Raw genomic sequence first — 68,101 nt, 5'->3', positions numbered from 1 at the left:
TAAGTGGTGGAACAGCCTCTTATATTTGTCGTTTGTCATCAGATTCTACAGGTACCATACGGCGCACCATGTTCAAGGAGCCGAAAGAGAAGAAACACGTTCAAATAGTCGCGTAGTATAGAACAGCCAAGAGTAGATTTTGTAAACACTAAACTTTTGTACCGAAATCGATAGATTGCTAGCTCCCATACATCATCAACATAGAAGGTTCAAGAATCGAGAAGCCTTAGAAAACTAGACTGGTTGAAAAAAGTTTTGTCAAAGTAAGTACCATTCAGTGCTATTAGCTAGAAATATTGAAATAAATGTTTACAGTTTTTAGTTGAAAGTGTAGAAAGTTATAATATTTCTGTTTTAAATTGAACAAAAATTAAATTTGTTATCTGGAACATCAATCTGGCTCACGCAGAAGTGGGCCAAAATATACCTAATATTGTTATCATATTTTTTGTTAATTTATTTGGCTTATAAACCCTTAATATTTTATATATTGAGTGTAAGAATGAAGGGAATCATGAATAATTTTTATACAACAGCTGCTTTTTGATATTGAAATATTAATTAGGAAAATACGATCTTGAAGACTAACTTAATTGACTTTAGAAAATTTAAGCCAAGACGACCCCAAAGTAACTAAAATCAAATAACGAATATAAGATACTATCGTAAGAGTTTATACAAATAAATATTGTGTTCTTCGTTCTTAAATGTATATAATTAGTTATATTAGATGTACATTGAAGGTGGATTGCATAGCTGTAAGTGTTCATATACAGGATGTTCTTAAAACTCATATAGGTGAGATTGGGCAGGTGGATCATAGGCCCGTATTAATCCACTATTACCACTAAAATTACTTTCAAGACCATTCTTGCGATGCAGGTTTAAATAGTACGTAAAAAATACCCTACTGAGTACATGAGGCGTCGCAACTAATTGAAAACTTTTTGAATTAACTTTGATGTCTAACGGTTACTTTATAGGCTGCTTTTTGAGTGTGTTCAAATAGTTAACGTTTCACCACACCTGTTGTAAACGTATTGATTTTATCAAAATAATAATTAATGACCATCTTAAGACGCTGAGAGCCTTTCAAGAAAGATTGATATTAAGTAAGACTTTGAGAACATTTAATAAATACGGGCTATAACACTGGCCATTTTTACCCATATCATCTTGCCCCATCTGACAATATAAATTCTGTGAAGAGTTCTAGCTGCACCCTGTATATATATTATAATATATGCCAAATGAAATTTCTTATAGAACTATGTCCTTAGTTTTGGATTGTTATGCTTTTGTGTACTCAGTAGCAGTGTTAATATTATACTGTCTTTAATATTTCTACATCGATTTGTGCCTACGGTATATGTATATTTTTAATTTTTTAGCATTCAACAAGCAACAGTGAAAAGTTACGTGGATTTTATTGCTGTAAAAAAAATGTATTAGATTTGTAAATTTATGGTTATTGTAGGTATGTCATCGATGTATTAAACTAAATAATATCAAGTTATAACTTAATCCTTCTCCTAGTAAATGCCAATATAATATTGTAAAAATCGGATAAATTCTATTGTGATATTTGGCAAAGTTTTTTGTGATTTGGACACCACTGTGTAAACTAAAATGTAAAACAAAAAGTTTTTTTAAACTGCGTGTACAAAAAATATAATTCTTTATTGGTGTATAAAATAAGTGTAAATGAAATTCTTAATCTTAACGGAAATAATGCGGTGACAAAGTCTGCAATAATTTTAAAGCAATAGCAAATTCAACGTAACTAAATAAGTGTCGCTTCGATATAACTACTTTTGATAAATTATTATAATATAATTTAACCTTCTTACTAATAAAAACTGCTGTTACGCAATATATACAGTGTGTAACAAAAATAAGTGATAATACTTTAGGGTGTGTACGTGTTGCTTGTAGAGAGTTCACTGTGAAAGTAGCAGCGCTGAAAGACGAAAAAATTTTTTCACTTTTATATGGGGAAACTCGTGACGCTCGGGCCCTTGCCCATACAAAAGTGAAAAATGTTTTTCGACTTTCAGCGCTGCTGCTTTCACAGTGAACTCTGTACAAGGAACACGTACACACCCTAAAGTATTATCACTTATTTTTGTTACACACTGTAGGTATACAAAGTTTTGTTCTTATTTTTCAAGCTCTTTTACCCAGTGTTAAAAAACAAGGACAGAATATTGTATAGCTTGTCTTGTTTCGATATTTTTATTAGTAAGGGGGTATATGTGCAATTTCAAAAACAACTTTGAATAGTTCAAAATGATAATGGTTAAAACGTGCCAAATTTTATATTCACTCGATGTTCAATAATGCTGTCATGGGAAAAAATATGCAACGGGAAAGACTTGGCGGTGGCACTGCCGTGGCCCCAGATTACCCCAACTGTATATTTTATGAAAAAAACTTTAAATTATAATATATAATATTACCAAGTAATTTTGTAGTAAATTGTCTCAATATTGAATTTTATAAATCAATAAAATCTATTATGTGTTAAAGACCTGTCTATATTCTATTCTATTCTATCATAATATATACTTATGTTATTCTGTATGTTTAAATTATATTATTTGTCAAAATATAATAATTTATGTTAAAACTTTAAATGTGTTTTAAGAAGAAGCGACCGCAGACTTACAATTTCAAGTTGGTAGTAAATCGCATATTATACCTACCAATAGCATCCAACTAAATTGTACAACTAAATAATTGGACACCAATCGTATCAGAATCGCGATTCCCTTCCGATTACCCACAATTAAAAAGTTTTCCAATTAAATTGTGAAACTGCGCAATTTAGTTGTACGATAGTCGGCGAACTTGAAATCTTATATCTGCGTGACCCTTATACTACGAATAATAAAAACTAAGGAAGGGGAACTGTGTCAAAAAAATTGTTCCGCGAGCTACAAAATGTGTACCGAATACAATATTATGCATACTTTATTCAAAAAGAGACTCGTAGCCGTATCACGTATCTGTTGAGAGCAATGCGATAGCAATTATTGCGCGATAATTGCTCCAAAATTGCAAGTTCGTATCACGTATCAGCCAAAACAATGCGATTGCAATCGCTCGCTATACATGACACCATTATTTTTATACCCAGCAATCGCCCGCGCGATTATTGCTAGTGGATTGTTGATCGCTATTTTTACGCGATAGCCCTACTGAATACATGCAAGAACTTTGTGTATTTATAGAAGTGACTAGCTGTCCTGGTTCTCACGGAGCCCGAGACCTTTCCAACGAATGCAAAACCATAGAAATCGGTTCGTGCGTTCTGGAGTTATAGCGCCAGGAAGGAAAACCCGACTTATTTTTATATATATATGTATTAGATAATTATTGTCAACGGCTTTATTTCATAAGCTTGAGTGTTAGAGTTTCGTAGCTATTGTCATATTTTAGTGTGCGAAAAGAACCCAAATTCAAAACGTTTCAAGTATGGGAGTTACGTTTCCTTAGTTTTTATTATTCGTCACCCTTATAGTACTACTTGATAACTGTGTGAGATTGTTAAGTGAGGATTTTGATTAAAACTGTGTTATTTGGACGTTATTTTTTATTTCACGAAATCCAATTTTTTCAGGAGAGTGATAAGTAAGCAATTGGTCTTGAATTGCAATAAGCAAGGCCAATACCAGTTTTGCTCGTCACTATTTCTGGAGCTTCCCTCTATTATTATTTACTTTATAAAGTATTTATACAGCGAATAATTATGCGCGAAGTAAAAATTTTTATTAGTAAGGGAGTTAATATTTTAGCCTTTTGTATTCCTCTTTTGAACAATAAATAATAAGACTTACTTAATAAGAATAAAGAAAGTTTAATATTCCATCAATTAAAAAAGTCTGTCGTTGTCCACGCCTATTTAAAATATGCATTCAATGGGTCAGTCGATTTCTGTAAGGGTTGATTTTATACCTCAGTCTGGGTATTAAAGGTCTTCTCGTAATGTACTTCGCAGGCTGAGGTGTTATTTCCTGTAAAATAACAAAAGTTTGTTTATTTAATACTATATATATTTTCCTATAAACAGCGAAGTATATCCAAAGGAGCAAAATTTTCAAGAAAGCAAAACAATGAAAAACGTTTATTTCGTTGTATGTAGCGAAATATTTTTGATGTCGAAGTCGAAGAGTCAAAATATTTTATACTAGTTGTTGCCCGCGACTTCGTCCGCGTGGACTTCACTTTATGGCGCGCGATGTCAACAAAATTGGTGTCAAAAGTTTTTATAAAAAAAAAACCCTGGTACCCCTTAAATCAAAACAGCTGTGCAGTGTGTACATAATATTTCATTTTTTTAAATTAAACTTTATATTTTATGCCAAATTTTAAAGCTTATTTAGGCCCATAATTACACAACTTTACCCATAAACTATTTATATTTTCTTTTGGTAATTTAGTATTTTATTATGAACATATATTTTATGTAGGTATTTTTTTTAATTATTTATTTTAAATATGTACGGTTTTATCATAATATTATAGTGTGTATTAGCACAGTATAGCAATATTAGTCCCTACAGTAACGAAACGCCTTTGACGTCGCACGATGCCGCCACCGATGACAGGTACCGAGCAGATATGCCAGGGTTGCCACGGAACGGGAAATAAAATTAAAATAAAATATTGTGCTTGTAATGCAAATGTTATCATTTAATCTGTTTAATCAGCGTGTTATATTTATTATTTACATATTATGTCGTACTGCCAGATATTTACGTGAAACTTTATTTATAAATGATTTTAGTTCTCTATTTAAAAATGTAATTAACCCATCAAGCCCCATAAGCTCACCGGTGAGGGAGACACAATAGAATAACAATAGATTTCCAAGGATCCACGAATCACGATCGAAGGATTAACAATGAAGACGCAATTGAAATTTCGAATATATAAAGTATCCAATAATTAATCACACGTCAGGTGTAAGAGAAGCACTTCAAAACCAAGGACGTCAATTTCTTTCTTGGTACACATACCAGGTTTTGGTTCCACGTACCATGTACTATCAGAGAAGTTGATTCCTATGCAAATCGGGGACCTAAGTAGTTTGGTTGCGTTACGTCAAACCCAGCTGATAGATCACAATTAACATTGAATTGACATATTTGAATGACATATATTGAATTGACCAAATAACGTTGGTCTGTCAATTGCATAGGAATCAACTTCCTCGATGGTACCAAGACTACTTGGTTCTTGTATGCAAAAATACCAAGATTGGCACTTGACCGACCAAAATACACTGACCATATAGAATAACTAGCAAATTTCAAACATGCATGTAAAAAAACATTCCAATCAGATTTCCTTCATAATATAAAACTTTTTTATAGCAAGCAGTCTCGATAAACAGTTGTGTTGTGTGTAAAAATGTTTTTTCGAAATCTCAATATTTTGTTTACTTCGGACTTCTTTTCCATTGTTTGGTTAAGCAAACGAACCCTCGTTTCTTATAAAAATCTTCGTTATGAATCATTTATCTATTTTTTTCAATATATTATGTACATATTTTACATTTTATACCTGAATCATGCAGTATAATATCAAAAAGATAATGCAGTTCAAAATGATATTTTAAAATGTACCCAACGACACCCCATACGATAGGATGGACGCGTAAAAAAAATCACCCCCGCTTGATGTGTATGGGAAAAATACCATAAAAAAAAGATTTTATAAACCATTTTGTCGCCATCATTAAGATAATATGCATACATGCCGAATTACAGCTTTGTAGGCCCTATAGTCTCAGAGAAAAACTGCGGACAGACAGACAGACACACAGACGGACGGACAGACCGAAACTACAAGGGTTCCTTGTTGACTACGGAACCCTGATATGCTTTTTGTTTGTAGAAAAAAGTGATTTTTTGTTCAAATATAAACACCTTTTTTTTGGAGAAAAGTTTATTTTTTTAATAAACCCAATTGATTTTGAAACTGACACTGGTATTTAAGACTTTTCTGGGTCCCAGTGAACAAATGCCAGATGCCTCCCATGACTGTTGAAGTGTGGGGACGGGGTCCATACAAAATCCCCCATAGGCCTTTACGCATTTTCACCCCCTTACAACCCTTTTTTCCAGTAAAAAAGTAGCCTATGTCCTTTCTCAGGCTTTAGACTATCTGTATACAAAAATTCATTACAATCGGTTCGGTAGTTTTGGCGTGAAAGCGAGACAGACAGACAGACAGACAGAGATACTTTCGCATTTATAATATCAAATATTAAGTATAGATATACAGAGTCGGTCGCATATACATAGATTTATTGCCGCACTCAGAGTGGAACATTATAATTACTTAAAATATGTAATTAATTTAAAATTTTTACATAAGCTTCGTACATTATCTGTTAAACTCTTTATTGAAGGTTAATCATTTAAAATAAATAGATTTAATGTCGATTTTGTCTTTACTCCATACATTTTCTGTTAAACTCTTCATGAAATTATAGCAAATAATAATTCATTAAACTGTGCGGCCGTTAGTGATTAGCAAGTAGTTGTAACTAACTTACACCTACCTCGACATCCAAGTTGGTTCGTCTGTTTATGAGTCGTCTGTCCGGGATGGGCTTCCGAGACTCAGAGGAGCCGTCCTCGCCCTCGGAACTGTCTCCATGGGTCCCCGACTGCTTCTGAACTACTATACATCTGATAATAGAGAAGCGGAAATTAAACAAAGTAAATAATATCAGACTACGCAACACTGAAACGTATTCGAATAATGAAGTACTGAGTCGACTTTCAAATATATTTTGCGGACCTTTTAAGGTAAGCGATATCTAATAAAGCAAGAATATAAGGCAATATATTAATTATTGGTATGAAGATACCTACTTCTTGTTTGAGGGGATATTTCGACGTTCCATTTTGAATTAAATTTAATAAAGAGTTACAAAATGTTCAAGTCAATATCTTAATTTAAAGTTATTTTCATTAAAGGTCAAACACAATAAACTCTAATATTAATAATAATAATAGCTCCCACACCGGTTTCGGTGACGGTGGCCAGTTTCATTAAAACCAGGCCAGCTACGCAGGAGTAATTTTATAGTGCCCAAGTGTGTGCGCAGTACACAGGAGCACTCTCTATTCCTTTACTCTCATAACCCTGTGGGACGGCAGACCGACACGACCGGCGAGAGATCAGGCGCAGGACCGACTTTTTACATGCCCATCCGACGCATGGATCATCTTACTTGTCAGACAATCAGGTGATCAGCCTGCATTGTCCTAACCAAACTTGGAAATAACATGTTTCCAACGCGGGAATCGAACCCACGACCTCCGAGTCAAGAGCCGCGCTCTGTACCACTAGACCACGGAGGCGTTAAAAAAAAAAAACTCCAATATTAACTTAGCTTTAGCTTAGGAGTCACAATTATTAACTTTATTTCCATGGTGCTCCCCCTTAAGTTCTTTGACTTTTGGTCATTGCAACTTTGTGCTGTCTCCCGCTTTTATGGGGAGGGAAACTGGAATCTTGCTACTCCTCCTATTTTTTTCTGATTAATTTCGTTGCGGGTCCCAAGACAGTTTAGCATGTCCCTCGGGCTCCCTGAGATCATATCAAAGGGTTTTCGTGGTTGGATACCGCTGTCGATCCTGGCGACACAGGAGATACAGTGGTGGGAATGTGTGGTGGGCCAAAGCCCGTTTAAAAAAAAATTAAAGGTCTCTGAATGCTTCCCTTCGACTTAATTTACACTGCCGCAGTACGGACTGGCGAGTAAAAAAATGGGACGCACGTATTCCGCGGAATTCTCAAGAATCCTCCGGTGCCAATTCCCGCGTCATGAGGCGAAATTGACGCTTCCATTCCGTTTCATTCCGCGGCGGTATAAATTGAGCGTTAGGGGGTTATTTAGTAATTAGAAGGTACCGTTTCTGTCTAGCAGCTTCTGTGAAGTGGGCGCTCACTAGGAGCAGAACGACAAGCAGCGACCAATCCATTGTGTGTCACATACCTCCTTATCACAAGTTATATACTTACACACACACTACTACGTAGTATGGTGATATGTTAGTCTGTTTGTTCGTCATTAGATATCGTTAAAAAGTGGAAAGTTGATTTGAACTGGAATTCTTAGGATGCTAATATCAAATAATAATCATTTTGTTTCTCGTTTTTCTCCGAGAGAACTTAGAAAAAATTGAATTTAAACACCTTACCAAGCAGGAGCTTTGGTTCAGTCAGGACTCAGGACTCAGGTCCTACAGGCTTGGTTTTCCTGGTGTACTTTAATGACATCTTTTATCCTCGACTTGGAGGTAAGGGCTGAAGGTAAATGAGAAGGGTAAGTTCTAAGCATCGTTTTCAACCTTTTACAAAACAACGGTTCAAGTAAAATATTTAACTAATACTAGATGGCGCTTTTTAGTAAAATTCAAACTAAACGCCACCTAGTCTGAGTAAAATGATTTTAGCTTTATCTTTGCGATTTCCGCTAATTGTCGGATGTGTCTTATTTTGAGCATATTTAATCGACTTACAAAAAAGGTTAAACTATTGCTACGAAGGAACTGTCGAGTTATTAACCTATCATGTAAATGTATGCGGGTGAAATGATGACCAATTTCCTGGCCCTTATACAATGCGAAACCACCATTACTAAGTGATATGACGAAAAATTAAACTAAACCTGCACCTTGTGCACCTCGTTTTACTCGCGAACTACTGGATGAATTTTTAATAATATAAACATAGGCTATTTTTTGAGGGAAAATGTACGGTTTCCGTAAAATAACTAATTCACGTCTAGTAGTATCTCACGCTTTAGTGCGGTATCGCCTTTATACTTCTGATTGGTTACTTAGAAATATTAATTATTGAACAACGCTGTCGTCTGTCGAATAGATAATATTCTGTGAAAAAACTATCAGTATCTGCATTCTGCACTAATTACCTAGGTACCTCATCTTACCTACCTAATTAACTATATAAAATCGATAGTGAAACGAGAAACTCTGTATTAATTATTGTACTATAGTCAGGACAATTTAAAGGTGGCACCAGCGGTCAGTGACCTTTCTAGTCTAGGAGTTATGTGAAAAATACTTGCACTACATTCTGTTTACTTAATAATAAAATTGAATTCTTGTCAAGAAACAGACTATTATAGTTTCATCGGAAAACGTCTTGGTTATGGATCCGACTATTTATATTGGATATAATATAAATAGTTGGAGATACCTCTTCGTATAAAAATACGAAGAGGTATCTCCAACGATTTCTGAGTTTGAAGTGATATAATTTTTACTGTGTTCACATCGTGTATGCAAAATACGATACTATCCGTATACTAGAAACATCTGTCACTTAATGGTCGATCGCGGTTTGTATAGAAAATTACAAGTTTTTTGACAATCAATGACCGCTACAGACAGAATTCCGCGATTTGAGAATAGCTCTGGATCTTGTATAATGTGTGACCCTTTTCAACCCTAAAACACTAACACGTACACGGGTAATATTCTATTTAAGTACCATGTGAGTAACAGAGGGGTTTTACAGGTTTTTTTTTTATGAAATGCCTGGTTCGTTTTGAATTTTGAATGAGCAAACAGATCGCCTGATGTTACGCTTATCATTTGTGTTCGGCCGCTATCAATATAGCCGCCCGCGCTCACAGACAGTGTACAACGTCAGAGATAGGTCTCCAAATTATCCGATTCAGCTGAACAGTTATACGGAGTCTAAACCCTGCTATTAAGACTTTAGCATCTCAAATTGATGTGGATTCGGATAAGAATGCGGTTGCGGTTACGATGTCAATTTCGATTCTTTTGTAATTGAAGTGAAATTCGAATTAAAGTAAATAATATAAAATAATTGAATTAAAATAACACTGTTACAGATAATTATTAATAGATACCGAAAATCGAATTGGCTCAAGAATTGCTCGAGCGGTCCGTGAATTGCGGGTAAGAATTCAGTATGAAAACTGCAGATCGCCGTGCGGTAACCACATCTTGCAGTCTGTTCTAGACTGCAAGTGCGGTCCGTCTATGGCCGGATTTTATGCTCCCAACAACCTAGACGTGTCAGTTGTAAACTGTTCCGTCAAAACAATAATAAATTGTCCTATCATAAATGTGTTTGTAAAGACGTCGCAACTTTGAAACAGCAACGACTTCAGACTAGACGCAGCAGATAAATGTGGTCTCCCTCTAGCACGCTGTCCGCAGACTGCTGATGATGACTGTGAATCACGCCTTATGAATGGTTTTTTCATCGTTATAAATAGATGAGAGTAAATTTTGCAAACACCAGCCTTGTCTGTTCCCGGCGACCAGCGTAGCTGACCTCCCCCTCTTTCCCCACTGTGGGCAAATGAAGCCAATCCCCGACGAGCCCTCTTATCGACAGGGGTCTACTTATATTGTTCGTGTATTAATGAATCTTTAATTCTACGGGTCAGAGTGCAAATGAGCGACAACAAACCGAGATAAGGCGGCGCGCCAAAGTGTACTAAGTCTTAAATTACGATTTTAATATTTTGCGTAAATTAAAGTTTTATTTAACTTACGGCCGCACTCGGAGGCGTTGAACGATGATTAATCATAAATAAATGTAAGAGTTGAGCTTCATTTTATTACAGAAGTAATTAATATTCGTCTCTGAAAGTGGCAGTTAGTGCTTATGATTTTGATTAGTTAATTTATATTATAACGGAACTGGCTTCACGTGGTAGTTTAACATCGATTGAGAGAACACGTGCAGATGACAAAGACAGATCGCGGGTCATCGTCCGATTTTCTGCTCAATGAGCGCCCATACATGTTCAGTGAAAAAGCTTTTAGTTAAAAGAGAGGGGGATTAGCCATCAAAGTAAATAACTACTAATCAGCTAATTAAGAGACGATTAACAACTATTTTCATTAGAAAATCACTTACTTTGTTATTTTATTTTTTTAATTAACTAAGGGTCAATTTATACTACTCGACTCTGCAGTAGTATAAATTGACCCTAAAAGAAAATTTTACGAGTTAATAGAAATTGTTTCTATTTTTAAACTTTATGTAATAATAATATTAATTTATTAAGGGCGGATTCGACCAAACTGGAGTAAAATTTTACTCGAGTATAACTGTCTCTTAATCTAAGAGTAACTTCAAGTTTGGTCGAATCGGGCCTTAGGAAATAAACCTATCCTGGACATAAATTACGAAATATAAAAGATTATAGAAAATAGTATTTTTGTTATACTTATTGGTTCAATTTAGTTCGCTTTTAGAGTTATGCACCTTTGCCTATCGACTGTTTGGAGAGCACACTCGTTGTACAGTTAGTGAAGATGGTACGCACGTTACGATAGTTTTGTGTGGTGCTGTGTTAATGAAAAATAACTTTTGTAAGTTACAACATAAATAATAACCAATATTATTACATTCTGAAAAATATGTGCAGATTTGTACAGTAGTTGTTGTTTAAAAAGTTGTTTAAAACAAAATATAAATGTGGTAAAGTCATTGATAGAGCATAAACAAGCATTGTTTAAATAATAATGTCGTGTTTAAACAATTGATAGGACAGACTGGAATATTAAGGTAGGACAAAACCAAAACAATAAGTTGATAGCTGGTGTTATAATTTTATTATGACTTCAAGAGATTAAAACAAAAGTAAAAACAAAAATGGCGCATTGCACAATTTGAGCGATCTTTGCAGCTTCGGTTTCGGTTAAGTAAACCGAAACCGAAGCTGAAAAGATCGCTCAAATTGTGCAATGGTGAAAAATTCGTGGAATGTAATTCTTATAGAATTTAAAGTTTCGATAAAAATCATCAACCGTGTAAGAGCTACAATCCAGATACACCGAATATTCTCAAACTTATTTTTTTTTTTCGGAAAACTTAGACTGTAGTAATTACAGTAAGAGTATAATTATAGTAGAAAAACATTACATAGGTAAGACGTAAAGTAATTTAACATAAGCTATGAATCTAGTCATCTAGTGACTCTTATAACACCTTACTGCAGGCCAATCGCGCTATTGTACAACGTTTTAGTTTAGGTTCAACTCTGTTTCAGTTGTGTTTCAGCTACGGTTCGTTTCCAATACAGGTGAACAAATTTCAGTATCGTGTTTCCTTTTCGATTGCTTTGTAATCCTTTTTTGATTGACTGATTTTCCAATACTTATTTATCAAGTACATTAATATAAAAAATGCTTTCCATACTGGTTTCGGTGACGATGGCCAGATTTATTGTATAAACTCATATACGCAGGCATAAAATCTTAGAAATGTAAACAAAGCTTAGTTTGAGTTCTGAGTTAAAATGACTCGTACCATATATTATATTATAACCACTCGTTTAGGCACGCAATAATGAAGCACCATTGAAGAAATTGATTCGTAGCCAGTTGACGGACCTACGTCATTTGGCCGGATTATGCCAATTCAATGTTAATCGTGATCTATCGGCTGGATTTGGCATAACGCGTCCAAATTACGTTGACCCGCCATCTGCCTTGAATCAACTTCTCTGAATGGCACAATAATTTTGTCAAGACGCAACTTTTTGTTTGCATATAATTATGCAGGGTGAAACAAACCTAAGTTATAATACTTTAGGGTGTATATTATTTGTATATTATGTTGTGTCCCCTACATAAAGTTACTATGTTGTGACGTGGGAGAGCCATGATTCGGCACGAATGGGCCGGCTCGACCGGAGAAATACCACGGGCTCACAGAAAACCGGAGTGAAACAGCGTTTGCGCCGTGTTTGCGCCGTGTTTCGCCGAGTGAGTGAGTTTACCGGAGGTCCAATCCCCTACCCTTTTCCCTTCCCTACCCTCTCCTATTTCCTTCCCTACTCTCCCCTATTCCCTTCCCTACCCTCCCCTATTCCTTTCCCTACCCTCCCCTATTGCCCTATTCCCTCTTAAAAGGCCGGCAACGCACCTGCAGCTCTTATAATGCTGCTAGTGTCCATGGGCGACGGAAGTTGCTTTCCATCAGGTGACCCGTTTGCTCGTTTGCCCCCTTATTTCATAAAAAAAATTAAAAAAAATAGAGTTTATCCGCGCTGAAATAATTACTTTCAACTTTTATGTTTCTATAAAAATAAATGCTTTATCGTGTATTTGCCCAAACAAAAGCTCTATATGTATGTAGCTATTTAACTTCGGCTAGGATTCGTCACCTAATTATAACGTTAGTTCGTAAATATTGTGTTTTTAAATTTGAAAAAAAAAATCCTTGGTGCGAAAACCTACAAGATAATTATAACAAAAAAAGGATATGGGCGAAAAGCTCATAGACGGCCTCAATTGGAAAAAAAAAACCTAACTTCGTAAAATGGGATCTGTATGTGTTGTAAGTCGCAGAATTTCGGCTGGCAGAAATTCTGCTGCATTCAGTTTCATACAAAAGTCCTGTTTGATTCACACGAGCGTAATTTTGTAAGTCATGATTTGTATGAAAAAATATTTACGCGACCGAAATTCTGCGACTCACGACGCACAAAATTACGCTCGTTTGGCCTCACCCTTAATATTCAAGTTCTCTAATTTTACCGACACTCTTGGAGTTCAACTTATAGTATTTTTACTTTAAAATTCGACACCAACTTGTTAATGCGTATCACGTAAACGAACGTAACGGCTACAGGTTGTGACCTTAGCCTGCGATCTTTAGTCCTTAGCTAATGGACTAAGAGGTTCCAATTAGTGCTTCAGCCTTCGAAACCAATCTAGACACCTAACTCAATTGCACAAGTAAAAAATGTTTTAAATATCAGTAATTTGTCTCACCTGTGTTAAAAAAGGGGAATAGATCTGATGTAACTAACTACCGCCCGATTTCTAAAATCTGTCTGTTCTCTAAGATTCTTGAACGTGTAGTTTACAGTCAAATGTATGAGGCCATGAAAAGTGATTTTGGTGATGAACAACATGGCTTTCTTCGGAAGCGTTCAACCACGTCTAACTTGGTGCTATCCCACGACTTTATATCTAACGGCATGGATCAGCGTGAGCAAGTCGACGTGATCTATATTGATTATAGCAAATGCTTTGATCGTATAGATCACCGATTGCTGCTAATGAAGCTATACTCTAAGGGTATTCACGGTGATTTGTACAGATGGTTATGCTCTTATATTGACAATCGCACTCAGGCTGTAGTGCTTCAAGGATATACATCTGGTTGGAAATCAGTGCCTTCTGGCGTGCCACAGGGTTCGATCCTTGGTCCTCTTTTATTTCTCTTATTTATTGCGGATGTTAAACGATGTTTTATGTATTCATATATTTTACTATTTGCGGATGATATGAAAATTCACAAAATCATCAAAAGCATTTCTGACAGTTACTTACTCCAAAGTGACCTTAATAGATTTGAAGATTATTGCTATCGCAATAAACTTCAATTAAATGTATCAAAATGTTTTTATGTTACTTACACACGACAGAAACAACCAATTGATTCTAAATATACTCTGGATAATCAATTCATAACTAAAGTTAATAGCATTAGGGACCTAGGTATTATCTTCGACAGCAAGCTTCTATTTGACCAACACATTGACCATATCGTAAAAAATGGTAATAAAGCACTCGGCTTTATTATGAGACAGTCTGCTAGCTTCCGATCGATTAAGACTATCAAAATCTTATATTGTTCTTTCGTGCGTAGCCACCTGGAGTATGGGTCTCAAGTCTGGAATCCCCAATATGAAATTTATCGATCACGTATTGAGGGTATTCAAAGAAAATTTTTGAGATATCTTGATTATAAGGCACAGCAATGTTCAGATAGCTACTTCCAACGCTGTAGAAGGTATCATTTTTTGCCACTCAAACTCAGGCGCCAAATCAGTGACATATGTTTCTTAGTTAACATCGCAAATGGTTCCATCGACTGCCCTGAATTACTCTCAAAAATAAATTTACGAACCAACTGTGGGATATGCGTGGCTGCCACAAAGGAAGATCTTCCGACCGAGCGAGGTGTTATGCTCGGTCAGGCCGGAGCCCACGTGATACATCTCAGCTGTCGTATATATACTGACGCGCTCAGAAAACTTCGATAGCGCGATGCAGAAATGTTAGGCGAATTGTGGGTACCGCCACATCACTCCCCCCCGAAGACCGGAGGTCGAATCTTGAAGTCTTGTCGCTTGAGTCGCCAATGCCAGTGAGTTCCAGTGAGTCGGAACTGTTGCAGTGAGTCCCAGTGAGTCGGACGGAACTGTAAGCTGCTGCACGGGATCCAGTGAGTCGGATAAGCTGCCGTGCGGGGCCGATGCTACGTGCTGACCAGGAGAGATGTGCTCTGCTTGCTGACCGGTCGGTGTAGTGAGAAAGCCCGATGATGCCGATGCGGAGTCGCCCAGGCCGCGGTACATTGCGGCTAGTGGACGATGTACCCGATGAGGCGATGCTGGCTGGCGCGGTGCGGAGGGGCGGGGAGTGATGATGATGAAGGAGGCGTGTTCTGTCGAGGGTCACCAATGTGGGATATGCGTGGCTGCCACAAAGGAAGATCTTCCGATCGAGCGAGGTGTTATGCTAGGTCAGGCCGACTATTGGCAAATTCATTCTTTGATTAGGATTGTATAATAATTATTGTGTTTGAGGTACTTTGTATTATTACTTGGTTTTGCTCATAACTCTCATTGTATTATTTTTTTTTCTCTTGTATTTAAGTTATTTGTCTTTATCTTTCCAAAATTAGTTAATATAAGTATATTTAAGATTAATATAGTTTGACACATTTGTGCTGATTTGTATAATGATTATCTTTTTACATACATGTGGAGGCTTGTCATTAGCTATTTAGTTATCTAAATTATTGTACTAGCTATTTAAGTTATTTGTCTGTAAGCCTTCTGATTATAAAATAAAATAATATTAAATCACATGTACTCGTATATAGCTATAAAGATGTCTTACCATTACAATGGGAAAACCATAATAATATTATGCATAATACATTTAAGTGTAATTAAATAAAGAGGAAAAGTATGTAGGTATCTTATATCTTTAAACGAGCAATTCTTGTATATATATATATATATATATATATATATATATATAATTGGAATCTCGGAATCGGCTTCAACGATTTTCATGAAATTTAGTATATAGGGGGTTTCGGGGGCGATAAATCGATTAAATCGATCTAGCTAGGAATAATTTCTAGAAAATGTCATTTTCATCGGATACCGAGCAAAGCTCGGTCAAACAGCTAGTATTATGTTTATTAGCTGTCCCGGCAAACGTTTCTTTGCCATATAAAGTACTAGATGACACCCGCAACTCCGTTGCGCCAAAATTCGTTTATCGAGCAGGAACCGTTTATTTTTCCGGGATAAAAACTATCCTATGTCCTTTCTCGGGACTCAAAGTATCTCCATGCCAAATTTCAGCAAAATTGGTTCAGCGGTTCGAGCGTGAAGAGGTAACAGACAGACAGACACACTTTCGCATTTATAATATTATGCATCGAACCATCGAATAGGCTCTGATTCTGTTGGGCCAATGCTGATGGCGTCAGTAATGTTAACTGACCCTACTCTACCAACTATATTCTGTGACTCTCCAATGCTTTTCCTGCTGTTTCTTTATAAGCCTGTTAAAGTTTGCGATATTACATTTTAATTTGATTAGTAGAAGAGGTAGGTACTAACTGTACATTCAAAGATTACTTGTGTAAGTTAAATGAATGCTTTGTTTCAGTGCCGCCGGAATGTTCAGCGTCGGTCTTCTATTATTGACTTGTAAGTGACTGAATTGAATACTAGAATGCCTGGAAAAGATTATTTTTAAAGTCCCTAAGATTGCTCAAACTCAAGCACGTACACTGATAGTGTTCTATCAGTGTACGTGATTACGGATTATATGAAATAGAATAAGAATAAGAACATTTTTATTTTGTCACCACACAACACAATATGTAAAACACAATACATATACATAATATTGTGTGATGTCAAAATTGGCCCAAGCTCACCTATACGCAGCAGCCAGCAAGCTAGCTCGCTGCACTGGTATTCTGCAAGGGCCAATAAGTGACTTCACCACAAAATAAAGGGAAAAACTATACAATAAAATAAGAATTTCCTATGTCCTATTGATCAATGTTAGCATCTGGGATAAAACTTGAGACCTCTCGAGTGCGAATCAAAGGTCTATCTGCTAGGTTTTCACTCTTCTCTCACTCACTCTTAATCGAGGTCTCCCGAGTGTGAAACAAAGGTACTACTAGGTTTACACTCTTCTCTCTCTTTCCCAGGTCTCTCAGCGGCATCCCCGACCGGCGTGAGCGTGCTGTTCCCGGAGCTGAAGCGGTACTACTATGTGGTGAAGAGCAACGTGTCCACGGGCACTGTGGACGGGGACACGTACTGGACGCTCGAGGGACGGCTGTGCGTCCACGTGTATGATAACTACTCCAGGGCGCGCCTGCAGTTGGATGAGTTGAATGTAAGTGGAACAAGTCAGAAATAAAATATTGGTTCAATCAAATACTTTCAGGACGCCGTTACTACTGGAGCCCACCACCGATTCATGGACTAACCCGGCGAGAAGAACCGGCGTAAGAAACTCGCACGGGGCCACTTTTTATCAAAAGCGGACGTCCTACAGCGATGATGGCAGGCCTACGTAATTTGGTCGAGTTATAATACGCACGTGCAACATGCAACAACTTTGAGATAATATTCAATTTAGGTGAATTGCTGTCAGAAGAACATAGCCCGACCGAATAACGTAGGTCCATCAGCCAATGAATTCATCTTTGTGGTGGAACAATACTGTGCATGTATTACCTTTTCAAAACATTGTCCTTGTACCCTTTAACACGTTAACTGCGTAGACCCAAATCCTTAACCTAAATTTAAGTGCGTTACGGGGATGAGCACGCCCCTTTATGAAATTAATTATTATGCGTTACGGGTGCAAAAGTGCCCCGTACACCCGACTTCATTTAAACCCCTCTAAAATTGTCAAAAATAGTATTATAATTGTTTTTCTTATACCATTTCAAAGAGTATTAACTGAACTACACTCTCCTTACTCCGCACGTAGGTACAATAAAAACAAAAATATATAATATAATGAAAAATAAAGTGCGGGGTGCTTCTATCCCCGTAACGCAATTAAAAACAAAAAATACGGGATTCCAAAAACCCCTTAACGCACAGAATACATTTTTATCGATAAAATGTTAGTGATGGGAGTAAAAAAATTAAAACTATCGATATTTTAAATAGATGATACTCGTATTTATTTATTCATAATAATTATAAGAATGACTTTAGGGAACATTCCAAACAAACATATTTTTATATAAAAAATAAATTATCTTAGAATTACTTAACACTTCGTTAATGCGAATAACCGATAGTATAGAAAAAAACTTTACTGAATTCTAATGTTTCATATTATAACACTGCAAACAATATGCTTTATTACACTGACGACAAAGTGTTTTAACTTTCTTTACTTTGTTATCTGCTTCCCGACTGCTCATAGATTTTCTTAGCTCCTCATAACAACCTGAACATTTTTTTTTCTTTTCACCAATTTCAAATTTATGTTTAGATTCAGAAGGCTCCAAATCATCAGATTTAACGTTGATCAAATTTGTGAAAGAATCAATGATGTGTTCAACAAAACCTTTTTTGTTTGTTTAGGGTTTCCTGAATTTAATACAACATTTTGCAATTGGTGATAGGTTTGACCAGTGCTAGGGCTGGTGATCACATCGTATCTTGGACTTAGGTTTCGCTGAAGGACCTTGCGGAATAATGGTGATGATGGTGGTCGTCGGGATAATCGTGAAGATGTTGATACATCATGCTCATCGGCTTCTTCATTATTTTTACCATGAGATAATTCCAACATACGCCGCGAACGCTTCATTTTGAAAAATAGTCGATAAACACTTTGCTTCTTAGGACGCGCCTACGCAAATGAGCTCATCACCCCGTACGGGTTAAGCAATAATCTGTACGGGGTGATATAGACCCCGTAGACGCACTTAATTACAATTTTTACTCGCTGGTCGCAACGGGGCTCAAGAAACCCCGTAGATTATTATACCGATTCTTGATTCAATTTCAAGCCAGGAACATAAATATCTATTCATCTCATTCATACAACAAAAATCCTCAAAAATACAATCCCCGCAAGAACGAGTAGACACTACTTTTTCAGCACCGCACTGACTGATGTCAACGTACGGGGCGCGAAAGTACCCGTAACGCAGTGAACGTGTTAAAATATTTAAAAACTAAGTAATCGAAACGATTTAGGACACGTTAGCTACGTATCACATGAGCATTTGGCATGATGTGATATAAAACGGCACAATTTAATCCATAAAGTTAATATACCTAGCGGAATAGAGCAACAATCTCGAGCTGTCAAACGTAATCGAAATTGGTTTCATCTGTGTGTAAAAATATGTGTACGTATACACTTACACAAGCATGATTGAACATGATTTTTATGAGATTAAATTGTCAAAGTGCGGCACGTGCCGACTGGACGTCAAAAAAAGAATGCTACTGTCATGTATCACACGTCTCTTTTTACCACGCAGTGTTACTGATAGTGACATCTCTCTTGCTCAGGCCTTTGTTTCTCTATTCCGCTAAATATATTAACTTTATGATTTAATCATGGGATGACTTGTCAAGCTTTTACTTTGATCGGTAGTAGGTACATGCACAATAATATGAAGTTATATAATACTAGCGACCCGCCCCGGCTTCGCACGGGTATAAAATAAATTATGGCCTAAGTCACTGAAAAAATGATTAAAATCGATTCAGTAGTTTGATTTTAAATAGGTAATTTATTTAAATAATAACTTACGTCCCGCAATTTTTTAATCTGTAATATCTTCGAAAATATTCATTTAAAATTAAAATCGTAATAAATATGCTGTAAAGGGCCACAATCAATAATGTATTTGAAGTATTTAATTGAATAAGGATTATTGCCGTATTGGTTAAAATCGCTTCGAAAATTAGCCATTATTTGAAGTTAAAAAATATGTTATTGTGGGATATATCCATAAGGGATATACTTATACGTGGGAGAGCCATGCTTCGGCACGAATGGGCCGGCTCGACCGGAGAAATACCACATTCTCACAGAAAACCGGCGTGAAACAGCGCTTCCGCTGTGTTTCGCCGAGTGAGTTTACCGGAGGCCCAATCCCCTACCCTATTCCCTTCCCTACCCTCCCCTATTCCCTTCCCTTCCCTTCCCATCCCTGCCCTCCCCTATTACCCTATTCCCTCTTAAAAGGCCGGTAACGCACCTGCAGCTCTTCTGATGCTGCGAGTGTCCATGGGCGACGGAAGTTGCTTTCCATCAGGTGACCCGTTTGCTCGTTTGCCCCCTTATTTCATAAAAAAATATATATTTACCATGCGGAGTTTAGACCTTTTCAATGTGTACAAAGCGCACCCCTGCATTGGTAATTGTACTATTATCTATTCTGTGGCATTGGCAGCGCCCACTTCGAAACGAGCGTAAATCGCAATATTTTAATTTCGCCATAACTTCTAAACCCAACGTCCAATTTTAATCATTCAAAGAGCAAATATAATCTACATAAACTATACTTAGTGATGAAATAATTTATTTTGATAAGGATTATTAGCATGAGTAAAATAAATGCGTTTAAATGTAGTCAAAAAAAATCAAGATTTTTAAATAAAAAAATGGTTATTGTGCCTCACTTGACATAGATAGGTATAGTGTGTCGCGGACATTTTTGTAGATATTTATAAGATCTACATTTACTTAGAACATTGTATAGTTCTATCTTTTATAGTTTAGGCAGCGTACGCAAAATAAGTAAATATTCTGGTTGTTTCCGAAAAACTGAAATATCTTACGGAACCCTATATTCTCCAAAATAAAAAGTAGCCTATGTTACTCGTAAATAATGTAGCTTTGGAATGGTGAAAGAATTTTTAAAATCGGTCCAGTAGTTTTTGAGCCTATTCATTACAATTAAACAAACAAACAAACAAACTAACAAAGTTTACCTCTTTATAATATTAGTATAGATTATTATGTACGTCGCTTCCGTAACTTCGATTACCCCGGAGCCCGAGAGCGGATCGAGTAGAGAACCGATGTACGAGAATTGCGCCCCTGGGGCGGAGGCTGCGGTCAGCGGTACCCACCCGTACAAGACGTGATATCAATGTGAATTTTATTTTTCCGACTTTACTTAAAGCATCTAGCTGGGCCAACCTATTCGTGCCATATTTCAATTTTATAATGGATGGTAATTAATATTTGGTATATGTAATGTGATATTATGTACTTAATTTTATCATTTTGGAATATACTTACTGATAGTATTTTTACAAGAGCTCTATATGGACATAACTCTATAATAAAACTTGGAGCTATTCATCTGTAACAAATACTATTTTAAAATATAAGCAGTATAAAATATACAGAAAATCTACCGTAAACAAACTCGCTTTGCATAGAGACAAGTTTTTCCGCTCTTAAAACGTTATACTACATTCTTCTGCTTCTAAATAATTCATCCTAATTTGTCCCTGCCCCGGGGGCTTGTATGAAGATGTCAAGAGTGTAACGTGATAATGCATCGTTTTGCAAGTTGTCAAATCACCCGGGTTGATTCAGACCGCAAGTCGCAACGCGACCCGTAGATGCATTTCTTTTATATCCAGAATTGACAGATTCGCAAGACGTCTCGCAATTGAAATCTGTCAAATCCATACAAATTGATGCCGCGCCGCGCCTCGCCTCGCCTCGTCGCGTTGCGGTCTGAATCGTGTTCGTGTGCCTACGTGCTATTAGAGCAAACTTGTTTGAAAATGGTCCAATGTACATTATACCTCTATAATAATAATAATATATTGTATGCTGTGGTAAATATGTTACCTTCACTTACTATATTTTAGTAATATTCTTTTTCTTGTCTCCTAGACTTCAGTGTACAGCCAGGAGGCGGGTTTCTCGTCGTACCAGTCCGAGGACGACGCCAAACACTTAGAGCTGCCTTGGGAAGTCGAATATGAGGTAAAATACTCGAATTTTTTTACATTCTTACAAATAGCCGTATAGATATTTTATTATAGAAAATGAGTTTAAAAGTTATCTGGCAAATAAAATTATTGCACTTGTGCCTTTGTGGAATTATTGTTTTATTGGAATTGTATATTGAGACTTCAGGCTGAACATATTATAAGCACGTGCCAGTACCACCCACCGAAAAAAATATTAGCTATGTGCGAGTCGGATTCGCGCACGAAGGGTTCCGTACCATTATGGAACAAAATTAGGCCAAAAATTTTGTTTTTGTATGGGATTATGCTTTTATTTTATTTTAATATTATTATTTAATATAAAAGTACGCATATAACTAAGGAATTTGTAAAAAATTCAAGTACCTACCTGTTGCCAATATTGATATAGAGCAAAAAAGGCCGTTTGCTGTATTTTTTTTTTAAAGAAGGCAGGTCGCTGTAGCCCTGACGTCACTGCGACCCATGAGGATCTACTGTGACTCCTTCGTACTAGAGTATCATCCCCAACCCTATACTGCTCATAAATTGAATGATATGGTTGGGGTTGGTGCCACGAATTGCCTCTGTGGACGAGTATTCGTGGCGACCAAGGTGCCTGTTCCTGCTCTGTAGTAGAGCAGGGCAGTCGAGGAGAAGGTGAATAGGTGTTTCATCCTCCTCCTCACAGAATCTGCAAGTCCTTATGTTACAAATACCCATTCTGTTTAGGTGTTTGTTGAGCTTGCAGTGCCCAGTTAGGCTTCTGGTAAGGATTCTTAATTGGTTCCTACCCAAGGTGAGCACTAATTCTGATTGTTTCTTGTTGAAGTCAGGAATTAGTGCCTTGGAGTGTTCAAGGCCAGGGGTCTCAGCCCATTGCTTCCTGCATAGTCTGTGACCCCATTCCTTGAGCACTTGCTTTGTGGTAGTGGGAGTTATACCACAGACTGGTTCTGGACCATATATGAGACTCTCGGCCCCAAGCCTAGCCAGCGGTTTCATTGCCGGGGACGTTGCTGTGGCCCGGGATCCATACTAGGCGGATGTTGTTGTTCCTTCCTAGCATGTTTAACGTCTCAACGCATTCCAGAACTAATTTGGACGAGACTTCTGCGGCAGTCAGTGCTTTAAGTGCGGCTTGACTATCGGAGAAGATAAAAACGTTTTTATTAACTAGGGCCATCTCCAGGCTTTCTAGTGAACAACCGAGGATAGCGAAGACTTCAGCATGAAATACGGTCGCAAACTCCCCTAAACTGGCGTATTTGCCTTTTGGTGGCCTGCCCCCGTAGAATCCGGCTCCCGCACGGTTGTCTTTCCTTGATCCATCCGTGAACCAAACTATGTCGCTAGGGCGGACATCGATTGGGATTTTTCTTTCCCAATCCTCCCTGGAAGGTATAAAAACCTGGTACTGCTTCGAAAAGCTATACACCTTGCTCATGGCATCTGATGGCATGGCCATGATAGGTGATTCACTGAGAGACTGTTCCAGCTGTCGAAATGGGGTGGAGACCCAATTCGTCCTACCCGCCGTCCTGGCCCTGAGAGCCACCTTTTTGGCCTCCATCTGAACAAGCAGAGGAAGCGGAGTTAAGTTGATCAGGGCCTCGAGGGAAGCGGTGGGTGTTGACGAGAGTGCACCCGTGATTATTAGACATGCCAGTCTCTGTACGCTGTTTAGTCTTTTATTACAGTTTACTTGTTCAGCCTTTTTATGCCACACTGCGCAGCCATATGTGGTAATCGGTCTCACTACGGCTGTATATAGCCATAGCATTGCCTTCGGCCGAATACCCCATTTAGAGCTGACAAGCTTTCAACAGGAACCCAGAGCACATCTAGCCTTTTTCGTAATATATTCGATGTGCTTATTCCAAGTGAGTCCTTTGTCTAGGATTACTCCTAGATATTTGACATCACCCGCAAACTTAATAGTTTTCCCGAAGAGTGTTGGGGGTCTTAGTCCCTCCAACTTCCTCTTTTTGGTGAAAGGTATCAAGACCGTCTTATCAGCGTTTACTGTTAGCTTGACCCTTTGGCACCAACCCTCGACGACTCTTAGTGCTGACTGCATCAACCCAGCGACCACCGATGCGCATTTTCCCACCACCATAATCGCCAGGTAGTCAGCGTACCCTTGAGCGTAGTAACCTATGAGGTTCAGTTCCCTTAGTAGCTCATCCACTACCAGGGACCATTCCAGGGGTGACAGCACACCTCCTTGTGGGCAACCTTGTGTCAGCCTGATTTTGAGTGTCAGGTCCATAGTAGTCGATGAGGCTACCCTATTGTCGAGCGTGGCTTTGATCCATTTCCTAGTTGTTGGATCTATATTCTTTGAAGCCAGGCCATTTGTGATAGAGCTGGTTGAAGTGTTGTCGAATGCGCCTTCAATACGTTTGTTGTATGGGAGCACCACTTAAATATTTATTTTATTTTGTTTTTAGTGTTTGTTGTTAAAGCGGCAACAGATATACATCATCAATTTCTCATTTTCAAATTCCTCAGGCATTTCTCAAAAAATATCACGCTGATTAAAATGATAAGGATTTGTAAGCACTCCCAATTGTTTGCCAAGCCACCCCCGCGTCACTACGCGACGCGTATTGTCCATAATTGTGGTGTTTTCTTAGGATAATTTTCTGAAGCTATTTCTCAACATTTTAGTACTGAGTGATTATAAAAGAAAAAAATACTCGTATTTTTATTTTTAACAAGATTCCATGTATCGAAATTTGGCCGGAAGGTTTAATTGCACTTGTGTTTTGCCACAATAATACCTATAAATTATAATAAATTATCTTGGACTCGGGACTCGTCTCTACATAAATATTCAAATCGGTTTACTTTTTTAATGGTAAAAATACATCAGACACACATACTTTTGCGATACGATTAATTATGATTTTTACAAGGTGGTTTAAACAAAGTGACAACTGATAATACTTCCCTCCAGATAAAAACCTTCCCTTGACTTCCACAAATATTTTAAGACAAAAATTAGGTCAATCGGTTCCTCCGTTCTCAAGTTTTAGCGAGACTAATAAAATTTAAAATTAATTTTCATTTATTTAATTAGCCCATCAATCCACATACGGCAGCATAACAATTGGAAATCTATTGTGTCTGCGATACCCACGATGGAGGTGCTACCATAACATTGTTGTTGTTGTAGATCTCGATATATATGTACTTGTAATTTATTAATTTTGTCATTATCCTATTATTTTATTTTGATGCAATATTAAATTCATGTTTGTGCACGTCATATCTGCTATCCTAATCCAATCTCTCTCCGTAGGGCTGCTGGAAGAGATTTCTATTAGAAATAAGCAGATCCTATTGTGTCGTCTTACTGTGTGTAAATTGTTATTTTGTGAATATTTCTTGTGCACAATAAATGTTCTTCTTCATCATGTTATACAGGTCACACTTCATGACGGAGATGTAGTCCTGAAGTACTTAAAATTCATTGACGTATATAGCCTCTTGGTCTCTACGTCTACGTCTCTATGTGTGTAAATTATTATTTTGTGAATATTTCTTGTGCACAATAAATGATTAAATGAAAAAATAAAAAATAATTATATCTAATCTTCCCATGTAACTCCAGGAGGACGGTATAATCAAGGCGTTGTTCGTGGGCGACGAGCCGCTGTGGTCGACCAACATCAAGCGCGCCCTCGCCGTCAATTTCCAGATCAAAACAGGAGCTGCTGTTAATAATGAGGTAGTCAATGTTACTTTTCCCTTAAACCCAGAATATAAATATTCTAATGGCGATAAGTGGGCAAAGAACCAGAGCACAATTCGAACCATATTTAACAATAATATGGTTCCCTTTGATAATATAAGATGTACCAAAAAACTGCGATTCCGTAGGACATTAGAGGAAATTCATGGGCTTTGGTCTCCTACCAAAGCTGTCTTTATTAATATAAGACAGTAGCAGACTGCTGTAGTTGGAATTGGCAGCAAGATATTTTTTTATAATGGCAGGCCAGGCTTTCAATACGCCTTGACAAATTTTCGGAAACATGTTGTTGTTTTCAGTTTAATTCTCAGTATTGTTATTTCAGCCATGTCTCTACGAGACGTGCACGATGGTGTACACCGCAAAGGGCTCAGTGGTGAAGAAGTACACCACGCTCACCAGCAAGTCCCTTCTGGGCGGAGTGTCCTGGAGTTCAGTCCCGGGGTCTACAGACTACACCGTCCATGTGGTGAGTGACTCTTCATCATGTTATACAGGTCACACTTCATGACGGAGATGTAGTCCTGAAGTACTTAAAATACATTGACGTATATAGCCTTTTGGTCTCTACGTCCTTCAGAGTTGAACTTTACGTTGGAATAGACAACGTGCATTTGATAATTTCAACAGCTACGTTAGAAATCAAAAATGTATGGAATTTCACGTGCGTATCCTCACTTAGCAATATATCAAATCCCATACATTCTTGATCTCTAACTTTGATATAGTATATCTATCGACTACAGCTTCACTAAAGGCTCTATCCCTTAGCTGGACAACACGGCGACGGAGGAGAGGACGTACGAGTTCAACGCGGCCGGCCTCAACGACCTGGTCATGACCTCCACCGTCCAGTACAGAGTCGACGCCCATATCCTCGCTGTTAATGCTGAGTAAGTCAAGTCTGTGTGAGATCCTCTAAATATTGAGTATGAGTAAGGGCGTGTACGTACGATGAAGCAATACAAGGTGTATTAGATTGTCCATGATGGAAGTCGATTGTGCTTATTATAGCTTCGCCATGTTGGCAAAACATTATTTGTATCATATCCATACTTCCGTACTAATATTATCCATGCGAAAGTGTGTCTGTCTGTCTGTTACCTGTTCACACCCGACATTGCTGAAATATGGTATGGAGATACCGGGTATAATAAGCAGATCTCCCCAAAAATGGCAAACCATAACTAAAAGGACTCCAATACAATGTTCCTCCTGCGGCAACCAGCTATCCAACATTGTGCTCATGCAGGTTGTCAATGTACTTCGACTCCGACGCACCAGGCATCAGCGTGGACAAGCTGAACGTGACTAAAACCTCGGTGCATTACACCAAGGACTTCAAGGATCCCACCAACGGCCTTAAGCCTTCGCTGCAGAGCGAGCTGAGGAACAGGACTTATGAGGTAGGTTAATAAGCCAACGTTGCGCTTTAGGCTGATTTCCTCCCCCCCCGGTGCTGACGCGGACTGACGGACGGCGAAGAGGACTGGTTTTGAATAGGCAATAATAATTAAGAAAAATAAATAATAATCCACAAGAGAGCGTATCTCGTCTTAAAAGGTCGGCAACATATTTGCAACTCTTCGAATGTTGAGAAAGTCCATGGACAACGGTAATTGCTTTCCATCAGGTAACCCGTTTGCTCGTTTGCCCCACAATTTTATAAAAAAAAAGGATACAGAAGATACTGTTTCTTTCTGTAATATCAAAGAGAATAACTAGGCGGGTAAAGACATCCATGAGTAGTTTAATAAAACTCGTAACGCACTCTGTACCCTTTTGATGAAGCGGGAATCTGCAAACGCCTACCATCAGGCGATTGGCAGTTCGATTGTTTCATTCGAAAACAAATTCCAGCGTAATAGTTTTTTCCTGGAAAACTAATCTTTCACAAATGTATTGAAAGGGTATTTGGAAAACCCTTGTACTAGCGGGAAACCGACAGAGTAATTGAATTTATTTCATATTTTGTAGATTCTTTTGAAAATCGCTACGAAGGGTATCGACGCCGACAACATTATAAGGAATGGGTCGTACATACACAGCCTACATTTTGTGGAGTTATTAGAGTGAGTTATTTGAATCAATTAATATTAATTGTGTGTCTGTTTGTCTGTTATACACTTTTTCACGCTCAAACATCTAAACTGTTTTTGATGAGTTATAATGTATTTAAAATATTATGTATTGATGAATTTTTTGAGTTGAAGGAAAATATTATTTTTTTTTTCCTAAAAAAGTTATGCAAACCAGAAAAAATACCACAGCTGTGAAATAGAAAAGTTTGTGAGGATGAATGTTTAATGAAGCCATTTCACTCACCGAATAAAGATATTGTATCTGAATTTAACAACTATAGCTCCATGCTTTCTTCTCTTCCACGTATCGGTATCTCGTTTCGTAAAAGATAATTTGACATGACAAATTTTAGCACAGTCTCCAGACTATCGTATCACACGTTGACGAAGCTGTTCGAGGATCTAGTGCTGGGCACCAGCTATGACCTGGAGACGGCCAGGAACATATTCCTAGAAGTTCTGCCGCACGCCAGAAGTGACGCTTGCGCGAGGTTCATCAAACATCTGGTTTTGGAGGAGAAGGTTAGTATCCAGGTTATCTACTGATGTAATAAATCTGAAATTATGTCTGTTAGTATTTCTTTATGTGTATGTATCACCTCGCTCGCTTAGATACCTACTTGGCAAAATAATTTAGATTTTGGTATGTATCATCGAGGAAATTGATTCCTAGGCAGTGGACGGGCCTACGTCATTTGGTCGGCTTATGTCAATTCAATGTTAGCTGTGAATTGTGATCGGTCGAATGGGGTTGACTTAACGCGATCAAATAACTTAAGTCCGCCATCTGCCTAGGAATCAACTTCTCTGATAGTAAATACTAGGTACTCAGGTACCCAGCATTCCCAAATGCGCAGTTCCCGCGATATATACGAATTTCAGAGTAACAAAGTTACAGTTAATATTTTATTCCGCATAAATCCAAAACATGTTTGAGAATCACTTCAGTCAGCTAACCAATCAGTCGATTAACAGCGCTTATTAAAAAAATATTCCAGAGCAAACTGGAAGACGCGACAATAATCTCCATGATCAGAAAACTGCCGTTCAACGTTGCGAATCTGAGTCAGAACCTCCTGGAAGAGTTGGAGACGTTCACCAAGTTGAGCCTCGACTTCCCTCAAACCATCCGCCATGCGGGGATCCTGTCCTTCGCGGTGTTAGCCTCTAAGACAGCGGAGGTGGGCAGGACGAAACAGGACTACTTCGATAACATCGTTGTGAAATACTTCAAGATGTATAATGGTAAGATTGGGAGAACATGAATGTGATAAGATTAGCTTTGAAAAGGTAAGTACAGTAAGAGATATAAGATTTTTGGAAAAAAATGAGGCTACATGCAAATGCGATACATGATACTACTATTATTATTGACCACGCCACTGTACTTAGGATTGTTTGGTGATTATGGAGTGGGCAATAATAGCATATTGTGTTCAACTACCTGTAGCTGAAAATAACGACCCGTCCAATGACTGATGTCTGATCAACTACTAATGTATGACCGTGCGCGCACTCCCCCAGTTCACGCTCTACCAAGAAGACCTCCTAAAAGTCGATCCCCTGTCTATGTTCAGTCAGCGAGCTTAAAGATGTGGTCGACCTATTCCTGCTATATAACGTTTCTGAATCCACTAGACGCTTAGGCGTTACATCCATTTTTGCGTGACTCGAGTGACTTTGTAAAATCCAGATTTTTTTTAAGACCGCTACCTTATGTCTACCGACCTCATACTATGACATTCCACAGACTGTCCCCAATACCTGGATCGCATGGTGTGGCTGCAGGGTCTGTGCAGCCTGGGCAACACCGCTGAGTCCTATATCCGAACCATCTATCGCGACAAGACCAGAAACCGCCGGGAGCGGCTGTGGGCGTCCCTGGCTTGTGCGCAGGAGACCAGGGGACCGGATGAATTACGAAGGCGTATAACGGTATGCTTTTAGAAATTCCTGTGAAACAGTTAATGGAATCATTTTTAGCAATATTCCGCGAAAACAACTTCCACCTTTAAGTAAATGAGTGAGTGTACGCATAGGCATGCGTACAGCAGCTCCCTCCTCCCACACTGCCTATGCGTACACTCGCATGCAAGAACTTGCAAACACCACCACCACACAAGCAATAATGTTGGCAAATCCGTGCAAGGCCCCTCACCACCATGCAGGTTGAAAACCTCGACGCGCGTTTCGCCCCAACACCGGAGCATCCTCAGGATGTGGACTCTACGAACAACGTCCGTTAAGTGACGGACTTAAACTTTGTGTGGTGGTGGTGTTTGCAAGTTCTTGCATGCGAGTGTACGCATAGGCAGTGTGGGAGGAGGGAGGTGCTGTACGCATGCCTATGCGTACACTCACTTATTTACTTAAAGGTGGAAGTTGTTTTCGCGGAATATTGCTAAAAATAATAACAAACTAAATTTATCCTGTGAAACAGCCAATTGATTAATAATAATAAGTTTATTGTAAAAGAAAGGTATTGTTAGTTAATGCCAAGAAGTTCGAATCTAGCATACATAATACTTATGTTACTTAGGTAAAGCTGTTTGTTGATACCATCAAAAGTTGGTCGAAACGTGAAAACACAGCACATATTTTCTTTTCCGTCAAGTTTTGTCTACCTGACCGATGTAGGTTTTAAGGTAGCTTCAAAAAATTCTTCCAATTCAGAATAAAATTCATACATGTAGATTGTTGCAAGTTCTCCTAACTTTTCTTCTTTCAGGTCCTGGAATCCTACCTTCCGATCCTCACGGACGAGTCCGAGCACATCCAGCTCCGAGTCGCCGCCCTCCACTCCATCCTGAGCGAGGACATCGGTGCCAACGACTTTCTGTTCATCCACAACTACATCACCAGCTCCAACTGCAACACCCTCAAGCGGTTCTGGTACTCCACCGTCAAGAGCTTGGAGAGCAACAAGTATTTCAGCGAATATAATTCTGCGTAAGTGTATTTTGTTCATTATCGTCGTCATTAATCAATATTGTAATTGCGTAAATGCGTACTTATGTCTTTTATTTTCTTAACGCATAAAGCAGTAAACAAATTTTGGTGACTTAAGTATTCACATATAAATCTTGACGGAGGACAGATTTTGAAAAATTACGGTTTTCGTTTCATAAATGCATTTGAGCGAATGCGGCCTTCACCAAGTTTTATTGCCGATATAAAGGAAAATAAAATTAATATTTAAGGGGTATGCATAGTGCATACAACATTAGTACGGAACCCTTAATACTTACCTGGCATATTCTTATTTAGGATTCATTCTATTTCTCAAAGTCGCTTTCAATTTCAGATCATACTACGTGCCGTTCGTATCTAAGCAAGTGAGGAACCCGGACAGCACGTACTGGGCGACGAACAACTACATCGTGTCGAGCGAGGAGAAGCTCGGAGCGTGGGTGCAGATGATGAGCGTGGGTGGGGAGCCGATACCCACCTTTGCGGGGTTAAGGGTTTCCACTCCCGGAAGGAGGCCGTATCAGGCTGCTGTAAGTAACTTTATGGGATGTTTGTATTTTAAAGTAGAAACATCATCATATTCAGCGAGCCGATACCCACCTTCGGGTGCCCTCTCCCGTGACGAGGCCGTATTAGGCTGATGTGACTTCTTTTATTGAATGTATCTTATTAAAGTGGAAATAATGCTTTGGACGTCTATCAACCCAGTTCCCCCATTACCACAGCCGCTCCAAATCGGACAAAATCCGGACATGATCAATGTGTGTAATACTTGTGTAAATCATAGTATTCTATGGTTTACACAAGTATTACACACATTGATCATGTCCGGATTTTGACTGTTAACTTTTCAGATCTACATGATCACTGAAGGCGTATCATCCAACCTGTTCAATAAGTTATTCAACAACAAGTCCAAGAAGGGGCACGTGGAGCAGCTGGTCCACATCATGGAGAAACTGAAGGTCAACCTGAAGTCACAGGAAGCGGTCAGTTATTAAATCTTCTAGAATCTGTAATGTAATCCAAGAATTGGCCTCAACACTAGCATTTCATTAACTAGATTACGCCCGCAACTCCGTTGCGCCAAAATTCATTCATCGCGCGGAAACCGTACATTTTTCGACGATAAAAATTATATGCCCTTTCCTAGAACTCAAAGTATCTCCATACCTATTTTCAGCAAAATCGACTCAGCAGTTTGGGCGTGAAGAGGAAACAGACAGCCTTCACGCCCAAACCACTAAACTACGGTTCCCGCGTGATTAACGAATTTTGGCGAAAGTGAAGTTGCGCGCATCATCTAGTTTTTTAAGAGCAGGTACAATTTAGCTTTGTCCACACTGTGCCTTTTTCTGTTCGCCAAGGGCATGCGTTATAGCGCAGTCAACAGCGAAAATGAAATTGAAACTGACCGTATCCAAAACTTCAAAAATGACAATATTGGCGTTGCGTTCCTTGACGCATTCAATAGGCATGATGACTATTTTTTTTTTCTTATCGGTAATTGAAGGACACTTAAAAAATAGAAATATCGTTGAAAAAATTACTCTGATAGCTTAAAAATTCACCAAGATATGACAATTCAAATATCTCATAAAAAAGACCTGCCCGAAACGCTCCATACAAAGTGCTACGAAAGACTGACGTCAGTCTTTCGTAGTTTGTACGCATCGGGAGACAACTTTGTTCGACAGGTATATTAAATATTGCGTTTATGAAAGTGGTTTCATAACAAAAGTTGCTTTTAATTGCATAAATTATCAAATTGTATACAAATATTAAGAAATTTAATTGAAAAAAAAATCGACTTGAATATCCAACTTTAAAGGCGCCAAACAAAAAAATACAAATGCTATCAAGCTGAAATTTTGGAAACACTTATTTTTTACCGTGATTTCTTTATTTTATTAACAAAATTCGCAAATCTTTGACCTTGTCATCATCCCTATTATTGAATGCGCCAATATGAAAGTTGATGACGAAAATTGAAGATGCACAGTGTGGACATAGCTATTGGGCGTTTAGAAGCGCGCGCTTTGGTAACGCGCGTACACATGCAAGCGCGCCAGTATTCAGTAACGCGCGCTTGCATGTGTAGTTGTGTACGCTACAATAGAATCCGGGGTTCTCGAACGCGCGTTAGCAAAGTGCGCGCTTCAAAACGCTTAATGTGTACCAGCTCTAATACTCTTACACACTCATGCTCATTTATAATTACTTACTGCCCTCATAATTTATGAAGCTCATTTCGGAACTTCTAATTTTGGCGTACGTTTCAAAGTTTTATGAGTTGTAAATCGCAATCCATCTTACTCAGGTCCACATAGACATCGTAATGAAGATAAACGACAAGACTGTATTCGCGACGCACGTCAACCAGACGCGCTTCGAAAGCTGGAACGGCCATGAAGGTACGAAAAATAAGATCTTTGTCCTAATTAAAAGTGCCAAAATTAAAATAAATTAGGCCATGAGGGTACGAAAAAATACAACAACCAACGACCTTAGTGAAATCAAGACTCACCTCGAAAACAGTACTATTGGGATACTTTTTACTATTTTATTTACAATTAAATACAGCTTTGATTCTTGTTAAATCCAGTGCGTTTTGCGTCGAATTGCAATTTGGTATAGTTTTTATGTAATGATAAACCGACAGCACTTATATTTCGTAAATAGAATTATTGTGTAATTTGTGATAGTAAAATTGGGCCTCATACGCATATTTTGACTTCATTAGGCCTAAATATGTCTCAAGGTCATGTACGTACCTTTGTCATGAATCTTCCTATTAAGAGAATTTGTTTAACATTTTTTCGTCATGTAGGATTATCATGTAGGACACACAAGGTTAGTCTACTTTTCACATAATATTATAAATTCTAGTTCACATTTACATGGTTCTACAAAACACTCTAAGTAGAAATAAATGAAGGACCAAAGTTTATCTAGAATGTTTGAAAAATTGCTAAAGTTTTACAAAAATATGTTGCCAACGCCGTGTCCTTGAGTTGAAATAATTCGGTCTAAATTTTTGCAGTGACCAAGTCAATAATGGAATTCCTTCGCTTCGGTAGTCACATCAACCAGCAAATCGTGTACTACCCTGTTCAACTGGACGTCCATGAGCACACGGCTTTGGGTAAGTAGTCTTTACTATTTCACAGTGAATTGTTTCATAAGTCGTGAATAATGCTCGATTTACACGGCAAAATCGGCAAAATATTTTTACAAAATCGACCGTCTAAATGGCAATTCGACTACGCCGCATGCGGCTAAAGCCACAAGCCCCAAAGTCGTGCGGCCAATGGCCGCATGCGGCTGGTGACTAAAATCGACCGTGCAAACGCTCAGTCGGAAGCGATCGCTTACTGCAAATACATAGCGGAGATCTCGGGCGGCACAGGCGATTTTTGTAGAATGTGTAAGTGGGGTGGCGATTCGGCTTGGACAGGCGATTCGACTGGTGACATGCCGCGCGACTAAAATCGACCCGTTAGTCACCCGTGTAAATCGAGCATAAGTATCACATTATGCCTTTGGAGTAAGCGATGGTAAGCTAAGTTTGATGTAGGCAGCGTCACTGGATTCTTTTTTTTTATGAAATAAGGGGGCAAACGAGCAAACAGGTCACCTGATGGAAAGCAACATCCGTCGCCCATGGACACTCGCAGCATCAGAAGAGCTGCAAGTGCGTTCCCGGCCTTTTAAGAGGGAATAGGGTAATAGGAGAGGGAAGGGAAGGGAATAGGGGAGGACAGGGAAGGGAATAGGGTAGGGGATTGGGCCTCCGGTAAACTCACTCACTCGGCGAAACACAGCGCAAGCGCTGTTTCACGCCAGATTTCTGTGAGAACGTGGTATTTCTCCGGTCGAGCCGGCCCATTCGTGCCGAAGCATGGCTCTCCCACGTATAAATTCTAGAGCTGGATCAGCAAGGTATAAATGGACACATAGTCTAGTCATCCACTTGTATTTAAATATGCTTCTATATAATTCTATACAATATATTATGCAGGCTGATCACCTGGGGGGTGAGCCAAAATCTTTTCGTTTTCGCTTCGTTATAGAATCGCCGATGACAATGTATGGAACTGACATAAGCGTTCGTTAATATGACGTTGACTTTCGATTCGTCTAATGTCAATTCATTTTGATCATACATTTTGATCGGCGATTCTATAACGAAGCGAAAACGAAAAAGTTTCGGCTAAATGGCCTGATTGTCTGACAAGATGACCCATGCGTCGGATGGGCATGTAAAAAGTCGGTCCTGCGCCAGATCTTCAAATTTCAAATTTTTCAAATTTTTATTTGCAACCAAGTACATATATAAATCAACATACATTGACGAAATATACAACTTATGCCTTGTTCGGGCGTTTGCAAAACAATTACAAAATTATAATTTTAGTGATTATTATTCAAGTAAATATATAATCTTATTTTTATGGTATTCTTTTAAATTATCTTGTTCATTAGTATTATCACAGCGGTATTATATTATCATAAAGTATTAATAATACCTACTTAATATATTTTATGAACTTAACTTAGATACTCAAATCAATACTAAAATATTCTTCTAATGAGTAGAAGCAGTGTTTTATTAGATATCTATGTGTTTAGTTTTCTTTTAAACGAGGGTAATTTATTTTCTTTTTTTAGGAAATCTGGTAATTTATTGTAAATTTTGACGGACATACTCGTATAATAGGGACTTTCGTTAAGCATTTTTATTCTAGAGTAGGGTAGGTGTAATTTGTTTTTGTGTCTAGTATTGATGTTGTGAGTCTCTTCTATTTTTGTGAAATGATCTTTATTTTTAAAAACAAATAAACAAATATCCTGGATGTATATTGAAGGGAGTGTTAGAAGGTTATATTTTATAAAATATGGTCTGCAACTGTCTCGATTTTTTATTTGGGCTATTATTCGGATGCATTTTTTTTGCAATATAAATAGTTCTCTCTCCCGCCAGTCATGTCTGTCTTCCATCCCACTGGGTTATGAGAGTAAAAGAAACAGAGAGTGCTCTTGTGCACTGCGCACACACTTGGGCACTATAAAATTTCTCCTGCGAAACTGTCCTGGTTTCAATGAAACCGGCCACCGTCACCGAAACCGGTTTGGGAGTTATTATTATTGTTACATATCTGGCGCTCGCTGCTGCCGGTTGTAGATAAACATTTATAATGTAGAATTTTGCAGGCACACCAATCCGGTTCCAATCGTCAGTTGTTGCTTTTACATCAGTGAGAGGAAATTTGACGGCGCCACCAGATCCTAAAGACGATCTGGATTGGGAGAATGATCTCCACATAAGGTAACTTACTTATTTTCAGTATTTTAAGAAGACAGCAATTTCGTTAAGTCTGTTTGAAATCGCTTCTTTTTGTTTTCACTGCTGCTTCCAGTTGATGCTTCACAATTAACGATTGGCGTCAAATCTGACCAAAGTTTTTATTTCGGTATTATGTATTTAAACGCTCGTAGTTTTAGTCGTTTCCTCGAGATATCCTACAATCGATTTCTCAACTCAATCCTTCAAAAATTCTGTCATTCGTTCAACAAAATATTGTTATAATTGTTGAGGAAGGTTGAGTCGAGTGGAGGAGATCTAGATGAAACGTCTAACGATACGGGTGCAAGTGATGCCGCTACCGCCAACTCTGTCATAAACACCAAAACTCTGTCGCAGATACCAGGGTACATCGGTGACGTCGCTGTCGACGTTCGCGCCGCTGCTGTCGTCGGAGCACGTGGTGCGGCTGCAGCGCTCGTTCGTGGCGCACCTACCCATCAAGTTCAACGTCACCGTGCAGCAGGCCACCAAGTCCACCGCGTAAGTTTTCTTCCTCAAAAGAAAAAAATTGGTGAAAAAGATAAGTTGAAAGAAGAAAATGTTTTACTTACGCGGAATGTCAACACAAGACGAGCCTATTTTAACACAGTCCGCTGAGAAGAACCTGCAAAAAAAAATCAATAATGTTCGAATTTTATGCGCTGCCACACTCTGTCAGTCTCTATCTGAATTTATTATTATTATCAATAACCATCCACTTTTAATTTTCTTTCGAAACTTCTGTAATAGGTACTGGGGGCCTATTATGAGCTCTTAAATCCATTCACTTTACGTCCTCAAAGTGACTGGCTGTCGTTTTGGTACTATGAGCTCTATTTTCCAGTGATTTTCCAGCCAGCCAGCGATCATGTGACACAAAACGAGCACAAAACCATAGACAAAACACACTGCTCCATTGTGAACTGACTTGGGTGGTTATTGCCTGGAACAATTCAGTTTCCGTGAATGGTCATAATAGACCCCCTGTTTGGAAGTTAGAGAACGGTTAATCGATTAGTAGACCACAGATGTTCCGGGCGTATGTAGCTGTGCTGCTAGGTCGTTATATTATCATGTAAACTTTATAACAACAGTAACAAACAACCAATGATAATGTTAGTAATGTTAGTAATGGAGGAGTTCTGGCCCGTCGGTGTATTTTATAGGGTTGCTGAGGATTCCTCTTCCGCTTCCTCATAATGAGGAAGTTCCGCAATATTTTGGGTTCCTCAACCGTTACCGCATTCCTCATAAATAAAAATAAAAATTCCTCTTCCGCTATCGCTTCCTCAAAATTTAAGAGGAATTTATGAGGAATTACACTGCGCATGCGCGTCGCGTATCCAATCACGCTCTGGTGCGGCGGCGCGGCGCCGGAGCGGTGCCGCACCGCACCCGTGTGGTTTCTCCCTGAGGGCAAAGATGAGTATTGCAGCGGCGCCGTTGCGGCGTGTGTCTAAACTATAGATGTGAAGCCGGTTGCTAACATTACTAGCCAAGCGGCGAATAACGGCTTTTTTGGCTTATTATCATTACTAGCGATAAATAGCGGCTGGTAACGGCTTGTTACATTTCATTGATATAGATTGATGTTCGTATGTAAATCAGAAGAAAAACCATGAAAATAATTTCATGGTTTTTCTTCTGATTTACATACAGTAGGATAGACATAAACGGTGACATATTCTGAATCTGTGTTAAAGTGTTAATAGTACTATTTAAAATAATATATATTTAAATAAATAGTAAGTAAGTATATTTATTTTTATTATTATTAATATTTTAATTATTTTAATTTTTAAATTATTTTTTAATGAAGTATTTAATTATTTTTAAATTTTTATTACTTTTTTATTTTTAATTTTTTAAATTTTAATTATTTTTATTTTTAATTTTTTAATTATTTACATAAAAAGTATTTTAATTATTATCAATATTAATTAAATAATATATTTAAATAAATAGTGTATTTTAAATAATAATTTAACAATAAAAAGCATTGAAAATAGTTTTATTCTTCGATGCTCAAGTCAGGTAACAAGCGGCTGTTTACCCGGTAACAAGCTGCTGTTTATTCGTTTCTAGCGGCTGCTATCGGTTACTACCCGCTTACAAGCCGCTGGTTTACAACTATAGTCTAAACAGCCTAAGGGCCGCGACACACCAGAATGGCAGCGGCGACGCGAGCACTTTCAGTGTCATAAGATTTTAAACTTTATCTTCATTTTTGTAATACATAGTACAGCGGCCACGGGCGGCCGTAGACTTCTCAAGCGGTACTATGTATTACAATAATGAAGATAAAGTTTAAAATCTTATACTTATAAAATTACATGTCCTGACTGACTGACTGACTGATTCATCATCGCTGAGCAAAAACTGTAAAAGTTACAGCCACGAAATTTGGTGAGTAGGGTTGTTTTATTAAGTACGAGTAGACACCCACTAAGGAAGGAATTTTGAAAATTTTACCCCGAAGGGGGTGAAATAAGGGTTGAAAGTTTTAATGAAAGTCCGTCATTTCTTGAGTTAGAAACATGAAACTTTATTTTTGGGTTACTGATTAAAAATGAATGGATACGTATTTAAGCGTTTTTGGAAATTTTACCCCCAACGGGGTGAAATTGGGGTTGAAAGTTTGAATGAAACTCCGTTATTTCTTGAGTTAGAAACATGAAATTTTATGTTTGGGTTACTGATAAAAAATGATTGGATACGTGTTTAAGCGTTTTTGAAAATTCTACCCCCAAGGGGGTGAAATAGGGGTGGAAAGTTGCAATGAAAGTCCGTCATTTCTTGAGTTAGAAACATGAAAGTTTATTGACGTTTGCGTTTAACGTTTGCTTAAATAGGGTCCGTTTTTACCCTTTGTATAAGGAACCTCAAAAACAAAAAGGAGAAAACTATCCATCTTTGTTATTATACTATGTTAACGCGGATGAAGTCGCGGGCAACAGCTAGTCATATATATGACACTGAAAGCGCTCCGAGGGATGTAAAGCAGTAATATTACTTTCGTAAAATTCGGTTTTTTACCATATTTTACGTAAAATATAAATAAATTACGTAAATTACGGTAAAATTGGGTAAAATTCAATTTAACAAGAGTTAAATCGTATTTTACCTTTTTAGTTAGTAATAATTGCAGTCTTCTTTAAAAAAGAAATAGTCAAAATGTATATGTCCAGACAAAATATATTACTGAAGTTGGTGAAAACATAAGACTTAATAAATCTTATGTTCTGTAAATTCATTTCTCATGAACTGGATAACTACCAAGGCATTGAACGTATGACTATTATGCAAAAATAACTAATAAATAATAATTTAACATCATTAGGACACTTTTTACACTTCTCAAAATGTTCTGTCATCCGAGTAGCATTAGCATTTTTGTACTCCGTATTACAAAATATACACATCACATGTTTCCTTTTGTCATGTTCACTTAGCACTTGGAAATAATCCCACACTTTTGCTTGATTTCGTGGCATAATTTACTAAATGCACGTATAGTGCAGTCAGTCAAAACAATTGCAAGCAGAGTTGCATTTTGCGATTTTAGAAAAATGAATCATATTATGATTCATATCATGATTCTTCAAATTTTAGCCCCGCCGAACGTAAGTATGTTGCAAGTTGCAACTTGCAACTACACGCTCTTCTCACCCCCCGCTATACTTTTCGCATACATACGTAGCCGGTAATTTTACCGTAATATATATAAATTACCGTAAAATACGCGTATTTTACCAGCGTTTTCGGTAAAATTACGTAATTTTGCAACCCTCGGCTCGCCTCGCCGCTGTCATTCCGATGTAGCGCGGCCCTTATTGCTAGACTGATTTTGATGATTCTTTATTGTGTGTGTTTTGAGAATGGTTTAGAATTTAGATTCATAGTTTGGTTCACTGGAAAATGCCCTTTTAATTATTTTTTGTGTAATGTATGTACCTAGTACGATAAGTACAAAGTACAGACAGGACAAAAGTTTGGGTTGGGTCCGCTAGTATTTATAATTTTCTATCTTCCTCTTCCTCATCCGCTTCCTCTTCCGCTTCCTCATCCGCATCCTCTTCCTCATAAAATATCCTCTTCCTCATCCGCATCCTCAAAATTTGCGCGTGACAATTCCTCTTCCTCCTCCTCTTCCTCATAATCACTTCCTCAACAACCCTAGTATTTTACCGAAGATTTCGGGGAAGGCTCCCCAATAAAGCGCATCACGTCGCCGCCAAGAAGTGATAATAGTGTGAATGTGAGAGTGTTGTGAGAATAAAATCCGTTGTCTGATTGCCATAACTATACGTGGGAGAGCCATGCTTCGGCACGAATGGGCCGGCTCGACCGGAGAAATACCACGTTCTCACAGAAAGCCGGCGTGAAACAGCGCTTGCGCTGTGTTTCGCCGAGTGAGTGAGTTTACCGGAGGCCCAATCCCCTACCCTATTCCTTTCCCTACCCTCCCCTATTCCCTTCCCTTCCCTCCCCTATTACCCTATTCCCTCTTAAAAGGCCGGCAACGCACTTGCAGCTCTTCTGATGCTGCGAGTGTCCATGGGCGACGGAAGTTGCTTTCCATCAGGTGACCCGTTTGCTCGTTTGCCCCCTTATTTCATAAAAAAAAAACAAGTTCAACTTAGCATGGAATTAGACGACGCTGTCATTAGTACACTGTCTAATTTGTGCTATTGTGTATTATTGTATGAGTATAATTATAGAATTGAATTTCCAGTCTGACATGGCGGAACCCGTTCGCGCAGCGTGCGGGCATGGCGCTGCATTCGCGAGTACAGCTGGAGGTGAACAGCCCGCGCGGCCGCGACGCCCACACCCTCGCGCCCGCCAACACTGATGTGAGGATGTTTGATTAATACTTATTTTTATTAAAAATATATTTGTACTATTAAATTCATCAGGAAACAAGCAGATAGGCCACCTGATAGTACGCGACTGTGTTACAAGGGTCAGAACGGGACCCTACAACAAGAAACAATAAAAACAAAATAATAGTTTAAATATAATCATAAAAATTCCCATACAACGAACATGATTATTTTTGCCTTTTTTTGCGATATTATTAACGGCAGCAGGTAGACACATAAATAAGTACTTAATTCATGAAATGCTCCTTTAAATTTGTTCTTACTTCAATTAATCTATAATATAAAAATGAGTCGCTGAATGTGTTGCTAAGCGCAAAACTCGAGAACGGTTGGACCGATTTCGCTAATTCTTTTTTTTTAATATTCCTTGAAGTACGAGGATGGTTCTTACGGAGAGAAAAATTCTAAAAAAAAAAACCTGAAAAAGTCTAAAAACAACACTTTTCTATAAAAGATTTGTGATAATACTTAAAAGTCAATTTGAACTTTAATACCATACGAAAAAGTTTGTGTTAGTGGAGAGGTTCCGGGAAGGCAAAACAATTGAGTGACGTATTATATAAAAATAAATCGGGTTTTCCTTCCTGACGCTATAATAACTCCAGAACGCACGAACCGATTTCCACGGTTTTGCATTCGTTGGAAAGGCCTCGGGCTCCGTGAGGTCAATAGAAAAAAAATCAGAAAAAACTTCAAGAGAAAAACAGGGAAAATCATTTTATGGCAAAACAACGTTTGCCGGGACAGCTAGTTAATTATAATTAAGGAGGCTCCCATACAAAAACACATTTTTTGCCTATTTTTGCTAAATAAATGGTATGGAAACTAACGGAACCCTTCGTGCGCGACTCCAACTAGCACTAGGCCGATTTTTAGGTGTTTTGAGGCTCTCCTATATTATATCAATAGATACATTTCAGATATCTGACGATGACGGTATATTCTTCGACTGCGAGCGCAAGATCTCCGGCGGTGAAGTGCTGGAGAAGTATCTCCTCTCCAAGTTCGTCAGCTACGAGTGAGTGTGCCTTAAGTGCTTCTTACACATGCAACTGCTTTGAAGGACTTACAAGATAATATAATACGTTTGTATGCAATTGGGGCATAAGCCTGGGCATAAGCAGGCACAAGCCTGATTTAAATCATTTTATCTCCTCTCTAAGATTGTCATACGAGTAAGTTTACCTAAATAACTCGTAACCAAATTGAAAACCTTTAAAAATACGTTTGAGAATAAATTTGAATTGGAACAACTTAATTTTAGCTCAGGAGTCAGGCTGCGTTCCTAATAGTATGTCCAAAGCATATCTCTACAATCTACTCTTCGACTACGTTGACTCTTCGAGTTACGGAACAGTGATTGTTTTCCGATGTTGAAAGTTTTCTTTTCATGTAGATATTGTTTGATATTTTCTTGGTTAAATTTCACAAATACCTACTAGGTAAGTACTTATACAAAACTTATATTAGTTTTCACTTTTCACTAATAAGTAATAGTAAATTTTTAATATAACATTACTTACTACTTAATAAAATAATCTGTACGTAATAGATCTCATTAAATTCAAAGCACTTCTTACTGTTTGAAAACCACTCGACTAACAAATCAATTAAAAAATATTTTATACTAACAATATCGTGAACGTATAAAATACTAAATACTTGATATAAGTTTAAAATAAATCTCTTTAAAGCGTTCTTCAAAATGAGCTTTATAAGTAGTTAAAAGCTTTTAAAACTTTCATAAGCTCTTGAAATGTAACTGAAATTAGTTTTTAATGGACAAAAAATATACTGGCAAGTTTATAACATTACGGTAAAATACATTGTTTAAACTTCACTACTATTTGAATCCGTAGTTAAGTATCTACATTTAGGGTAAAGCCAAACGAGCGTAATTTGTGAGTTGTGGCTCACAGAATTTCGGCTGGCAGGAATTCTGCTGCATTCAGTTTCATACAAAATTCCTGTTTGATTCACACGAGCGTAATTTTGTGAATCATGATCTGTATGAAAATATATTTACGCGACCGAAATTCTGCGACTCACAATTCACAGACTACGCTCGTTTGGCCTCACCCTCAAACGCTACAATATAATGTTTAGGTAAGCGTAGGTTTTCAATTAGTGCATGAAAAATCTTGCTGAAGAATTTCTGCATACATTATTTTAGAAGATATTCATGTTAATTGTTAAATCTTCACGCCCAAACCACTGAAGTAATTAAGGCATAAATATTGTTTGAGGCCCGATTTAGGGAAGTTAAAATATCGCAGTAAAATGTGCGAACTTCAGCGCAATGAATTCACGAGCAATAAGGATCAATTCACACCGGAATGGCAGAGGCGAGGCGAGCAGTTTCAGTGTCATATGATTTTAAACTTTATCTTCATTATTGTAATACGTAGTATCGCTTGAGAAATCTACGGCCGCCCGTGGACTGCTCGCCTCGCCTCTGCCATTCCGGAGTGAATTGAGCCTAAGTATTCATTGTAACAAATAATAATCTACAAAATATATTTTAAGATATTGCATAGCTTTTATTACGGGCTTTGAGTGCGACGACCGAATCAAGACATTCCGTAACGAAACACACCTAACAACCCTCACTCCGACCGGTGCGGCGTTGCCGTGCATCGTCTATAATATGTCGTTTTGGCTCAGCAGACTTCGTCACGGTGTTTGTGTGCAAGCGACTAGACGTATGCGAATCATAATTGCATAAGTTGATAAAAATGCTATGCGGTAGCTTTATCGCGGCAGTCCTCGAGTGCCACATGTATTTTTTACCCAATCATCATCATTCCAGCATCCTGCCCACCCACCAGTCCATCCTTAACAACATAGAGCGGTTCATCTCGTCGCCCGCGTGCGGCGTGATCGTGCCCCCGTCGCGGCCGGCGCTGGACGAGGACGAGGTGATCAGGGTGCGGCTCAGCCTGGGTGACGTCTCCTGGACCAGGGTGGACCGCATCGAGCTCAACTTCGGCTTCCTGCTGAGCTATTATAGGTAAGTACAGCTTTTACAGCATGACTGGTGAGACATGTTCAATACTCGAGGACTTGATATTTGGCTATTATAATTATTTGATAAAAAAAATAATATCAATAATAAATCACTGAGTAAATGTAGCTTAAAGTTAAATAATTATTTACCCAATGCATGGACATCGCGTGCGGGAAGGGTAGCGGCGCGGTGTTTCTTTGATGGCACACGCCGCCGCGCCGGCCGCATAGTATGCCTACTTGCCTAGCCGCGTAATTTACTAAGTGTCCATGATTCATTTATTTAAAGTGAAATTCAGACAAAAATTAAGTACCTTATTTTATTACTTAATTATAATTTGTATTTGTTACACAGTACACGCATCTTCAGGATCACTTACCGGAACCAATGGCACAAAAGCAACCGATTACGTGTCAACGTCAGGGTTAAATCAGACTGCAACGTGACGCGTAGATGCATTTCTAAGAATCGTCTGATTACTGATTTAGCAATAGCGTTTCCCCCGCGTATCGCCCCGCTCATTCCCTGCCCCACCAAAAAGACATAAAAATCGAACATTGCCCTACCCCTTCCATTTTTGCTAATCAATCTTAAGATTTTATCTAATTTAAGTACCATTTTATTGGACAAAGCACAAAATCACATTGTCTAATGTAGACATGACTTCCTTAGCCTAGTAGAACAAAACGAGGGAGTCTACCTGAAGATGGACTCCAGCACCATGATGCGCAGCGCCGGCCGCAACGTCAGCATCGACTGGCGGCTGTACGTCGAGCAGCCGCACGCCGGACCCGCCGATAGGTTCCTCAAGGTAAACGCAACGACTGCACACGCGGTTGAATGACAGACTATAATATATTAGGAATTTATAGCTCGTGATAATCATCGTGACCAAAACCAGACCCGCCGATAGGTTTCTGAAGGTAACCGTAATGACTGCAGACGCGGTTGAATGACAGACTATAATGTATAAGGAATTTATAGCTCTTAAGAGGATTCCACACCGCCCTTTTTTCCATACAAACGTTGTCCCCTGTTTCCTCCCTGGATAATGCTAGTAGAGTTATAATTTTTTTCCTGAATATCTACGGCCACTAATACAATGTCCCTATGTTTTCTTTTTTTTCATAATTTATTATTAAATAAGATATGAACGTTCAAAAACCCAAAAAAATGGCCAGATTTTCCACTGTGTTCAAACGTCCAGAAAACAGATTTGGCTAGATTATACAAAAAAAGCAAAACATAGGAACACAGCCCAAGCCTTTTTTTAATCTTTAATGAAAAAAGTACTTAAATCGGTTAAGTTTTGGAGAAGGAATCAGGGGACAACGAATCGTTGATTTTCTGGATTTTCTGCAGTTGTCTCTATCGCGTTCTGCGGTATAGGCTTGAGGTAAGGGAGACAGCTATAGATATTACACGTACTTTTTTTTCATTTCTCTAGCCCCTGTTGTATCCTCTTAATAATGATCGTAATCAAAACCACCCGCTGACAGGTTCCTCAAGGTAACCGCAACGACTGCACACTCGGTTGAATCAGAGACATTACGAGTTCATAGTGCTTATTGATACTGGCCCACATATCGTTTGTTTTATTTTTATCCGAAGCAAAAAGGAGGGTCATGATTTTGACTTGTATATCCACGTCGCTATGAATGTTCATCTGTTTCATTATAACTTCTAAACTAGTTGTCATAATTAGACAAAATATGTCTTTGGAAGACGGTGTGCCATATTTTCGAGCAGAAAAAATCATATGTATGAGAGTTATCGGACTATACTGTTGTATTTGTTTATTTTAATAATTTATTTATTTATTGCAATTAAATGTGGTATAAATAGGTCTTACAATATTACTTAAATGGATCCAACATTCTGCCTAATATAAGTAAGTGGCGTGCAAAATAATTTTAAATTGTATGGCATTAATATATTTGGTCGATGATAATGATACAATAGTTTCTCAAAAATCGGCTAAGTGCGAGTTAGAATCGTGCACGAAAAATTTCATTATAGAGCAAATAAAGAAAAAATGTGTTTTTGTATGGAAGCCCTTTAAATATTTTATTTATTTTGTTTTTAGTACAGTCATTTTGGGTAACTTTGAATTGCGATTTAACTTTGAATAATACAATAATGTATTGTTTTGTTCAAAGTTAAATCGCAATTCAAAGTTACCCAAAATGAGCTTATTTGTTGTTATAGCGGCAAAAGAGTTCTTTACAGCCTGAGACAGACAGACGAACAGACATCGAAGTTTGAGTAATAGGGTTTCGTTTTTACCCTTTGGGTACGGAACCCTAAAAGTAACTATGCATGTCTTGTTATTTCGTACATACATTGTACATTGTAACATACAACTTCTAATTAAGTTATATGTAGGTATTAGTGATGCAACGGAAGTGCCTTAGCGGAACCAGAAACGGAAGTGTAAATAATATGAAAAAAACAAATATACAAAATATATAAATAATTCTTTATTATTTTTATTAAGTATCAAATACAGCAAATCTAGATTAGAAATAGATATTTATGAAATCTATTATAGAAAACAATATTACAACTTTGCAACTGAACATATTTTTATTAATATTCAAAATTTAGTAGTGGCAAGTTACATTTTATAAAGCCGCCGTTATAAAAAATTAAAGCCGTAATAAAAATTAAAGCCGCCGTCGGTTTTAAACTTCCGTTATAAAAGTTGCGGAAACAGAAGCAGAAACGGATGTTGAAAATCGCGCGGAACTTCCGCACTTGCGGAAACAGAAACAGAGATCCGTTGCATCACTAGCTAGGTATGTAGCGAAAGGGGTATCAAATTGCTTTTCTCAACCAATTTAGCGAAGGTAATTTTAAGGTGTCAAGTTTTCGTGAAAACCCGAAACGCGGGCACCGCTATTACATAAAATCAATAAGATTACGGTGAGGGCACTTACCGACTTGCTACCGACAAAATTAATTGATGATCAAACTGTTAAAATATTTTTTGATTACAGGTAAGTAACAAAAAGCTTAGGTAAGAAACGCGTTGAATTGAAGAAAAATTAGAATAATTACAAAAATAGAAGAATAAAAGAACATTTAATCCCAATTGACAATATTCAATATCATCACAGTTTAGTTGATGTGATTTTTTGTTGAAACCATAAATTTAATCATTTAATATACCTAGCGGAACAGAGCAACAATCTCGAGCTGTCAAACGAAACCGAAATTGGTTTTCATCTGTGTGAAAAATATTATGTGTACGTATACACTTACACAAGCATGATTGAACATGAATTCTATGAGATTAAATTGTCAACGTGCGGCACGTGCCGACTGGATGTCAAAAAAAGAGTGCTGCTGTCATGTATCACACGTCTCTTTTTACCACGCAGTGTTACTGATAGTGACATCTCTCTTGCTCAGGCCTTTGTTTCTGTATTCCGCTAGGTATATTAACTTTATGGTTGAAGCAGTTGAAACATCATATAAATATAGGACACATTGCACTGGATATTGTGTACCTAATCCATAATTTAAGTTACTCCGTATCTACTTACTAAAATCTAAACTCCCAAACTAACTTTTGAATGTAATCTTGCCGTCTATTTGAATTATTAAAGCGCACGGCGCGGCGCCTTCAAATAATATTGTGTGTTGCCATTATCTTATTATATTGCCTCCGTGGTCTTGTGGTATAGAGCGCGGCTCTTGACTCGGAGGTCGTGGGTTCGATTCCCGCGTTTGAAACATGTTATTTCCAAGTTTGGTTAGGACAATGCAGGCCGATCACCTGATTGTCTGACAAGTAAGATTATCCATGCGTCGGATGGGCATGTAAAAAGTCGGTCCTGCGCCTGATCTCTCGCCAGTCGTGTCGGTTGTCGCACACACTTGGGCACTATAAAATTACTCCTGCGTAGCTGGCCTGGTTTCAATGAAACCGGCCACCGTCACCGAAACCGGTGTGGGAGCTATTATTATTATTATTATCTGTAGTTCTACGATGAGTTTAAAGCTATAGTATTTGTCGAAACTCGATACCGACTACGGGTCTATTGGCATAAAATGTTAAGTAATTCCTTTTTTTTAATAACGCAGCCATATTAAAAGTCGTACATTTTTCCAGCTGTGCTTCTCACTGCAAGACATAAGCCACGCCTCCGAGACGCAAGACATAGCTGCTCATCCCGCGTCGTACGAGGGCCGCACCACCATCGCGTACAGTGCGACCCCCGAGTTCCAGGACTGCAGCCATTCGGACGGCAGCCGCGTCACCATGTTTTACACCGGCACGCCGCAGAACGTGAACGGGGATATAGAGAGACTCGTCCGAGTGAACATACTGGGAGAGAAGGTGAGTTCGTTGAGAATATTAGGCAGCAAGTTCCAACAAGCTTAGCCTGACATAGTAGAAATGGAAAAAAAACAGAAATGCTGACAGACTTTACGGATAAGTGACAGATTTGCCAGGTCAATATGCGAAAGAATAAAAACAATAACAGATGTTAGGGACAAATGACTCTGTCAATATCTAGGTATTCTTCAAAAAGTTAATATACTTAGCGGGATAGAGCAACAATCTCGAGCTGTCAAACGAAACCGAAATTGGTTTTCATCTGTGTGAAAAATATGTGTACGTATACACTTACACAAACATGATTGAACATGAATTCTATGAGATTAAATTGTTAACGTGCGGCACGTGCCGACTGAACGTCAAAAAAAGAGTGCTGCTGTTATGTATCACACTTCTCTTTTTACCACGCAGTGTTACTGATAGTGCCATCAATCTTGCACAGGCCTTTGTTTCTCTACGAGTATACCGCTAGGTTAAAATGATTCTTTCGAAAAATTTTAAGGAATTGACCATTTTAAGGTCAAATACTAATATTAAGAAAGCATAAAACTGTGAATTTAGAACCATAATATTATGATCATGTAGTAAAGTTTAAATATCCAAGTTTTTTTTCAGACGAAAAGTTATCAATCATCATTAATTAATCTCAAAGAAAATGATTTATAATAATTAATTTTATACTGGTAATATTACTTAGCCTCGTAGCTTTTTACTAGTTAAACTATAAAACCACGTACCTAACTAATGGATCAGCTTAAAACGTAAGACGTTACACGATAATAATCAATATAAATGACACGATAGATACGACTTGTCGTATATCTATCGTCTAGATTCTGGAATCTAGATGTTTAAAGTTCTTTGCTTTTCTTTTCTATTTTCTGTGAGATATGATTTAAACTAAGAATAATAAAAACTAAGGAAACGTAACTCCTATACTGCAACCGTTTTGAATTTGGTTCCTTTTCGCACACTAAAATATCATAGCAATAGCAACGAAACACTAACACACTTTACGAAATAAAGCCGTTGACATTAACAATTATTGTCACTTCTATAATTCACGCACAATTGTGTACCGAATACATGCATAAAGTATGCATGTATTCGAATTTTGAGTCACATTTTGTAGACTAGTGGACAAATTTTTTGACATAGTTACAGTTCCTTAGTTTTTATTATTCGTAAATCGTAGGATTAACGGCCGTTCTCAATATTTGATCTATCTCTGGTTTTGCCCTACTAGAGATAGGAATAGCTCACAATTGACATAAAATATATGTCTCTAATGTCTAAGTACCTGGATGACCGAGGTTTGCTCGGTATAGCAAACACTCATTGACTTCGTGTTACTTAACAACGCCATCTGCTGGAATAGCTTTAGCTGTTGTTGTGTCGTTAAAGCAATTAGTTGCTGACAAAATAGTATTATTATTCGCCAATAGATGTCAGGGAGAGTCATATTTTTCAGTTTATCGATAAAACACGAATAAAAAGTCATTTTCTAAAAATGATTCCTAGCTAGATCGATTTATCGTCCCCGAAACCCCATATATATATATACACAAGAATTGCTCGTTTAAAGATATAAGACGTGAGTTATTCCTATCTCTAGTAGGGCAAAACCAGAGATAGATCAAATATTGGGAACGGCCGTTAAACGACTAGAATAGATTCAATCTATTTTTTTTTCCAAATGTTATGTGCCAAGGCCTCATCATTCAGAATTTTAGAGTGTCGACTATATTATGTTTAGAATTTTAGAGTGTCGACTGTTTGACTGTTTATACTATGTATAAACATATAAACAGTCGACTCTCTCAAATTCTGAATGATGGTTGACTGAAAAAAGAAACCAACAATTTGACGCACAACAAAATATGCTATTTGTTTTCACCCTTTTATTTGCACGAGTATTATTATAAAAATAACAAAACACTCCGAGTATTTGTTTGGCAAACAAAAATTAAAGAGATAATAATATTCTTTTATAAACCCCGCTTTTTATTGCTTTTAAACGAGAACTTTTTGACGTTTTGCACTAAAATCATGTTAGAATTAAATCCCCGGAGGGGATGAAACAAAAAAAAATAGAAACATCATCAAATATAAATTAAACTCAGTAGCATCGGTACATCAACCCTTCCCCTCCCCCTGAGGGGCTGTCCCCCTCTGCCGTCTGCTCGTGAAATGTTATCGTAGAAATAATAAGTGATATTAAAAAATATTTATGTTAGACCGGAGTACCGCTCCGGGCTGGCGGATTTTATTGTTTTTACTGTATTAAGTTGTATCGATGTAGTGGGTAGATTGAAATAACGCCGAAGACGGATCCGTCTAGAGGGTCCGCAATGTTAAATTAAATGTTTTGAAATGATCACAGTGAAGTGTTTTGGTACGGCCTACGCTAGAATTTAAGAGCCCATATGACCCTAACTTGACTACATACTTTAACCTAGATCTCAAAACCTGTAAGGTCTAGAAAACTGATTTGTTGACACAAGTAACTTCAGTTCATAAAGATTAAATGCTCAAGACGAAAACACGATTACTCAAAAAATGCTCGATAGTTTTTTTTTTACAAAAAACCTTGTTTTAGACACATTTTTGCTTGGATCTTCGAAGTTTGCTGTCTTTTCTTTAATATTTTTTAATATCTAAAAAGGTATTGATAAAACCTAAATTTGCTCAAAACACTTTTTCATAATCATTATAGTTCGTCTTTTATTCAAGTAAAACTAACTCGGCGATGATTCCGCGCCGTCCTTTTTCACCTGGCATATGAAAGACGGGCGTGAGTGTGAAGAGAGAAGGACGATGTTTGATTTTTAGAGTCAGGTGAGCTCTTAACGTCTGGCCTTTTGAGCCTTTTTGTTGCTTGCAAAAACAGTTAAATTATAATAGCATGACATTATAAAAGTTTATGTAAATAGTAATTTTAGTTGACCTACAAACAGCGATTAGGTTGGATACATAAATCGAAGAAACCATTGTTGTTTTTTCATCTATATTCTCACAATATCATCAATCATTCGATTTATGAATAGTTGTGTGTACAAATATATCTATGTATGTACACGTGGGTGGAATATCTATTATCTATTATCTATTATACTTATAATAAAATCGTAGAGGTAAAATTTTTGTACATTGAAAATGAACTTGAAAAAACGAGTCAGGGGCGTGTTAGAAGAGTAATGGAACTCATTTTAACTGTTTTTGAAATTTTGTTTCTCTGTCTGTTTGTCTGTTTGTACAGGCTAATCTCTGAATCCGTTGGACCGATTTCAATGAAATTTGACATGATGATACCTTATATCCCTGGTCAACATCTTAGATACTTTTTTTTAACCGACTTTCAAAAAAGGAGAAGTTAATGTTTACTTTGCTCTTTGTGGTCAGATTTTCAAAATTATTTTTTTTGTATAGATTACCCAAATCAGAACATGGTCATGTTTACAATAAAATCGGCCAAGTGCGAGTCAGACTCTGGCACGTACCACAATTTTTTTTTAATGACAGAAGGGGGCAAATGAGCAAACCGATCACCTGATGGAAAACAACTTCCGTCGCCCATGGACACTCGCACCATCAGAAGAGCTGCAGGTGCGTTGCCGGCCTTTTAAGAGGCCGGCAACGCATGGGTAATAGGGAAGAGTATCGATGGGAAGGGAAGGGAATAGGGGAGGATAAGGAAGGGAATTGGGCCTCCGGTAAACTCACTCACTCGGCGAAACGCAGCGCAAGCGCTGTTTCACGCCGGTTTTCTGTGAGAACGTGGTATTTCTCCGGTTGAGCCGGCCCATCCGTGCCGAAGCATGGCTCTCCCACGTATAAAGCATGGCTCTCCCACGTATAGCATGGAGAAAAAATAGGCCAAAAATTGTGTTTTTGTATGAGAGCCCCCCTTAAATTTTAATTATATTCTAATTGTATTATTAATTATTAAAGTACACATATAATTAAGGATTCTGTGAAAATTTCAATTGCCTACCAGTTGTCATTATTAATATCGAGCAAAAAAGGCCAAAAAAATCGTGTTTTTTTGTATGGGAGCCCTCCTTTAGTATTAATTTTATTTTATTTTCAGTATTTGTTGTTATAGCGGCAACATATATACATAATATGTAAAAATTTCAGAACTCTAGCTATAAAGGTTCTTGAGATACAGCCTGGAGAAAACAGACGGACAGACAACGAAGTCTTAGTAATAGGGTCCCGTTTTTACCCTTTGGGTACGGAACCCTAAAAACGGTGACTTGATAAGTAATGAAATTGAAGGAACTCCTCGAAATTTACAACGACAACCAAAGTGATTACCAATTCTAGCAAAGGTCGATCTTTAAAACTTTTCCTAATATTCGTAAACGATTATCCAAACCCTGGACTGACCACTGCGTATCTCAATTCGTTACCGGCAATGGAAATTTTAAAGTCAAACTTTACGGATCTAAGCTACTAGCATCGGTGGAGCACATAGGTAGAAAATTATGTACAAGTTACGACCGAAGACAGTATGTTTGAATAAACCTCTCATCATGTTCTCTGGTAGAGTTTTTTCTGCCAAGACGAAAGAACTACAATGCTAGACAACCTACAGTGTAAATCTGATGTCGCATACTACGGTGATATCGTGGACAGCGCTATAGGAACTTAATGCCTTCAAGCGTTTTTGTCACAATTATTATTGGCAACAGCCTAACACAACAAATTCCAATTTGTTTCCCTTCGAAGAAAGGATTTTTCAAAACGATAAGTATCTGAGGTTCAAGTTTCCTGGGATGTAAATTAAAAAATTCGTGTGTAATATTAAGTATACTAAGATCCAAATAAAATAGTTGTAGATGAGTGTTCAATTTTCGAAATCTCGATTTTAATAACATACATTCACGCGGACGAAGTTGCGGGCAACAGCTAGTTAATAATAATTATTTAAGTACCTATCTTTTGTTTCTCTTTTTAACTAAACTTTTTTATTGCAAAATTACATCAAAGTTTATTTAAATTTAGACATTCTACAAAACCGCAGAAGAAAAAGTTTGTCTGTAGCATTAATATTGTAAGCAGACCACAGAATTTATATTTCATCGAATATTTCGGTGTAAGACTTTTCCAGTAACATTCCCAGAAATTTGAGGGATGTTGACTTCTCAATTCAAGAAAAAATTTGGGGCATTCTCAAACGAAAAATATTATTATGATAATTACTTATATAAAATTCTCGTGCCACAATGTTAGGCCGCGTACTCCTCCGAAACGGCTTAACTGATTTTAACCAAATTTTATATGCATATTCAGTGGGTCTGAGAATCGGCTACTGGGTACTTATTATATTGATAAGTGCATTTGTTGAATGAATAATAGTAAATTATTAAAATTCCAGACTGACGGCGACTATTGTTTGTGCGACGGGATAGCGATGGACGTTGCCATGGTGACATACTTATTTAGTCACTTCAATAAAATAATACGGGCGAAATATGGCAAAGAAACGTTTGCCGGGACCGCTAGTTATGATATAATTTAAAGTGACAGATTACAAATAGATTATCCTGCATCACATTTGTTCTGAATGGACGGAATTTTTAATTCTTAGATAATATCCAAATGAACACTAAATGTGTGTGAAAGCGCAAATCCAGCAACGCACCTGTAACTCTTCTGGTGTTGCGAGTGTCCATAGACTGTGTGCAAAGTGAACCTGTTGATGTCTTAAACGGAACGATTACATCCTTCTTTACTCATACAAATGCACATACAAATATAAACTATTCATACTGTTTTATACCACGTATTACAACTTTCTTCACTCACACATACAAATGTTTCAGCTACACAGGTTCGGTGTCCTGTCCCACACGGAGCTGGGTGACACGCCGGTGTCCCAGCTGCTGGGCAGCTTCGACAAGGACACCATCAACACCACCGCCGTCATCAAGGTACACTAATAACAATTTCACGCGAATAAATAAATAAAACGAAGACTCAACCGCGGTTGCAGCCTGAAGTTTTGGAGGGGGTAGTAGTGTAGTGGCTAGTGAGTGCACTAGCCACTACACTAAAAATTTATCGCTGTTATATTATGATGACTAGAAATTTCTTTTTTTTATTATTTGGCAAGACTTTGAGATTTTTCAATTTCACCTTAGATTTTGGGGGGGGTCATGTCCCCTGTGCCCCCCCCCCCCTTCGGACCGCGCCTTTACGATACTTCGTTTCGGACATTAATTAGTACTTCTTTCCTACTGGAAAGAAGTACTAATTAATGTCAAATTGTAAATTCCACTGAGCTTATCGCACATATTTTGTGATCACCGTACGCGCTGTACGCGCCGCATAGTTTACGAAATGCGGCGCGTACGATGAGGAAGAAAGTGCGAGGTTTTACATAATTTCCGTCATCTTTACCGTGGGAGAGCTATGCTTCGGCACGAATTGGCAGGCTCGACCGGAGAAATACCACGGGCTCACAGAAAACCGGCGTTAAACAGCGCTTGCGAGTTGTACTGTGTTTCGACGAGTGAGTGAGTTTACCGGAGGCCCTATCCCCTACCCTATTCCCTTCCCTATACTCTCCTAACCTATAACCCTATTCCCTCTTAAAAGGCTGGGAACGCACCTGCAGTTCTTCTGATGTTGCGAGTGTCCATGGGCGACGGAAGTTGCTTTCCACCAGGTGACCCGTTTGCTTCTAATAAATGTGCGATCACCTTTATAATATTGATTTTTTAAACAAATAATGTTTTAGTGATTTTTAAGATTTCGTGTTTAAGGTTAGGCGACTAACCCAAAGTTTCGGAAATTTTGGGTTAGTCGCCTAACCCAAAATTTCCGATTTTATAATTCATTTTTATACTTGAAAATAAGCCTCGAATTGTTTCATTTTCTAAAATTAGGTACTACATTATATTTTTAAGAATTCGATCTGAGCAAAAACACGATATCTTAAAATTTTCCCGATAGAAAAAAATCACAAAGATGCATCTAATTTTAACGATTTTTTTTATTTATTGCTATAACCGTGCATTGAACTAAGTTATTATTTTAACACATTGTATAAAATTCTATCATTGAGAAACCGACCTAGCGGATTTTTAAAATATTGTATATTTATCGATTTATTGAGAAAAAACTAATTTGGCGATGAATCCGCGTCGTCCTTTTTCACCTGGCATATGAAACACGGGCGTGAGTGTGAAGAGAGAAGGATTATTTATTTATTTATTTTACCATTTATTTCAGGCATCTAGGCCCATAATACAAATACCTTACGGACTAACATACATATTAGAGACATAATATATATAACAGATAACAGAAAGTGCGAGGTTTTACATAATTTCCGTCATCTTTACCGTGGGAGAGCTATGCTTCGGCACGAATTGGCAGGCTCGACCGGAGAAATACCACGGGCTCACAGAAAACCGGCGTTAAACAGCGCTTGCGAGTTGTACTGTGTTTCGACGAGTGAGTGAGTTTACCGGAGGCCCTATCCCCTACCCTATTCCCTTCCCTATACTCTCCTAACCTATAACCCTATTCCCTCTTAAAAGGCTGGGAACGCACCTGCGGTTCTTCTGATGTTGCGAGTGTCCATGGGCGACGGAAGTTGCTTTCCACCAGGTGACCCGTTTGCTTCTAATAAATGTGCGATCACCTTTATAATATTGATTTTTTAAACAAATAATGTTTTAGTGATTTTTAAGATTTCGTGTTTAAGGTTAGGCGACTAACCCAAAGTTTCGGAAATTTTGGGTTAGTCGCCTAACCCAAAATTTCCGATTTTATAATTCATTTTTATACTTGAAAATAAGCCTCGAATTGTTTCATTTTCTAAAATTAGGTACTACATTATATTTTTAAGAATTCGATCTGAGCAAAAACACGATATCTTAAAATTTTCCCGATAGAAAAAAATCACAAAGATGCATCTAATTTTAACGATTTTTTTTATTTATTGCTATAACCGTGCATTGAACTAAGTTATTATTTTAACACATTGTATAAAATTCTATCATTGAGAAACCGACCTAGCGGATTTTTAAAATATTGTATATTTATCGATTTATTGAGAAAAAACTAATTTGGCGATGAATCCGCGTCGTCCTTTTTCACCTGGCATATGAAACACGGGCGTGAGTGTGAAGAGAGAAGGATTATTTATTTATTTATTTTACCATTTATTTCAGGCATCTAGGCCCATAATACAAATACCTTACGGACTAACATACATATTCATATTATAATATAATATACCTTAACGACTAACATACATATTATTATTATACACTTAAAAACTACACTTTGTCACGTGTTGACGGCTACGTGACGCGCTTCGTTCCGGAGTATCCCCCGGAACCTCCGGTAGACCACATCCATCGGCCAGAACTCCGGCGCCTCAAAGGTCGAAAGAAGATTCGTCGGTACTCTCACCACAAAGGAACTAAAGTTAATTTTGTGGCGATACTGCAGACGCTCGACTCGAATGTTTGATTATTCGACGCTCGATTATGTTTGATTATATTTTGGGTAAGTCGCCCTCTTAAGATGATCTTCATCAGCTTACTATTTTTTATGACACAGGAGAAACACGGCATGGCATCGATTAGCGTGAACGCGGGCGCCGAGATCCAGTTCGAGGTGGAGAACTTCGGCTGGATGATGGACAGCCTCACCTCCATGCAGCTGATGAAGCGGTTCGGGATCTACCGTGAGTAGTGCAAGGCTACAAGGATCTATTGCCAGAAATAACGCTGCCATCTTGTAAAGATCCGGTTATATCGGACGAGACTTTGTTCAATTTTGACTGTCAGTTCCTGCGCGAACAGCCGTCGACTGCCGTCGATGCGTGCCGTCGACAAGTGCCGTTCATCTGTAAGCGCTCAGTAAGAGGCTGTTGCTCATGTTTTTGAGTCTGTTTGGATTGGTTTAGTGTTCAACGTTAACCAATCAAAAGCACTACTGAATATAAATAAAAACGGCTATCAAACGGCTCAGAAAACAATAATAATAATTAATCAAAGTATAATTCTTTAATGTTCTTGCAATTTAGCCATAACTTCCGTTGTCCAGGTGAATGCCGACTCCAGACGTCGACCATCCAGACGCTGTCGGGCACCGTGGAGCAGCTGCAGCCGCTGGCGTGCACTGAGCGCCTCGTGCTGGGCGACTGCTCCGAGATACCCAGGTAGCTGTGACCTTCGCGCAGACGACATAGGGTCCACTTTCACAGATGCTGTCGGGCACCGCGGAGCAGCTGCAGCCGCTGGCGTGCACCGAGCGCCTCGTGCTGGGCGACTGCTCCGAGATACCCAGGTAGCTGTGACCCTCGCGCCGACGACATATAGTCGAGTTTCATAGACGCTATCTACTTGTATTGTCCATCATGGACAAAGTCCGTATTTTCTTAATCGCAGGCTTAATTACACGGTTGTCAAGAAAAAATAACGTGTGCTTATAATGTTTTTACGAGTACAAAAAATGATTTTTGGTACAAAACAAAAGTTGTAATTGGCTCTATATTTCTTAATTAACTAATATACAACGTAAAATTAAACAAGTCGACACAAACTTAATTTACGGTTTTGAAGAGTGGTTACTTTGCACAGAAGAGACTGTATTCATCATCTACAATGGTTGCAAAGACCTTTATTTTCATCACTATTTCCTCCCAGGCCAGGCCACACACTCCGTTGCGGCGACGCATCGTAAAAATCTACGATAAAATTAGTGAAATCTACAATTTGTCGCATTGCTGTACGACGTTTTGTTTGCGATACGACGCACGATGCGACAAGGCAACGCAGTAGTGTGACCTGGCCCTAAAACCTTGTAGATATACAATGAAACGGCTAGCTGTAACGCTGAAGTTTGGAGTGCAATCGTCTCGCTGCGCTGATGAAGTGAGCTGAAACATCGTTGAAGCCAATTATTTTCATTTGTCATTTCATTGTGCACCCAAGTGTTATTAATAGCTGTTAACATTGACTATTGCAAGGGCTGCAAGTTTCTCGTAAGAAACAAATACGTTTCAAAACTAAGGTTAAATGATTGTTAACTACAAAACTAGTACATACATTTAAAAAATTCTACGTGTCGGGAATCAGAATGTACCGACTAGCGAAATATTGAATTGATCAATTCTGTGAAAGTTGCTCTGGCCATTTTTTCGTTTTTGCTTCGTTATAGAATCGCCGATCAAAATGTATGGAATTGACATAAGACGAGTCGAACGTCAACGTCATATTAACGAACGATAATGTCAATTCCATACATTTTCATCGCCGATTCTATAACGAAGCGAAAACGAAAAGATTTTGGCTCACCCCCCAGAACCTTTTATGGAATAGACAAACTCCAAACTTTATAACTGAGCGGGATGATTATTTCGATCATGTAGTCTTGTTTAACAAAAAGAAACAATGAAAATCGTTACAGCCGTAATTGTGATGCTACGATGCCACGGACAAACACACATAGCCACTCACAGACTTATTTGTTATAACTTATAACACCCCTCCTTTTTCATCGGGGTTGAAAATACTTTGTAACTTTGAACTTTAAATAGCTGAGATTGAATTACTAATAACTACTTTTTCTACATTTCAGCTTCGTCATTTTGCGTGATAAAAACGGAGAGCTCGTGATCCACACGGCGGCTGAAGGAGACGCGAAGAATTCGTAAGTATCTCTATCGGAACTTTTAATCTATGACAGTGTTTCCCAACCTGTGGTGGGGTGATGTCACCCCTGGACCATACATAATTCCGAATTTTTTGCTTTTGTTTTATTAAGGGGGTCCGTGCAAACTGTGCCTGATTTCCTTGGGGTCCGTGGTGGAAAAAGATTGGAAAATACTGACTTATTACATTGGGCAAAAAAATAGAAATCACTGGGTTGAATTTAAAGAAGTTTTGGCGTGTAGGTAAAAATCACTCAATAGAAAATTGAATAATAAACATAATAATTTAATACATATGCAAAACATTACTTTGATTATATTGATCGGAGTAAATGAAAAACTTTGTGACATTTTACAACATGGTGGCATTAATTCTAAGGGTTGATTCAGACCGCAACGCGACGCGTAGATGCATTTCTAAATTTGTATGGATTTGACAGATTCGCAAGACGTCTGACGCAATTGAAATCTGTCAAATCCATATAAACTTAGAAATGCATCTACGCGTCGCTTTGCGGTCTGAATCAACCCTAAGGGTCAATTCAGACCGCAACGCAATGAGGCGAGGCGAGGCGCGGCGCGCCATAAAATATGTATTTGTGGCGGTACCCACAATTCGCCTAACATTCCTGCATCGCGCTATCGAAGTTTTCTAAGTGCGTCGGTATATAGACGACAGCTGAAATGTTGATAGTGGGCTTCGGCCTGACCGGGCAATGGGCATTACCACCTCGCTCGGTCGGAAGATCTTTCTTTGGCCACCATGCATTTCCACAGATTTGACAGATTTCAATTGCGTGAATCGTCTTGCGAATCTGTCAAATCCATATATATTTCGAAATGCATCTACGCGTTGCGGTCTGAATTGACCCTAATGAGGATTTTCGATATTTCTTTTTTCGCTGGATACAGACCCAACAGACACGAAGAGCCGTTATGTAGAGTCAAGTTTCCCAAAACTGTTAATAACAGTTCTCCGACTCAAGAACGTCGGAGCTCTGCCTATTAGCAGGTGGTAGGTAAAATCACCTGGCAATAGGCACAGCTGTGTAGCAATCCTCATTTTGGCCAGCGAGGCTAAAATGAAGGTCGCTTTAGAGAAACATATCATGATTCATAATATGATTAATTTTTTTGGAAACGTATGCATGCGTATGCGTATCATTATAGTGTGGACGCCTATTAGATCATTCTGCCGATCATGCGCGTATTTGGTACGACAGGTATCAGATCCGCGGTTAATAGCGATCGGGGCGTATCATGATACGCGTATCATTTTGATACGCTTCGATGATACGCGACGGAGATCTGATCGCGCAAATTATACAAATGTGGACGCACCCTAATGGTCACTCTGCTTGCAATTCATATGATTATCTATACTCCACTCGGGCTAACTTGTCGCTAGCGGTCGTTGACTCTCTGTCAAAAACTTGTCATTTTCCATATAAAACCACGATTGACAATATGTCACTTCATTGTCAATCGCGGTTTATATGGAAAATGACAAGTTTTTGACAGGGAGTCAATGACCGCTAGCGACAAGTTAGCCCGAGTGGAGTGTAGTTCGTTCTAATTTTTAAAAGTTTCACAGTTTCATTCTGCGAATTAATTTGAGAGAGGAATTGCAAAATGTGATCATTTTAGCCCCGCAGACATAAAAACAACCTCATTGATCTATATAGATATCAGAAAATACCATCATACAATCCCATGTGCTTTGTATTCAGACGGTTAACTATCAAACGCATACCCTCATGCCGGCTCCAGACAGCTCCAATCCTTTGTCAGAGATAGCCGCGCTGACCGGCTTTGACGTTTAATCTGGTAAATTATTCCCTATGAAGCTTTTTCAAATTGAGAGGAACGTTTCCCGATTCATCTGAGGTAACTTGTGATGTACCCGTAGCGGCAAATAAAAATTCCATTGAAGTATATAAACACTGTCTTGTAACATAGTTTGATTAGTTTCATACACAGACATAAATCTAGATAGATACCGCATGTGTATGTACTTCGCGTGTCATATCGCGCTCCCAAACGACGAGCAATGCTCGTCTTTCGAAAACTTCTGTTCTTTAGTCTGCTATCGGAATCGGACGTCAATCGGAATTTTAAAAATGCCTAAATGCCTAATTGTGCCGTATTGAGCTGTAGAAATTCGAATAGGAACGTTGGCTTAGATAATGACACGTTTCTTATCATCGGTACGTCACAGTAGGTAGGAAAAAAGTGGCACGCTCGTTTTCATACAAATGGAGGAACATGCGGTATCTATCTTGATCTATGTCTGTGGTTTCATAGTAGTTTTACGCCTGATTAATGGAGAAAACTCAAGTAGTATAATATATTTTTTATCACACTGTACCTAACAAAACCTTCATCGATTTTGCTGGTATTGTTCTACAATGATCCAATGTTTTCAAAAAAAAAAAACTCCAACTTGAAAATCTCGTTAATTCCACAAAAATCCCTTTTATTTTCACAAAAATTCCATTTATTCCACAATAACCCAGGCATCCTACAAAAAATCTAATGATATCCTAAAAAAACAATTTATCCCAAAAATCCCATTTGTTCCAGGAGCCTGCATCACGTGCCGCACGAAGAGCGGTACCTGTCCCCGGCCTCCGGGGTGATAGTGTACAAGATGCGCGCGGAGACCGTGGTGCTGGTGCCGTCGCCGTACCTCCCGCACCTGTGCGGCGAGTGCGTCAACAACGACAACAATAAATACTGCTATAACCAGTAGCGCAGGTGTTTCATTACTGCCCGTGTAGTGTAGTGTAGTGTAGTAGGAGCGCCACCTGCCCCGGCCTTCGGGATGATAGTGTACAAGATGCGCGCGGAGACCGTGGTGCTGGTGCCGTCGCCGTACCTCCCGCACCTCTGCGGCGAGTGCACCAGTAGCGCAGGTGTTTCATTACTGTCCTTGTCACTACACGGACAGTGTAGTGTAGTGTAGTGTAGTGTAGTGTGCTTATATATTATGGCTAATGGCAAATCACAGGAGGTTTCACAACTCTCACATACCCCCGGGGTGCTTCAGCTTATCTGAGCGACATGCCTAGCCCGGGGCACCTATTAATGGGTTTCCCATGCGTGATCAAAATAAAAAAATGTAGTGTAGTGTATCGCAACGTAGTGAATAGTGTGCTGTATAAGATCTTAGATATTCTCTCCTTCAATCCAATTTATTCTGTAGGTAAATAAATTATTTTGGAGGTACCAAAACAATTGTTAATGTAGTGAATGAAGTTCTGTATTATATTAAATTAAAAAAAAATGTTAATGTTGAAATTTCAATTAAACTTAAATTAATCATACATGATTTAAAATTTCAACGGATAGTATTAAATGAATATAATATTTCGCGTAGTTTCAAATATGCTTAAATTTATAACATATCCCAGATCAAAACTAAATCTAGTTCCGAATTTGAGGCACGAAAATTGAAATTAACTAAATGTATTCAAATCCCCTGCGTGCGAGGGAAAATATATAATTTAATTAAATTATTACTCGCTGACATAGGGTTGGCGATTCCTAAACCTTTGTGGCCGTTTCCGATTACAATAAACATGGAAAATGTCGCGTGTGTGCCAACCCTGGGATAGGGATGGGGCTGTGGTGTAGGGCTGCGAAAATCGCAACCTTTTGTTCACAATAATAGAATTATTACGTTAAATATAATCATGTGGTGGGTAGCCCTGGAGGGTGGGGATTACTGGAAGGCTGCTGATGTGGGGATGTCGGATCTATTCTGCCTCGCGAATATTTTGTAATATATTAAGTGGGACAGGATATTATATTTTGTGATAACATGCTCGAATTTTGCAAAATTACTTTAGTCGTCACAGGCGGTTGAGTATCGTTTATTTACAGAATTGATTTATGATGGCATATGTCATGCCAGACAAAATCTCTATTAACTTTTATGGAAGTTCGGTGCACGCTCTTATAACAATTATTGTAAGGAATTACATGTTTGCTGTTTACCGTATATTTGCTGGGGTGAAAACTTATAAAATTATAGGTATGTATTTTCTCAGTACTAAGCGTATCTCCGGTTTTTATTTTTCCAGTTTATAAGATTAGTACAATATCTTATATCTTTAAACGAGCAATTCTTGTATATATATATATATATATATAATTGGAATCTCGGAATCGGCTCCAACGATTTTCATGAAATTTAGTATATAGGGGGTTTCGGGGCCATGAATCGATCTAGCTGGGAATCATTTTTAGAAAATGTCATTTTATTGGTGTTTTATCGAATACCGAGCAAAGCTCGGTCAAATAGCTAGTAATGAATTATAAGAATGATTCTAGAACTTTAAATACACACGTTTTAATTGGTAGGTACTTGTAGGTACTTTTAAGGAATTTGAAGAAGGCCAAAAGAGGTGGCACCGCATTAAAAATCATCACTGAAATATACATGGTACAACTTTTATTGTACCTATAGGCTATACTATCAATATTCAACAAATCTAGATGTAGGGATAGAAGTTGACAATAGCCTTCATTAGCATATAAGTTACTTTTCACTCCGGCATATTCCACGGGGAGGCCTTACTTACTTTGTGTTTCTTTGTATGCGGGTGTACTGGAGAGGTTTCAAAAGAAACGCTTCCTTCAAATGCTTCTACAAAATAACTCGTAAAATAAACAATTGTAGCTTTTTTGTCAAATCATTTCAATTTTCCGTTTATCGCAAGATTAAAAATGATCAATGAAAACGCGTAAGTTTGTTTGACATCGACAGTAATCTGGTTTAATGTTTCATTAATAACTGAGTGTCCTACAAAATTTTAACGAATCCAACATTAAGGAGAGGACAAACCACATTTTGTTATTTATTGACTCCCGGTTTCAAATTGTAGAATCGTGGTCCTGATGAACACACTTTACCGTTTTTAATAGAAACACAAGTTTTATTTATGGCTTCCAGTCGCTGTATTAATTAACCATCATACCGTTAAAAAAATAATCAGGTTGGAAATTTTCCCTCATTACCTCAACAAAGGGTTATTTATGTTTTTTACTACCCTTCAGTGATCAAAAGATGCTACTCGGCCGGCGGTCGCCGCTCGAATGACCGTTCTGACGTGAGTTTAAATAAGGAACGCGGCGAGCGCGTCTAATGATTGGTCAGGGTTGTGACCACAGATAATAAGTTTAGTCCCATCGAGCACATGCGACCACTTTGATCGTCCTCACACTCGGTTGCACAAATTTACAAAGGGTTAGAATATTAATATTTTAAAAACATTGTTTGAATTTTTTTCACTGCAAAATATGGGGTAGTGTGTGACCTAATTACGGTGTGGAACAGATTGCGCAATTTTGGAGTGATGCGAGATCAGTGGGCCGTATCATGGGCTCATGGGGATGGAGAAATTTTCTTCGAAAATGTTTTGAAAAGTCCGGGAAGAATGAAATGTTTCTATTAGTTAACGCGTAGAGCCTCTACCATACTATTTGCATTTAGGACGATTTTCCTGCCTTTTGGTTTTAGTAGGTTTCCATTTCTTACTGACATGATGTGATTTTACATTCGAATATGACTGTTGGATTTCACCCTAGCTTCCCTAGTATTCCCTAAACTATAAATCTTATTTTGAATTCTATTACTCTTTTGGAGATTTTCTGAATTTTGAACCAGAGTTTATAATAAATCTATTCATAAATATGGATAAACCCTAGATTCAGGCACTGGTCACATATTACTAAATAGTTCCTACGTAAACCTAATTTTGTTTCTAGCTAAAAATAGCTCTAAGCCTATTTACTCAAAATCGTAGTACAGCTCGACACGGCTTTAAATGAACGTGGCGAGAAAAGGAACTAACGCTGCCATCATACACAAACGTCATTTTTGACAGTTCTCCTTTACCAGTAGCGCTTCCGCCCACGTTCATTTAAAGCCTTGTCGCACTTTATTTCGTTCAAATTGACTACATTAACCAATAGCAAAGTGGGTGAGCTGCGACAGTTCCAGTCGGAAGGGCTGACGAATCGCGAAACCCGATCGGGCCGGATTATGGATAATGCGATTTCGAAAGGACAATTCCATTTGGAATTCAAACTATAAATGTGTTCAGGGTGTTAAGTAGTTTCAATCAATATGGGGTGTATAACAGTATAACAAATATTTTGTGTATAATATGGTGTACTTAGACCATAAAGTTAATATACCTAGCGGAATAGAGAAACTAAGGCCTGAGCAAGCGAGATGTCACTATCAGTAACACTGCGTGGTAGAAAGACACGTATGATACATGACAGAAGAATAATTTTTTTTCATCTGTTTGACTTCAGTCGGCACTTATCGGCACGTTGACAATATTTTAATCTATATGAAAGATGCTTGTGTACGTACACAAAATTTTACACAAGGACGTAAATCAATTTCGGTTTCGTTTGACAGCTCGAGATTGTTGCTCTATTCCGCTAGGTATCATAACTTTAGGACAAACAATTAATTATTGTCACTATCTAAAAAAATGCATTTATAGTAGTTATTTTTTAGTATAGTTTAGTATTTATTAGTACTCATGACAGTTTCGTTTATTGTGCGGGAACAGTTTCCTTTCACAACAAAGAGTCAGTCTGTCTATCTGTCTGTCTGTTACCTCTTTACGCCAAACCGCTTTTGCTGGGTGCATATTTAATTGTCTTTTATATCTATTTTATTGGTAAATCTCTTTTTCCTCGATGAAAGGTTAAAATTAAAATATTTGAAGACGTAAGTTGAAGAACAAGATAACTAATATTTTGTACTATACGGACATTTACTAATTTTCCCCTTATAATTTGAACAAACCTTGTAACTGATCTAATTCATCACCTGGTTAATATATCTGGCTACACAGAATATCCACAGTTTTTTTATTTCAAATAATTTTCCAGCCCCGAAGCCTCCATTTATGCAAAAAACGGCAATTTTTTTACTGTTACTTGTGTTCTTTCAGTCACGCTAATAATTTGTGAGTCATTTACTTACACTCGTGAAATTAAAGTAACTTATTTTGTTCTTTGATCCAACGACTCACTTCACGCGAATATTAACAGCAAAATAACCTGTTGCTCACTGCGTACCTGTTTACGTGTTTACGTGTGTAGCGGGCATAAGATCGCGTTACCGACCACGTCTCACTAAGCCCGACCACTTTGATCACGTCCTTTGATCACGGGCGACGCATGAGCGCCGCCGGGTATTCATAGTTTTAAATTATCAAAGCCTCACTAGATACGGCTCAGCATGATTTACTCATGCAGGCTTGCCTACAAAATGAATTGTTAATAACATGCTAATTAATAATGTTTGTAAAAATGGGAAGTATACTTTTTTTATTCGTTTGGTTGACATCATAGAGCTATTGATTTATATAAAACGAGCTTTTGCCCGCGGCTTCGCTCGCGTTAAGCAGTATTATTACATACAAACTTTCATCCCTATTTTAACCCCTTGGAGGTAGAATTTATTAAAATCCTTTCTTAGCGGATGCCTTCGTCATATCATCTACCTGCATGCCAAATTTCAGCCCGATCGGTCCAGTGGTTTAGGCTGTGCCCTGATAGATCACCATGTCAGTCAGTCACCTTTGAGTTTTATAGATATAGATAGATAGACAGACTAGATGATGCACGGAACTCTCTTGTGCCCAAAATTTGTTTTTCTAGCAAAACTGTACATTATTCCGATAAGAAAAGTAAATGTGTCCTTTCCCGGGCTATCTCCAAAATCGATATCAGCAAAATCGGCTCAGCGATTTAGGCGTGAAGAGCTAACAGACAGATGGACTGACAGACACATTTTAAGATTTGTAATATTAGCGTGGATGTTATTAAATATTTCGTCCACCATGCCCATTTTGAAAAAAATAATGGTTTATTGTCCAGAATTCCAAATAGATACTATCTGGACGATAAACTATAATTTACAAATCTATTGTACTACTAAGATAGAATCATTTTACTTACAACCATTAAAAATTTCACGCAGTATAGTCTAGATACCTACTATCAAAAATATTCATAGTCAGATAGATAACATAAGTCGACGATATTACGTAGGACCATGAATCAAATACGTTGATATTACTCATACACTTCTCGCACACTCGCCCAATTACAGGTGCTCTAGCGACGCAAACGTCTGTTAAATTCGAATATGGTGGTTGAATCTGACAAATTAGAGGGATAATAGATATATTATTGTTGTATTAGCGTTTAAACTTTAGAGAGGGCCCATAGTTATTTCTGCAAGGAGTTGTGTCATCGGTATAAGGTAACGGGTCCTTTCCTGGGACTCAAAGTACTCCTATATCAAATCTTATAAATCGGTTCAGAGGATTCCGCGTGAAAAAGTTAAACAAACAGATAGATGGATAGCTAGAGAAAGACGAATAGACAGTCAGATATATACTCAGATAGGCATACATTTTGCATTGAAACAAATTTTAAAGTGCGATGTTAAGATTAATCCATACTATAATAAGTGTGAAAGCATATCTGTCTGTCTGTTTGTTACATTTTCACGCCCGAACCGCTGAACCGATTCTGCGGGGTATGATGATACATTGAGTATCGGGAAAGGACATATTATTATGATATTTTTTATCCCGGAAAAATATCGGTTCTCGTGAACGAACTTTGGCGCAACGGAGTTGCGGGCAACATCTAGTATACGATAAAATGAAATCTATAATATCTCCGTCATGTGTGATGCGCTCAATGAAGCGGATCAGTACGCGACTACATCACAATTTCGTTGAGCATAACATGAATAATTGAGCGAGTAATGTATCGAATAGCACGAGTTCGCCGAGGGTATTAAAAACAGACCTAAAATGTACATGCCAACCCAGATACATGCACCACACGCCGGGCCAGCGCTGGCTAGCAGTTACACTTGCCAGTAGTTTTAGTGTATGACGA

The 68,101-nt window shown here is 38.1% G+C and overlaps 1 protein-coding gene across 1 annotated transcript; it reads left to right on the top strand.

Moving 5' to 3' along the window:
- Nucleotides 1–11,319: 11,319 nt before the first annotated feature.
- On the top strand, nucleotides 11,320–62,052 carry LOC121740465. The gene is made up of 29 exons (XM_042133160.1): nucleotides 11,320–11,405; nucleotides 16,743–16,783; nucleotides 17,299–17,489; nucleotides 21,996–22,088; nucleotides 25,692–25,808; nucleotides 26,158–26,301; nucleotides 26,604–26,725; nucleotides 27,085–27,238; nucleotides 27,810–27,904; nucleotides 28,267–28,435; nucleotides 28,912–29,158; nucleotides 29,664–29,848; nucleotides 30,642–30,862; nucleotides 31,218–31,413; nucleotides 31,738–31,872; nucleotides 33,204–33,297; nucleotides 33,927–34,028; nucleotides 36,098–36,212; nucleotides 36,588–36,731; nucleotides 40,966–41,086; nucleotides 42,037–42,134; nucleotides 43,926–44,126; nucleotides 44,796–44,934; nucleotides 48,241–48,468; nucleotides 54,303–54,410; nucleotides 57,055–57,181; nucleotides 57,544–57,658; nucleotides 59,080–59,151; nucleotides 61,736–62,052. Exons 2-29 carry the CDS (start codon nucleotides 16,753–16,755, stop codon nucleotides 61,902–61,904), a joined length of 3,933 nt encoding a protein of 1,310 aa, XP_041989094.1. The 5' UTR covers nucleotides 11,320–11,405; nucleotides 16,743–16,752; the 3' UTR covers nucleotides 61,905–62,052.
- Nucleotides 62,053–68,101: the final 6,049 nt, after the last annotated feature.

Source organism: Aricia agestis, chromosome 3 (genome assembly GCF_905147365.1).
Source record: "Aricia agestis chromosome 3, ilAriAges1.1, whole genome shotgun sequence".
Classification (NCBI taxonomy): Eukaryota; Metazoa; Arthropoda; class Insecta; order Lepidoptera; family Lycaenidae; genus Aricia; species Aricia agestis.
The sequence above is the reverse complement of the archived record's forward strand: the minus strand, read 5'-3'. Positions and strand labels throughout refer to the sequence as shown.

What these genes read in the sequence shown, in the direction of transcription:
- LOC121740465 (XM_042133160.1), top strand. Translation starts at nt 16,753, where the DNA reads ATGTTCAGCGTCGGTCTTCTATTATTGACTT. An exon ending in ATCCTCGCTGTTAATGCTGA is followed by an intron (nt 26,726 to 27,084) that starts GTAAGTCAAGTC and finishes GTGCTCATGCAG; the next exon opens with GTTGTCAATGTACTTCGACT. An exon ending in CAGGCCACCAAGTCCACCGC is followed by an intron (nt 36,732 to 40,965) that starts GTAAGTTTTCTT and finishes TTGAATTTCCAG; the next exon opens with TCTGACATGGCGGAACCCGT.